This window comes from Callospermophilus lateralis, unplaced genomic scaffold (genome assembly GCF_048772815.1).
Source record: "Callospermophilus lateralis isolate mCalLat2 unplaced genomic scaffold, mCalLat2.hap1 Scaffold_82, whole genome shotgun sequence".
Lineage (NCBI taxonomy): Eukaryota > Metazoa > Chordata > Mammalia > Rodentia > Sciuridae > Callospermophilus > Callospermophilus lateralis.
The window spans coordinates 4,075,923-4,148,011 of NW_027516260.1; the positions used below are offsets into that span (position 1 = coordinate 4,075,923).

The 72,089-nt window shown below is 38.3% G+C and overlaps 1 protein-coding gene across 1 annotated transcript; it reads left to right on the forward strand.

Moving 5' to 3' along the window:
- The first annotated feature begins 14,882 nt into the window (after window positions 1-14,882).
- On the forward strand, window positions 14,883-45,271 carry LOC143387486 (A-kinase anchor protein 9-like). The gene is made up of 13 exons (XM_077108464.1): window positions 14,883-15,078; window positions 16,796-16,958; window positions 26,966-26,983; window positions 27,310-27,391; window positions 28,516-28,608; window positions 29,368-29,712; window positions 31,191-31,228; window positions 31,452-31,629; window positions 32,679-32,819; window positions 33,945-34,067; window positions 43,227-43,308; window positions 43,399-43,475; window positions 45,119-45,271. The coding sequence occupies exons 1-13, from the start codon at window positions 14,883-14,885 to the stop codon at window positions 45,269-45,271; spliced, it is 1,689 nt and encodes a 562-aa protein (XP_076964579.1).
- The last annotated feature ends 26,818 nt before the right edge of the window (window positions 45,272-72,089 follow it).

The following is a 72,089-nucleotide window of genomic DNA, read 5'->3' on the forward strand; positions in this document are numbered from 1 at the left end:
AGACATTCACCGAAAAATGCCCCATATAGATTTGAAATGAAAAGATAGAAAATACAGCACATGATAGGGGCTGGGAATGTGGCTCAAGTGGTAGAGCGCTCGCCTGGCATGCATGCGGCTCGGGTTGGATCCTCAGCACCACATACAAACAAAGATGTTGTGTCTGCCGAAAACTAAAAAATAAATATTAAAAAAATTCTCTCTCTCTCTCTCTCTCTCTCTGTCTCTCTCTCTCTCTCTCCCTTCCTCTCTCATTCTCTCTTAAAAAAATATAGCACATGATAGAAATAAAAATTAACTTCAGATAGCTATTACTACTATAGTTAAAGAATGATCAAACACAAAAATTATGACTATACTTGAAAAAAAACTCAGTAAAATAAGTTTCTAAGCCAAGGAAGACATAGTTTTCAGTATGTGTGAATCTCATACATAGCCTCCAAATCAGCCACAGGTCCAGGGATTATGAAATCTGACTCTTTTATAAGCATTACTGAGCTTTTTCTATAAATAAGTAAAAACTATGAAGACATCAGCACAAAAGTCTGTACAAATTTATTTTATCCATGGAAAAATCATTTATAACACATTTTAAAATGTTATATACTCCAACATTAGTTGATAATATTTTCATAAGACTGATACCATTGTACACATTCATTTTCTATATCATTTCTTTATACTTGTTGAGAGTCTCTCTATATTAAGCAATTATATAATATTGTTTCTATAATTTAAGCTTTCAATTAACACGATTGATATTCATTTAGGATTGTTAGTTGTGATAAGAAATTTATGATCAGGTTTTATGATTGCAATTATATGGTTGCTGCAGTAGTGCTACAAAGAGATGCTCCAATCATAAGGATTCAGAGAAATCAATTCTATATTATTCCCTTAAAAATAGTGTCTGAACTACTTTATATACTATAGTACTGTACCTTTCAAATTAGTAGAACTTCAGTTTTTACATATCTTCATTGTGGAATTAATTCTTCCCTTTCATTATGCACAGCTCAATGTGAGAAACATTTCCTACAGGTTATATACAAAATCGTGTTTCCCCTCAAAACCCACATTTCAGTAGAACCAGGAGGCCAAGTTTCTTGACATATTGTGGAGCTGAGTAATCAGGGAAACCATCCATACTATGGACAGCCACTGATAACTTCACTGAATGATGAATTAACCAATAGCCATACCCCATTTTATCCATTCTATCAAGTTCCATTTCTCTTAATTGAGATTGAAAATTTCCCAGTTCCTTCCAATTCCACATAAGGGATTAGAATGTGCAAGTGTACATTAGAGAAAGAGGTCTGGAAAAGTAAAATGGCAATATTCTTTAAAAATTAGGTCACTATAGGAATCAGTTTGCATATTCCTATACGTGCTACTAAAGATATTGAAATGGCTTTCCAATGTAAAATCACCAATTCCAGATGATTTCACTGGTGAATACTAGATGTAATAAATGACATTAATCTCCAACAATATGATGAATTTCGGAAAATAGCAACATAAGAAGGCACTTTCTAAGTCACTCTATGAATCTACTGTCATTCTATAATCAATATCAAACAAAAATTATGGCCCATTTTCTATGTAAACATAGATGCAAAAATTCACAAAACCACCTTAGCCCCCAAAATTTTGAAAGATAATGCACATCACAGCCAAGTAGGATGTCTTACAGCTATTTAAAGCTCATTTAAATGCAAAATTTAATTGATGTAATCTATCATATCAATATTCTAAAGAAGAAAAAAAATAAGATTATATCAATAGGTACAGAAAACATAGTTATAAAAAACCAATACTCATCATAATAAAAACACTCAGTGACCTGAGATTAACAGGGTGCTTCCCAACTTGATAAAGAATACCATCTTTCAGTTTTGACAACTTGATAAAGAATACCATCTATCCTTAATATCATCCTCAGTGGAAAAAGAAAATGCTTATGCTAATAATTCCTCTCAACATTAAATTGAAAAGGAAAATGCAATAAATAAAGAAAAGGAAATATAAAAGTATACAGACTAGGATGGACAAAAACAACAACAGCAACAAATTGTTACAAGCACCATAATTATTCATGTAGAAAATACTAAAGATTCAACAAAGGTTCATTTTAAATCTACAATATTCAAGACAGGATGCTATTTGCAACAAATTAGCAGATCAGTAAGCAGAACAGAATGTCTAGAAATAAATACATACATATATATATGTCAAGACAAAGGCGCAAAGCCAGTTAAATGTAGAAAGAATAATCATTTTTTTGTTTAATTTTTAAACATGTGCTGGAACATCTGCATATCTAGATAAGAAAGCAGTCTAGGCACAATCTTTACATTGTTCACAGTAATCACCACAACATGAGTAACATACCCAAATATAAACTGCAAATCTATGAGACTTCTAAAAGATAGCATGCACAGGAAAAAAAATCTAACAGACCTAGGGTTCAGTGATGAATTTGTAGGTAATATAAAAAGGAATACCAATGAAAGGAAAAGTAAAGGGGGTAATGTGGGGTTCAGGAAAATCCCTTTTATAACCTCTCTGCAAAATAATACTGTTAATAGTAAGAAAAAAAATACCCCAACTGGGCAAAACACATATCTGATAATAGACTGTTATCCATATATACAAATAACACATGACTTATAAAGCAAACAACTCAACTTTAAAATGAGCATCTTAGCAAAGACTATATAAATTACTAATAACCAATTAATACACAGTCCTCATTATATGTCAATAGAGAGTCAAAAATTAAAACAAACATGAGCTATCACTGCATGCATGTTTTTATGTAAAATCCCATAATGGACAGTAAAGTTGTTGATCAATATGGATAGTAACAGGAATTTTCATTCACTGCTACTTGATATTCAGAATGCTGCAACCTGTTTGGAAAAGACTTGGAAGTTTCTCATAAATGTAAATATAGTTTTAACTATTGTTGCAACTATCATACTCTTATGTCAACACGCAAACCTGCACTTGAATTTTCATCACAGCTTCATTCATAGTTGTCAAAACTGAAAGAAGCCAAGTGTGCCACCAGATGAGTGGTTAAATAAATTGTGGTACATCCAGACAATTAGATAGAAAATTTATTAATTACATAATCAAGAAACAATGGGTGGTGGTATCTTAAATGTACATAGCTAAGTAAAAGAAGTTATTATGTAAGGAATGTATACTATGATTGAAACTATAAAATTCCAGAAAAATAAAATATAGTGATATAAAAAAGATCTGTATTTGCTGGGGTCAAGAAAGATGAGAATATATTGGTGAAGCACAGCAGTTTTGGGAGGTGGGCTGTAAGACTCCGCAAAATTTTGTGGATACATGATGTAGAGGTATAGAATAAAACTCATATATTCTACTAAACACTATGGACTTTCATTAACTATAATGTATCACTGTTGTTCACCAGTTACAGATAAATGTATTACATTAATGCAGTCTTGCTAATAAGGTAACTATTTGGGTGAAGAGTGGTAGAGAGGGGATGTATGGGCACTCTGTATACCATCAGCTGAATTCTTAGGTAAAGCTAAAACTACTATAAAAATAGCCAATTAATTTTTTAAAAATGAGAGACATTAATGCACAGGACATGTTCCTAGGTCCCCTATAAGATGCTCTGAACTGGACATTTCCCTGTACACATGAAAAGTCTTCCTCTCCCTCATCCCAATAAATCATCATAGCATTCATGACTACTCCAAGATTTGTCATATTGTTTCATCTTCTAGAAAGAGCTCAGGAAACACATACCAAAGAGATGATCAGAAAAAGAAATAACTGATTACATGAGTAAAAAATAAACTTTATCAAATATTATAACAATTTTCTTTCTTTTATTAGCAACTAGCTTTGCCTTATTTTCATGCACTGCTTACCACACTGATTCCAAATTACTCCAAATTTTGTATTCATAATCTCTTTCTTTTTCCAATGTCTCCCTCCTTTCCCTTGTCTGTATTGTATAATTTCTTATTTCTGAATCTCATCTCAAATATTTTTGGTATAAATGCTCCCTGTTAGTGCTTTAATGGTGAGTTTCAATTGTTCCTAGTTATAATGAATACATTTAGATTTAGATTATAATTATTTTAGTGTCCCTGTTTCCTATAACCATGTGATCTAATCAAAGCCTTTTTCCATAGTGCTTTATAGAGTTTTAATTATTAGTACTGAGAATAAAATAATGAATTATTTTTTTTTACCTTTTCTTGAATTATGTTATAGAAGAACTTTTTCTACCTATTTTAGCAAAAGCACTTAGTATCAGGAAAGTTCAATAGAGTAGGCAGAATTGTGGAGAAGTAACAGGACATAATTGCTAGAAGGCAGATTGTAAAATATGCATGGAGTTGATATTTAAAAAAATCTCACTCTGGTTGTACAATCACATACCTTACTGTTGGGGTTTTTACCCTCCTACCTCCCACCCCACCCCTTTCCTCCTGACCAGCGAGAGAAGCCGGGGAAAGCATGCCCCGACCAGGACAAGCCAAGAAAGGTAAAGGTCACCCAGCCTGCACCCAGCCCTCCCTCACAAGAGGACTATCAGAGGAGCCAGGGAGATGCTGGATCTCATTTATTGAGAAAGTACACACAGCTTATATACTGCACAGGAGCCAATCAGGATAAAGGTCAGAGGGGTGGAGCAAGTTCAGGTGTAAACCCATCCCATAGTCTGTAAGGGAAAGCACAAGCTGTCCAGGGGGGCAGAATAGTCCGGGGACCTATCCTGGAGGTATTCTGAGTTTTCCATCACCACCCACAGCACCCCCTCCTGGCTGATAGCCAGGAGCCATCCCAGCCACATGTTCAGCCCCATACTGGGAAGCGGGCAGCAAGTCATGCCCTACACCTTACCATCTTTGAAAGTGACTATAATCACTCCAGATTTCTCTAAAGATAAGATTAATATATTTTTCTTATTATTGTAGTGAAGTTAGCTGAATTAATCCAATGTGTAATAATCTATAATTCCTTAGCGTATGTGAAGCACTCAAAAGACATTATGTCAAAGTTATGTCAAAATTCTTTAAATATAAGGGAAGGTTTGAAACAAGAGGTTTTAATCCCAGGTCTGCCATTTTTAAGTGGTTTGACCTTGAGTGAGTAATGCAAAATCCATTAAGGACAGCTAATAAGTGGATTTGATTTGGGTCCTTTACATGGCATAAGATTAACCAAACAGTGTCTGTCTGGTGGTTGTTTAAAAAAGTTCAGCTCTTTCAAGGAAAAAAGCGGCATTTTAAAACATGAATCTTGGGCCATTCCCAGGCATTTTACTTGCTTCTCAATTCAAACCACTGCTGGGTCATATAACAAAAAAAAAAAAAAAAGAATTATCACTGCCTGTATTTGGGCATTTAATATACTAACACATGAGAAATTTGTGGACATCTAAAGCCTCAAGGAATCAATTATATCTCTAATTTCTGTAACTGCTACAAGACAGTGCTGCTAAAAGTCATTACTCTTGATTAATAGCAATGCATAATTATTAGGAGAAAACACCTATATTTCTCTTTGATTTCTCACTGTATTCACCTATGTCAATTGCCAGAGAGTTTATTCACCTGGATATTTGGGACATGTGAGCTGTATATTTACATTTGCTCAAGAAGGGAAAATCTTCTCAGTATTTATATATTTTGTGTACCAAGATGAAAAAGAGAACAATTTACAATTGGCAGCCCTAATAAGCCTTCTTCATTTTCTATAGCCTAATAGAATCATGGATAGATGTGGATTCTATAGCAACAGGAACTTTTGTTCCCAAAAGTGAGTTTTTAAGAATAAAATTATTTTTATTCTGATTACAAGTTCCATATTTTCTATATCCTGAAAACTGCCAAAATAAACTTTAAAAAAATATGTGACTCTCTACCATGTTGTCTCCATCCCCCAAACTGATGGCATTTGGCTTATATTGCATGATTCAATTCTCCTTTGTATTGAAATGCTCTACTGCTGACTTTGTAACAGCAAATGAGGCTTACAGAAAACTCCATCCAGAGAGTCATGTTCTTCTGTAAATGTGATAATTGCCCCCATTTGACTACTGATTCATTTGGCCTTCATATGGATAATTAAGAATCACAGACCTGTGGTAATGACCTAACCACATGGTATTCTGAACATTTACAATATCCTGTTTAAAACATACCAATTAAAATAACCACATAGTACAGAAGCTTTGTTTATTGTTTAAATCAAAATTCTTTGTGTGTGTGTGTGTGTGTGTGTGTGTGTGTATATATATATATATATATATATATATATATATATATATATACATATACATATACTTGAAGGTGGGAGGTAGGGAGAACAAACATTTTTGTGGAGTATTATAATTCAGCATAATATTACAGTGTTAATAACTTAGGTGTGTTTCATTTCACTCTAATGTGTGTGGGGTTTCTTTTAATTGCATATGTAGAATATACAGAATTTCAGATATGCATCTTTATTTTGACTTATTACAAATAAGTATATTTTATAGTTGATGTTCGTTTCATTTGACTGCCTGAAGAGCAATACACAAATAGTTGTTCATTAAAGGAAAAAAATGATCAAATAATTAAATTTTGTATAGGCAACATTACTTGGCAAAACAGATTCTATTTGTTTAGTTAGTTAAATTGATTTTGATAATATTTCAGTTTTCATTTACTTTGGAATAATTCATCATAAACTAAAGTGGAATTATATTAGTATTCTCGTAAAAAATAGTCAATGGATTTAGCATTTGACTCTGTCCATAAATTAATTGTATTGCAATCAGTTCAAAAGCTTGAATCTTTAATATAAGAAGTTAGATGAGGTAGAGAGGAAAAGATTATTTGATAAAAATTATTTCAAACTTTACCTTCTTTTCCACAAGAACATTAATGTTTTCTTTACTATTAATAAATGGACAGAGAATAACACTGAGCTCAGAAGGCATGGTTTTCCCAACAGCCCCAATGGATAATTTGTTGGGTCTCCATCATCTGTGGTAACTCCAGTCCCTGTTATTTGAAATTAGGAGGATGAACTTGAGACATTAGAATACATCTCACAAGGTATTCTGGGAAAGATTATATTAACATATTTTAAATAGGGTACACAAAAAAAGATAACATGTATTTCTTCAGATTTATGGATTTGTTTTATGAAGACTTAAAGTTGTAACAACTCTCTTAGAATTATTCTACATGTTAAACCAAGAGAAACAAAGATTTAGAGAGATAATCAACAATCTGAAGGATCAAAGGATAGCTGAAGGATATTTTTGGTTAAATATTCTGTTCCTCAAAGATAAAGTGATATTATAAAGTAAAGTGATTGCATAGAAATTAGATATACTCTGCCATATTGGGAATTTTCTCTGATCATCCCCCTAGCCATTATTGCACATGGGAAGGGTGCATGATTTATCTAACTGATATATTTAGGGGCAAACAACTGTATAAAGTGTACTAAAAATTTATTTTTATGTTTCCTTTGAGAAAAAAGATCCCAAATAAAGAGTATATCCCTGTTTATCATGGGTCTGGGATGATGATTCTGCCTAATCTTGGAGTTTAAAATTGTGAAGTGATTTTATACTTACACCCTCCTCTTGTGCCTGATATGTCACACTCTATCTACTGATTCTTCTTTTGGCTCAATATTAGTTCTGAACTCGAGTAAAGACAAGACATTCTTCATTAGTGCCTCTTCAGTGGCAGCAAAGTGGAGTTAGTGATTAAAATGTAAACATTATTCTTTCCATCAAATTGTAGCTTTTCACTCCCAACTTGCTTCTTACATTGATAGAAGACAGAAAGCAAGAGGCAGGGGCAACATGAGGTTAAATCAGTAATTCTACAAAATGAGCCTACTCTCCTGACTCCCACATGCTTTCTTTTCTAAGAATCAATTTATCTGTAGTCCTGCCTGATTTAAGTGAATAGGATCTATCACATTCTTCAACAAACTACCCGTAATCTGCAGGAAAAAAAGAGGCCTAAAATAATGTCAATAAGAAGAACATAGTTTTCACAGAACTCAGGGAGGTAACACACCTTCATCATGAAATCTGTAAGAAACGGTTCCAAGTAGAACTGGTCAAAATTGATCAAGGTGACATAGAGTAATCATGGCCCTGGAGACTTGAAAGTCTAATATCATTCTACTGTCAGTCAAAAAATGAAGAGGTGGTCCTGGGTGATACTGTCTGAAAACCTCTCTGGGAGCCCCCATAAAATAAGTTCAGGAGAGACATGCTGTCGTTCTCTACTCTGAGAGGGCCCACACTCTCCCTTAAGACTAAGTCCTTTCCCAATTCCCCATCCCTTCTAATAAACATGTCTATAACTCTGAGAGATTTGTCTGAAATCTTTCTGACTTGATTATAAGAATCCGGGTTGAAGTTGGGGGACCTCCATGCTGTTTCAGTTTCCTGGAAGACCGTAGCCCTCTTACAAAGTGATAGCATTTTGAGGTAAGAAACTTTCTTCCCCAAATCAAATTCTACAACTTAGTGATGTTTGGAGCCTGATTTCTTCTGCTTATGTGGCTTGATTCTTTATATTTGTTTTTTGTTTGTTTGTTTGTTTTTGTCCTCTGCCCCAACTTTGACATGTCACAAATTCCTGTCGCTGTTACCTGCAGAGAGTTCTCTGAGGATTTCCAGCTCTTATGCCACCTCAACTCCTTTTTTTGTCCCTACCTTTATTATGTATAAAGCCCATTATAGCCAATTCTATATATAATACAATAAAATACTAAAGTCATATTTCTAAGAAGTGGGGTATTAATTATATAAATAACTAATTATACTTTTAAAGTCATTTTTTTCTATTCTCAATACTTTCCCCACTGCAATTCTAACCTATTTTTTGTACCAACTGTACCCCAAATAGATTACTTTACTAATACCTCCTATACTTTGGTGGAATTTTATTTCAGGGAAAAGATAAGGCCCTTGAGGATATGGATTGCTTTTTACTGAACTTTGTATTTCCACCATATTCACATTGTTTAACGTGAAGTGTGTTCAACAAGTAACTTTTTTAATTAATGCAAAATAGTAATCTGATTAGTCTCACACGTTCAATAATACAAAATTCAATTTTTTTCTACTTTCTGTTAGCATTACATTTGCAATGACATGTCAATGGGCAAATGAATAACAAGGACAAAATTAGGTTTCAAAATTGGGAAAAAAACTTACAATTGAGAAGGTGTGTGTGTGTGTGTGTGTGTGTGTGTGTGTATGTTTTCCTTTGGTTATTCCACTGACTCATTTTGATTTTAAAGACAATGTCAAATGTCAAGTAGTATATGGAACTCAAAAGGGGAGCACAGAACAATAACAAAATAAGCCTATCACAAATCTTCACAATTACTTCTAAAGATTAGACTCCTTGAAAATCTCAATTTTTACACTTCTGAGTTTTTTCACATCTCAATTTTTTTTTAGTACCAAAGATTGAACCCAGGGATATGAAACCAGCCTTTTTGATTCTTTTTTAGTTTTGATATAGGTTCTCATAGGTTGCTTACAGCCTTGCTAAGTTGCTGATGCTGGTTTTGAACCTGCAACCCCCCTACCTCAGCAAACCTAATCTCTGGGATTATAGGCATGTGTCACAATGCCCAACTTCAAAAATTCTTATAGGATTATTTAGCATAGATTTGATGGATATAAATATGTTCATGTTCCCATGGTGATTCTGATATATACTTTCTCTAGTATCACTCTTTGTGTCAAAAGGATACTCCCATTTTTATATTAATGTATTTCAAGTAAACAGGGAATGGCAGAGCTGTAAATCTCAACAGAAGCCACGTTCATTTAAAGTCTGTAATCTTTTTTAATCAGCAGTGGTGACAGGTAGAGGAACTAGAATAAAAGAGTTGGACTCTGGATCTTTACCATAGCCACAATAACCCTTTATCTAACAGAGATGTTATGAGGATCACAGAAGATAATTCAGGAGAACTTTAAAAATTCTAAAGTGTATTCCTATTATTTTAATACTAGAAAGTAACACTTCTGGATTAACCTTATTATCTTATTCAGTCCCTGTCCTCCTGCCAGAGTAGCATAGAGTTGAAGACCACAAAATATTTTGCCAGAAGGACCTTAAATTCAGGAAGTTGTATTACCCATTCCAGATCTCAAACCTGGATCAATAATTTTATCCTTATGAACTCTCTTTTCCTTATCTTGGCAAGAACTACAAAACCAATAATCCTTATGAGATTGTATAATTGAAATCAATATCATTCTGAGACAATGCAATTATTATCAGATTGCTTAATTGAATGCCTGGGACAAAATAATAAGTGGACTTTACTTAATTACTAGAGGATTTTAACAAAGAAATCTTGACTAAGATAAATTCTGTCTTGCTTATGTTTTATAAAACTTCTACCCACTTCACCAATCCACACCTATCTTCTAAAAATTTCCAGTGAAAAAATATTGTACTTTATTCTCTCAAGTTTCCTCAGCAATCTTCATTAGGGCTAAATTCATTTAAACTTAAGAGTCTAAATGAATTAGACTATTTTTAAGCTACTTAATTATTCACTGCATCAAATTAATTATCAAATACTATAGGATCCACTTGCTAAATAATCCATTTTCCATTCATTCATTTAACTATTTGTTGAATATCTATTATATGTTAGACTTTCTACAATAAGCATACACAATAAAAATTAATAAATCAGATGTTATAGATTCACACATTTTAATATGAGAGAACAAAACCATATAAACTAGCAAAAATATAATAAGAAATAGTCATTCTGAGAACTGAGTGAGAGAGAAGTTCACTGTGGAATTAACAAAATCATAAAGTACAGGCTTGGCCAAGGACATAATCAACTAATAGCTAAATGTGTAAATGTGATATTTGAGTATGGGCAGCATTAGTGGGGTACAAAAACAAACAGGAGGAGTTAGATCCTGTTGAACACTCAATATTTACAAAACCATTTTATCTTCAGGGAGAAACCAATGACAATTTTTAAGATCTACAGAGACCAGTGTTAAGAATCCTGAATGAGTCCATAGAGGATATGGAGATGGAAACCATGCAAAAATCCTAGATGTATTGGCATCTCAGGTGATCTGATCTCTGACCTTCTGAATTTTTCCAATTATAAGTCTGGAATGGTGGAGGTCCAAAATGTCCAATCTATATTGAAAACATACTACTATGATTTTGCATTTGAAATTTAGTGTGTACTGAATATAAATTCCTATATTAAAGCTTGGAAACTCAATGGGACACTTTGTTTAATGAAAGTCTTTATGGAGGCAATTAAGAGTAATGTAAGTGATGAAAAATGAAATCCTAACCCAATAATGTTGGTATCCTGAAAAGAGAAAGAGACCAGGGCTTTCTCTCTCTCTCCATGGACCAAAGAAGAAAGGCCCTTTGAAGACACTAGAGTATCACTCATCTTCAAAGCAAGAAAAAGGTCCGCATCAGAACCAAACTATCTTGACATGGTGATGTTATACATAAAACATTTATGTTAAGTCATCCAGTCCATGGAAATTTGTTGTAAAGACCAAGCTGATGAATAAGCAGATGAGAACATCTGGTTGTACACATGTCCAGGCACACAGAACCCATCATCCTACCCTTAGAATCAGTCTCAGATTTGTGATATTTCAATGCCTTGTTCTTTACAGCCAAAGACTTCCCTACATTCACACAATGTCAAATTATCTTCTAAAAATTTAAAAAGTTACAGAAATTTGACTTAATTGATTTATAGTTCATCTGGAAGAGTAAATGCACAAGGAGAGACATGAATATTTTCTTAAAAAAGTAGAACGTATGTAACATGATATGTAAAAAATAATTTTTAGGTTTAAATATTATCAATTTAATAAATGAGATATTGAAATGAGTTAAGTATTCAACAGCATAGAAAAGTGTCAAGAATATCTACATTCAAAGGAAGTAGAAGGAAGGAAATAAAGAGCAAAAATAAGAGAACTTGTAATAAACAAGTGGAAAAATTTTTCAAGAACTTTGGAGGTTTATTATTTGAAAAGATTATTTACAGATATTAGATCTCTGAAAATATGACCAAGAAGGGAAAAACACATAAGCAAAATCAAGAATGAAATAAGGACATAAGTTCAGGTACCACAAGAAATTTTAAAAGTCATAAATAATGCTACAAATAATCTCTGCCAATAGATTTGAAAATATAAGCAAACTCTAGATGGTGTTCTGGAAGAATATAAACTACCAGAACTAATGCAAATAGAAATGAATAAGTTCAAATAACCATTAAATAGAAATGAATAAGTCAGTAATCATTAAAGTGTTAAGTAGTGGTCAGAAGTTTTCCCTTTTGCCTCATCTCAAACCAAAATGATAGACTTAAGACCATTTTACAAGTGATTCTTATTAACTCTCCAAGAACAAAAGTGTAATTGTCCACTAAAGAAGGATTAAAGAGAGAATGGAAGAAGAAAGGTGAAAGACATGTGCCTGAATAGGAAATCAAAGTATCTAATAAACATGAAAATATTCTTTCAACCTTACTATTCAGTGTAAAAATAAAATAACATTTTATACCCATTAGGTTGGTGAAGTTAGTCTGATATAAAGAATGGTGAGGATGTGAGTATATAAGTACTCAACCTTCTGGTAGCATTGTAAATTAGTACTGTTATATAAAAATAATTTGATCAAATCTAGCACAGTTAAAAATGCACTATCTGTGTCCTAGCAGTTATATTTCTAAGTAGTTCTCAAAGTGGGGTTCCTGACCAGAAGCACAGCATTACTTGGTAATGGGTTAGAATTCAAAGCTCTTTGACCTCTCCTGAATCAGAAACTGTGGGGATGGGGTTAGGTTCCTAAAGTAACCTGTTTTAATAAGCATTCCAAGTGATTCTGATGCATGTTACATTTGAGAACCACTAATTAGAAAGAAATTAGCACATTTATCCAAAAATTAGGAATAAACCAATTTATCTCCTGAAAGGAAATGGACAAATTTTGGTATAGTCATAATACCACAGTTAAAATGAATTAACCTGTTGCCTACATGCTGTTAATTTTTTGTTTGTTTGTGGTACTGGACATTAAACCCCCCGTTACCTACATGGAATAATACCAGAGACATATTGAATGAGAAAATAAATTTGTAAAATTAATATCGTTTGTGTAAGTCCATAAAAATACAAAATATACAGTGCATTGAGAATGCAAAATGTATTGTAATGAGAACTGATAATGTAAGAATTGGACTGGATTTGTACCAAACTATGATTATGGTTGCCTGTGAGAAAGGAGAGATGAGAACATAGAAGTTTATGGGGAGTACAGGGAATGAAAAAAATAGAGAAAATGTTATAGTACTTGTTAATTTGGGTTTTGAGTTTATTGCTTGCATTTTTCCATATTTAAAATAGTATTTTAAATCCAGACATGGTGGTGCATGCCTGTAATTCCAGCTATTTGGGAGGCTAAGGCAGAGGAGGGTTCTAAGTTCAAGACCAACCTTGGCAACTTGTTGAGACCTTGCCTCAAAAAGGGCTGGGGTTGGGATTGTGGGTCAGTGGCAGAGCATTTGTCTCACATATGTGAAGCACTGGGTTCAATCCTCAGTACCACATAAAAATGAAAATATTGAAAAAAAAAAGGGGGCTCGAAATGTAGCTCACAGGTAGAGAGCACCCCTGGGTTTAATTCCCAGTGCCATGAAAATAAAATATTATTTGAAAATAAAAATGAAAGATAAGGAAGAGCCAAGACAACATGAGAGAAATTGGTATGAAAATTTGTTCTCCTGGTCTCCTTGGCTAACTACTCTTACACAGCTGTAGCCGATCCATTGCTGTTAGTCCTCTTAGGGTTTTTAATTGGACCCTGCATCTTTAACTGTTTATTTAATAAGATATATAAAACAAAAAATACATTCTGTAAAACTGATGGTCCTCCATACTCACTAGAGTAGCTGTAAACCAATGATGATTAATTAATGATTTGATTAGTTCCATAAAACCAGTGGGGAATGTTATAGGCCAGGCTATATAAGCAATGACCAAACAGACTTCATTTTACCCTGAGACTCCATATTACATAAGAAGAGCTTCTCCCATAGGAAAGCCCCATCACTGTACCACATTACTAATTGCCTAGCATAGCCTACTTGCAATACAGAATAGCAATTCTTACACAGTGTAAAATTGTTCTCTTTGATTCCCACTTTCCTTGGGCAGTGTACCTTTCTGGGGAATAATTAATTAGATGTTAGTAGCCATTCTTTAATTTGAATTCAACTAGGGTCACTTTGATCCATTTCTCTTTTGATTATGATTATGAAAAAATCCCAGGAGAAATGAATGAGATGAAAATTTGATTAAGACATTGCATTGTTTCACTAATGGCTTTATTCAGCTTCTGTACTACTTCTTGCTTGCTTGCTTGCTGGTTGCCAAGTCAATCTGGATGTGGTTTTCGCCTTTAAATATCCTAAAATGTTGAGGCTCTAGGCTGTTTCCTGCAGAGACAACTTTTTCCTGTAGGGAGCAGTCCCGGACAGTCAGAATAAAGACTCTCCAATATGGACAAATCATAAGCTATACCAAATATCAGAATTTGCTCTAAAATTGAGGTAATGATAGTACTGTCCTTGAAAAAAGAAGTAGCTCAGTATAACTGAATGAAGAATGAAGAAAAAATGTCATTGATTCTCTTATGAAGTTTTAAACTATAATTTATTTCTCCTCTTGTTTTAGTATATGCAAAAGCAAATTATTTTATAGTAAATTATTTTAAATTTTTCTAATATATATTCACTTTCAGAATAATTTAAGGCTAGAGATGGAAGCTCAGTGCATATGCCTTTCACTGGTTTATTCATCTCACGTGGATCAGGTTCGTGAATATATGGAAAATGATAAAGATAAAGCTCTTTGCAATCTTAAAAAGGAGCTTATTTCTACTCAAGAGGAAAAGATCAAGGAACTTCAGAAAATACACCAGTTAGAACTACAGAATGTAAAAACACAAGAAACAGGTAAATAGTTTCTGACTTATAATTACCATGAAGCATCACTTAGAGTCCACCATTTCATAATTCTGTCCTTAGAACTCACAGGGGAAGGTGATATGTGTATCTAAGCCCTAGTCTTATTTGTTCATATAATCATTGGATATTCATTCAAGTGCTAGAGAAAACTAAAATTACTGAGTCATTTTCCCATAGGAAATTATAATCCATTGGGAAAGCATATATAAATACACTGAAAATTTCTGAAATGTGAAGAATGGAGGGAGAAAAAAGAGTCTTGTCTTTCCTGGGGAGATGAGTAGGATGAGGGTATGGTTAGGAGTAACTGGGTTGGAAATTTGGGGAAGGCTATGGAGTCTTAAGCATTGAGCTTTATCTAAGATTGCATCCATTTGGGAGAACTGGGAGTTCAGGTTGTGTTAGCTAGATAAAACTGGAGAGATTGAAAGGAGCTTGATCAGGAAAGGTTTTATGTACTCTAATGAAACATGTTTATGTTTTATGCTATTGGTGATAAGACCTACAGCAGGATTTTAAATAGTGGGAGTAACAATAAGATTTTTATTTTAAGTTGATACCATTAGGATCTGTTGGAAGGGATGAAATTATTGATGGGAAGACCAGCCAGATTGAATTGAGTATGATAGAAAGTTAAGTTCAACACTTAGAGTTAGGTTCTAGTTTGTCGTTAATGTTAGCAGAAATTAAGAATGATACCCAAGTTTCTAGCTTAAGAAACTAGAGTATGGTTCTAGTCATAGAAAGAAACCAATTTGTGAAAAAATAATAATTCAGTTTTAAATATATTGAGTTAAGAATAGAATACTTATTGACTTTGAAAAAATATATAGGAGTTAGTTGAAAATAGAAGTCTGAAACCTGGGAGAAAAATTTAATTATGAGGTAAAGATTTATAATCAGCATGAATGTCAAGGACAAGAGGTCAAAGACAAGAATGAGTTATCAGGGGAAACTAGAGAGTGAGTTAAAAGACCAAGATGGCATAATGGGAAGTAACAATGTTAAGGGACCATACAATGAACCATAAACAATTAGTCACAGTTAATGTTTTTCTTTCATGATTATTTGGCCAGTTAACTAGACTTCTTGTGTTCAAGGTATCTCTAGGCCTTCACTTTTGCTTTTAGGAATGAGTTTTATTATTGGAATTGCTTTGGTGAACAGAATAGAATTTCAAGCATATCAGATAATACCATGCTTTTTCACTTCAGGAGTTCTTTGAATATAGTAATATTTTAAGTTTGTATTTTTTTAAATTGATATCTTCTTGAGGTAGTCTGTCCACTATTTCCCAAATTGCATGTTAACTAATGGCTCATTTAAATGGCAAAAAAGTTAGTTTAGTGATTAATTATCAGCATTTTTAAGAAATCAAAATAAAAGAGGAAAGTGAAAGGTGTTAACTACTCTCCTCTGGTCCCTTTTCAACACTTCTTTTGTTTCATGTTTCTGAATTGTTTTAAAGATATAAAATTGTTGAATTTAGAGATACTATACCATAAGGATAGGAGAAATGATCTTGAATCACACTGTTTTCTTGTTTTCATCAGTCAGAATGAGTCAAATTAAAACCTGAGTTTCACTCCAAACATTTTTCAAAGAATAAATATTTTTATACATTGAAATAAAATGATTGTTATTTCACTGAGAAGTTTGTATTGAAATGTGTATTGTCTTCTCTTCCTGTTATCTTCTCTGAAAGATACCAAAAAAATTAAACAACTTGAAGAACAAATTCAAGAATTAGAAAACTTCATATGTTTTATGCACAAACAATTGAAAGAAACTGAAGAAAATCATAGGGCAGAAATTTATTCTCTACAGGAGAAGCTTCAAGCCATTAGTGAGACCACGGTGGACCCAAGGTATCTATTTACTTAAAACTTCATTCAGCAGTATTTGTAGCTTAGTAACAATGATAGTATCATCTGGAATGGTTATTTTAAGAATAAAATATAACTTTAACAAAGAGATAGGATGTAACATTTTTAAGAAATAAGAGCAGGAGATAATTCTGTATCTTTGAAATGTGTGAAATAAATGTTGGTATAAACCAAAGACATTTTATTATAGGAATTTTACTTATACTTTTATAAAGATGTTATTATTAATCTATTTTCTGAATTAAAATAATTCAGGTAGTAGACATTTACTTGTTTATTATATGCCTAGGCTTTGATATGTTGATGTGGTGAATACTTAAATAGTCTAAGTATGATCATTCCACTATGACTTGAATATACTCCATTTGATTGTCTAATGCTCAAATTCATCATCTCCAAATAGAACCCTGATCTATGAGGAGAGAAGAAATGATCTTCAATTACCACTATGTATGTTTTCTTGGATCAGGATCTTCTAAAATTTGCTCCTTCTGTAGCCATATTCATCCATCATAACTCCATTCTGTCATAACTTTCTGCCGTTCTATGAAAAAATCTTGGGTTTTTTTTTTAACCTTCAAAGTACATCAAAACTGTGCCACTCCTTACTGCTCCACTGGTCCCTGCCATTGTTTTGTGTTTCACCTGGATTACACAACTTCTGTTTACAGTCTATTCTCTATATAGTCAACACAAGTGCCAGAACCTTTGCTTTTATAATTTCAGTTACATCATGTTACTCTAATCCTCTTCTGCTCTTTACAGTCTCACTAGTCCTGAGGACCATGACATCTTTGACTTCCATTTCCTACTGACTTTCTTATCACTTACTGTTCTCAAACCATATAATCCCATGGGGTTGGGGTTGGAGCTCAGCAGTAAAGCGCTGGCCTGGCTTGTGTGAGGTCCTGGGTTTGATTCTCAGCACCACATATAAATAAATAAAGTAAAGGTCCATTGACAACTAAAAACAATTTTAAAAGATTAAAAAAAAAAAACCTCATACATCCCCCACTGTGATCCTCAAATATATCACATATCAGTATGCTTCTGCTTTAGGGATTCATTGGCTTTTTCTTCTACCTAGAATGATTATTCTCCAGGTATTTGCATGCCCACACCCTCATCTCCTTTGGATCTTTACTTAGATGTCATGTTCTTACATAAATTAAAATCGTCCCCAAAGAGTCTGTGTCTTACTTTTCTACTTCATTTTTTCTTAAAATTATTTGTTTTATATGTACGCATACATTATAATCATTGTGTGTGTGCATGTATATGTGTATATAAATAATGTATGTATGTAATTTATATATACAAATATATATAAATTTAGAGGAAGTATTTTTTTATTTTGTTTGTTTTCGATTAAGGAATTTAAGCCTTTTTTTAAAAAAATTTTTATTAGTTGTTATTTTATTTATTTATTTACTTACATGCAGTGCTAAGAATTGAACCCAGTGCCTTATACACACTAGGCAAGTACTTTACCACTGAGCCACAACCCCACCCTAGGAATTTAAGCTTATCTTTGTCTATTTAAGTCACTGATGTATTCTAAATCCACATGATTTCTAAATACTAATCTTACCTTATTGTTATAAGAATAGACATTTTAAGAAAACATTGTTACAATGTAGTGAATGCTTATATAACAATACAGAATTCAGACATACATACCAAAAGATATGTGGGTAGATAAAATTAAAATCAAACTGATTGTAAGTTAAAATTAAACTAACTGTAAGTTAAGAACCTTCTCTTTCCTGTTGTCACACTGCATTTCCAATATAAGCAATCATTGTTACTTTTGATATGTATTCTTTCAGACATTTTCCTATTTATATAGACATATATGTTAAAACAGGCTTTTAATGCAAGTGAGAATTTACAAGCTATTTTAACTCAGTAATATATCTTAGATATATCTTTATATATATTTATACATACATACATACATACATACATGCACACACACATATTTTTATATATTTATATAATTTTTTTTGTATCAGGGATTGAATTCAGGGGCCCTTTACCACCAAGCAACATCCTCACCCCTCTTCTTTTTTTTCAGAACTACTGTTTTTATTTAAAATAACTAATGTTCAGATCTACCACATACCAGTTGGGTAATGTTAGACAAATCGAATTTAATGAAATATTATTTCTATATATGTAGTTTCAATAACTAATTATTTTTTTAGTTCTAACAATTTTTTTTCTACTAACTAGTTATCTAAGACAGTAGGATGCATTTTGACATATCATGCATAAATGAAGTATAACTTCTCATTCTTTGGTTGTGCATGATGTAGAATATGTGATGTAATCATATATGTACCTGGGGTAATAATATCTGATTCATTCTACTATTCTTTCTTCCCTCATAACCCTCCCCTCCCCTCATTGCCAAAATATGTTTATTCTTCCCTACCCCCCCCAACCCATTGTGAATTAGTATCTGCATATCAGACAAAATATTCAGTCTTTGGTTCTTTTGGGTTGGCTTATTTAGCTTAGCATGATATTCTCCAGGTCCATCCATTTGCCACCAAATGCCATAATTTCATTCTTCTTTAAGGCTGAGTAATACTCCATTGGGAAGATATATATCACACTTTCTTTATCCATTCATCTGTTGAAGGACACCTGGGTTGGTTCCGTAGTTTAGCTATTGTGAATTTAGCTGCTATAAACATGATGTGGCTGCATCACTGTATTATGCTGATTTAAAGCCCTTTGAGTATAAACCTAAGAGTGGGATAACTGGGTCAAATGGTGGTTCCATTCCACGTTTTCTTAGGAATCTCCATGCTGCTTTCTATAGTAGTTGCATCAATTTGCAGTCCCACCAGCAATGTATGAGTGTACCTTTACCCCCACATGCTTGCCAACATTTATTGTTGCATATTTTTTCTTTTTCTTTTTTTTGTGGTGCTTAGTATTGAACTAGGGCCTTGGTCATGTGAGGCAAGCAGTCTACCAAGTGAGCTATGTCCCTAGGCCTGTTGCTCGTATTCCTGATAGTTGCCATTCTAACTGGAGTGAGATAGAATCTCATTGGAGTTTTGATTTGCATTTCTCTAATTGCTAGAGATGTTGAATGTATTTTCACATATTTGTTGATCGATTGTATGTCTTCTGTGAAGTGTCTGTTCAGTTCCTTAGCCCATTTATTGATTGGTTTGTTTTTCTGGTGTTTTTATTGTTTTTTAATTTTTTTTTTTAGTTGTTGTTGAATTTTTATTTTTTAAATTTATTTATATGTGGTGCTGAGAATCAAACTCTAGGTCCCTCACACATGCCAGGCAAGCACTCTACCACTGAGCCACAACCACAGCCCCTGGTGTTAAGTTTCTTGAGTTTTTTTATATATCCTGGGGATTAATGCTCTGAGGTGTATGTGTGGTAAAGGTTTTCTCCCATTCGGTAGGCACTCTCTTCATGTTATTGATTGTTTGATGTGAAGAACCATTTTAGTTTGAATCTTTTTATTGATTCTTGCTTATAGTTCTTGTGCTCTAGAAATCTTGTTAAGGAGGTCATTTCCTAAGCTGAGATGGTAGAGTTTGGACCTACTTTTTCTTCTGTTAAATGCATGGTCTCTGTTCTAGTGCCTAAATCCTTGATCCACTTTGAATTGAGTTTTGTGCAAGATTAGAGATAGAGGTTTAATTTCATTTTGCTTCATGTTGATTTTCAGTTTTCCCAGCACCATTTGTTGATTAGGCTATCTTTTCTCTAGTGAGTATTTTTGTCACCTTTGTCTAGTATGAGATAACTGTATTTATATGGGTTTGTCTCTATGTCTTCTATTCTGTATCATTGGTCTATGTGACTGTTTTGGTGCCAATGTCATCCCATTGTTTTTTGTTGTTGCTGTTATGGCTCTGTAGTATAATTTAATTTCTGGTATTATGATGCCTCTTGCTTCACTTTTCTTCCTAAGGATTGCTTTGGCTATTCTGGGTCTCTTTTTTTCCAAATGAATTTCATGATTGCTTTTTCTAGTTCTACAAAGAATGTCATTGGAATTTTAATAGGAATTGCATTAAATCTATATAATGCTTTTGGTAGTATGGCCATTTTGACAATGTTAATTCTGCCTATCAAAGAACATGGGAGATATTTCCATCTTCTAAGGTCTTCATTTTTTTTCTTTAGTTTTCTGTAGTTTTCACTGTAGAGGTCTTTCACCTCTTTTGTTAGATTGATTCCAAATATTCTATTTTATTTTTTGACGCTATTGTGAATGGGGTAGTTTTCCTAATTTCTTTTTCAGTGGCTTTATCACTGATATATAGGAATGCATTTGATGTATGGTTGTTAATTTTATATCCTGCTACTTTGCTGAATTTCATTCATTAATTCGAGAAGTTTTCTGGTGGATTTTTTAGGTCTTCTAAATATAGAATCATATTGTCGGCAAATAGTAATAATTTGAGTTCTTTTTCTATTTGTATCCCTTTAATTTCTTTCTTCTGTCTACTTGCCCTGGCTAGTTTCCAGGATTATATCAAATATAAGTGGTAAAAAAAGGGTATTCTTGTTTTACTACAGTTTGTAGATGGAATGCCTTCAGTTTTTCTCCATTTAGAATGATTTTGGTCTTGGGTTTAGCATGTATAGCTTTTACAGTGTTGAGATTTGTTTCTACTATCCCTAGTTTTTCTAGTGTTTTAAATATTAAAGGGTGCTTTATTTTGTCAAATGCCTTTTGTGCTCCAATTGAAATGATCATATGATTCTTTTTGAAGTCTATTGATGTGATGAATTACATTTATTTATTTCTGTATGTTGAACCAACCTTGAATCCCACTTGAATATGATGAACTATTGTTTTAGTCAGCTTTTTTATTTCTGTTACTAAAAGATCTGACCAGAACAATTTTAAGAGAGGAAAGGGACTCATGGTGTTATTTGAGGGCTCATGGTGTTTAGACGTCTTAGTCCATAGAAGGCCAGCTCCATTCCTTGGGCTTTGAGGTAAGGCAGAACATCTGGAAGAAGAGTGTGACAGAGGGAATGAGTTCACATAGTGATCAGGAAACAGAGACAGAGACTTCACTCTCCAGATACAAAATATATACCCCATATAGAGACTCCACTCTCCAGATAAAAAATGTATACTCCATAGCCATCCCCCCAATTTCCATCTCCTCCAGCCATACCCTGCCACTTCATTTAATTCCGATCGGGGATTAATTCACTGATTAGGTTAGTCATTTCTCTTCTGAATCTTCTTGCATTGTCTTATGTGAAATTTTTGGGGATACCTCACAACCAAACCATAACAACTATATTTTTAATGTTTTTATATGTGAGTTGCCAGAATTGTATACAGAAGTTTTGCATCTATGTTCATTAGGGGAATTGGTCTGAAGTTATCTTTCCTTGATGTGTCTTTGTCTGATTTTGATATCAGGTGATACTAGCTTCATAGAATGAGTTTGGAAGAGTTCCCTCCTTTTCTGTTTCATGAAATAGTTTGAGGCTTATTGGTATTAATTCATCAAAGGTCTTGTAGAACTGGGTAAGAATCTGTTTCATCCTGGGCGTTACTTAAATGGTTGGCTTTTGATGACTTCTTCTATTTTATTGCTTGAAATTGATCTGTTTAAATTGTGTATGTCCTCCTAATTCTATTTGGGTAGCTCATTTGTCTCTAGAAATTTGTTGATGTCTTTAAATTTTTCATTTTTATTGGAGTATAAATTTTCAAAATAGCTTCTGATTCTCTACTGTATTTCAATAGTATCTGTTGTAATATTTTTTGTGATTATGAATTTTAGTGATTTGAGTTTTCTGTCTTCATTAGCATGATTGAGTTTATCAATTTTATTTATTTTTTCAAAGACACAACTTTTTGTTTTGTTAATTTTTTAATTGTTCCGATTATTTCAATTTCATTTATTTCAGCTCTGATTTTAATTATTTCCTGTCTTCTACTGCTTTTGGTGTTGATTTGTTTTTCTTTTTCTAGGGCTTTGAGATCTTATGTTAGGTCATTTACTCATTGACTCTCCATTCTTTTAATGAATTTAGCTTAATAGTGTCCCAGAGATTTTGACAAGTTGTATCAGTTCTCATTTATCTCCGGTAAGTATTTTAAAAATTTCATCCCTGACTTCTTCTTATATCCATTGGTTAGTCAATAGCGTATTATTTAGTCTCTAGGTGTTGGAGTTTTTATTTTTAATTGTATCAATGATTTCTAATTTCATTCCATTATGATCTGATAGAATGCAGGGTATAATCTCTTTTTTTATTTCATAATTGTTGCTTTGTGGCATATTTTAGAGAAGAGTCTGTGTGCTGCTGAGAAGAACATGTATTCGTTGATGGATATAATACTCTTTATATGTCTGTTAAGTATAAATTATTGATTATATTATTAAGTTCTATAGTTTTTTTGTTTAGTTTTTGTTTGACGATCTATCCAGTAGTGAGAAAGGTTTGTTAAAGTCACTCAGTATTATTGTATTATGGTCTATTTAATTCTTGAAATTGAGGCAGGGTTTGTTTGATATATGTAGATGCTCCATTGTTTGGGGCATAAACATTTAATGTTATGTCTTGTTGATGTATAATTCCCTTAAGCAGTATGAAATGTCTTCTTTGTCCCTTCTGATTAACTTTTGGCTTGAAGTACACTTTATCTGACATGGGGATAGAAACCCCTGTTTGTTTACCCAGTCCATGTGAGTGATATGTTTTTTCCCGTCCTTTCATTTTCACTCTGTCGATGTCTTTGCTTATGAGGTGAGTCTCTTGGAGACAACAGACTTTTGGGTTTTGTTTTTTTAATCCAATCTGCCAATCTATGTCTTTTGGGTTTATTAGTTTAGACCATTAACATTATTTTTGAGATATGATTTGTGTTCCCAGTCATTTTAGTTTATTTCTACTTTTTACTTTGAATTAATTTCTCCTTTGATTGATTATTCCTTTTGTATGGCTCCTCCCTTTGTTGATTTTGACTTTTTTTTCCATCTTCATGGAATATTTTGTTGATAATGTTTTATAGCACAGATTTTCTAGTTATGAATTCTTTTAACTTTTGTTTATTATGGAAAGTTTTTATTTCATCTTTAAATCTGAAGTTTTATTTCGTTAGATATAAAATTCTTGGTCGGCATCCGTCTTCTTCAGAACTAGGTATATATTATTCCAGAACCTCCTGGCTTTGAGGGTCTGGGTTGAAAAATCACATGAGATCCTAATTAGTTTCCCTCTTTATATAATCTGATATTTTTTCTCTCATAGCCTTTAAAATTCAATCCTTATTTTCTATATTTGACCTTTTTCTTTATGATGTGTCTTGATGTGGGTCTGTTGTGATCTTGTACATTTGAGGTCCTCTTGTATTTGATTTTCCATTTCATTCTTCAGATTTTGGAAATTTTTTCATATTATTTCATTGAAATACTGGGCATTCCTTTGGTTTGTATCTCTATGCCTTCACCTATCCCGATAAATCTTAATTCGGTCTTTCCTTGTTATTTCATCATTCTTGGAAGTTCTGTTCATGGTTTCTTACCATCTTCCCTGTGTAGTCAACTTTATTTTCAAAATTATATATTTTGTCTTCATTGCCTGAGGTTCTATCTTCCAAATGGTCTAGTCTATTGATAATAATTTCCATTGAATTTTTAATTGGTTTATTGATTGTTTCATTTTGAGGATTTCTGGGGTTGTTGTTGTTGTTGTTGTTGTTATATTCTGAGAATCTCTGCCTCTGCAGTGATCTTTTACCTCCTCAAATTTATCTCTGATTTTATTCCCTATATCATTCTTTATGTACCAGGTCAGTCTAATATGTACTTTCTAAATTCCTTTTCTACATTTCTTTTACTGTGTTGTCTATGGGTTTAATTATTGGATCATCTTGGTTTGTTTGGGCCACTTTGTTCCATTGTTTTTTCATGTTGTTCTTATGTCTGTTCTTCTAGCAGTGTGGATTTCAGGCAGTACAGTGTCTACCCTGTAGATTCATAGTGTCCCTGAAGATTTCTAGTACCTCACCTTTAAGGAAGAGACAAATAATAACTGCACCCAATACAAACAATATACAGCCTTAAACCAAATAGCTCCTATTAAGGCATCCACAGTTTTGTTCAATTAAACTGAAATGATGTGTTCAATTATTGTCTACAATATAAACAGTAAGTTTGCAAAAAAGTTTACAGTTTCCATTGGTGGAAAAAGAGAGAACAAAAGTCATGTAGGGTGTGATGTTTATGAGGAAGGATCAGAAAAGATAGAAGTTAAAAAATTATAGGAAGAATGAAGGGAGGACTTAATAGAGGTTGGGTGATAGCAAGAGAAAAGTGAGAAAGAGAATCCAAGGAAACTGATAAATGAGAGGGGGAAAATATATATATATATATATATATATATATATATATATATATATATATATATATATATAGAGAGAGAGAGAGAGAGAGAGAGAGAGAGAATTTTTTAAAAGAAAATAATAAACAACAAAACTGGAATGTACTATTCAGATATCCTAGTCCTCAATAAAATAATCCATGAAAAATACTTGGTTTCAAAAATGGTAGACATGTGAGAGAAGAAAAAAAAGGAATCTGGATGAAAAATTGAACACTTTTTTTCATTGCAGTTCAAGTTTCTCAGCTTCTCTTCTGAGCAGTTAGGTATGTTGTCTGGAATTTGATGCTAGCGCTACCCTCAGGGTAGTTAGGGTTGCTAGGGTGAGAGTGTTAGTCCTGGAAGCGAAACTACTAGAGCCAAGGTGTAGGCTTAGGTACGTTCCGATCTCTTAACTGCGTGCCTATTGGTCTGAAGATTTTAATTCATCACACCTCCAAGGCTCAGCAATTGTCTGTCCACATTGGAAGACCGTACCTCGGGAATCTCCTTTAGGTTCTACGCATGTGATGTAGGAATCTGTTCTTAGCCCACTACTTTGCCTGCAGACCCCATGAACCCTGGTGGTCATTTGGTCTCCAAACTTGATCTCTTCCTTTGCTGGTCCTTTCAAATTCACAGTCAGGCACTTCTCTTCCAGCCAGTGCTACAAGCAGCTGATTGGATGGGGAGGGGAAAGCCAGGTGGGTTTCCTTGATCAGTATTCTCCTGTGTAAATGTCCCTCCATGCTTGATTTTCTCCTGGTCACTTTGGAACACTCTCTATCACACAGCATGGGTTTGCCTTGCACATTTTTGGGGCCAGACTTCGATCTGCCAATAATTGACTCATCTAGCTGCAGGCCCCCCAGCCACTGCTTCTCAAGGGTTCTTTCTGCTGTCCTCCATGCATGCCACCAAGAAAGCTGGTGGCTTCCCTCCTGTACACAGATGCTGTGCAGCACAGCTTACTAGGTTTTTTTGTTTGTTTGTTTGTTGTTTTTTGAGCAGTATCTCTGAGCTCTTAAGCTCTCCATACAGCAAAACACCTCTGTTTTCCTAGGAATGGGGGTTCCTTTATTGCTTTACTACATTCACATAGGGATTATTCTGGTTTGTCCTTCCAGCTCTTTTACTGCTCTGGAGCTGGGGATCTTTCCCCCTTATTTTATTATACAAGATCTCTTGAGTCCATGATCTGTTTTGCGTATCCAGTATTAAATTCCATTTAAGTCCTTCCTAGTTCTGGACCATTCACCCATCTTGTTGAAAAAAATGACCTTTTTGCTTTTCTTGGTTCACTCCACAGATCTGTCAGGGAAGCAAATACTTTATTCAGCCATCTTCCTGCATTTCCAACCCCCCCTTTTTTTTTTTGAAAGAGAGTCTCACTAAATTGCTAAGGCTCATCCTGAATTTTTGATCCTCCTGCCTCAACCTCCCAAATTTCTGGAGTTGCAAGCACACACCACGGTACCTGGCTCTTTTAATATATTTAATCCAATATAATCTATTCTATATTATTATATGTTTTGTGTCTGTGTAATTTAGATAGCCATGTAATATGAATAATATGTATCATATATCTTAGGTATATAAGTAGTGTGTAGTATCAGTGTATATAGTATGTTATATTATGTACACTGTTGCTATATAAGCATATCTAAGATGTTATTTTTAAAAGACTTATTAAAAATGTTTTTTTACATAATAAATTTTTTATCATACATTTATACTGAAATTCATTAAATGACATAATATTCATTGTTACTTTTAAATGGAAAAATTAGTCAAAAATGTTTTAAGTTACAATACTTGTAACCCTGGGGGAACTATCATTCTTGTCTCCCCACTGCCTCAGTACACGTTATGCATGGTAGAAACTTTGGATAAAACACACAACACTAATTTTTTTATACTTTTTAATTTATATTTAGCTTCTCTGTTGATTCAGTGTAATTAAAGAATCTGATGTACAGAAATCAGTAGTACATCTTGGAAGTTGTCTAAAAAAGAATATTGATCATGCAATAGAGGTACGTTATTTTTAATCTTCATTTTTAAACAGTTATGTACACTGATACTTTTTCTTACTATCAATTTTATGTCTTCAGTTTTGTAATTATGTAGTAAATATTTGGCTAAGATTAAGCATAAAGCATGAGGATAATACCTTATGTAAAAGATCCAGAATGTCTATAGAAATATTTTCATAGCATAGGAAAAACACAGAGAAAGTTAAATTTGAGAATTTTCCTCCCCTGTTACAAGTTTAAATTTTTTCTTTGTAACATTTCTTTATGAACTGTGTAACAAATCAGCTTCAGTACCATGGCCAACATAGTCTTTTCTTCCCCTTATGGAAGCAGAGGGTATCTTCAGAATGGTGTATAGGATTCCCTAAAATCCAAGGTGCTAGGACTGGAATAATGGATCAGGCCATCTTCCAACAGAAGTAATGATAGAAAAACACTTTTTTTTTTTTTTTAACCGTGATTGCCACTGAACCACTCTCTGCCTGTCCTCAACATTGTATTATTCAAAACTTTTTTCAAACCCCCAACTGCATCTTCATCTTCACTCAATAATTCTAAATTCTAGTAAAAATTAAAATCACTGACTATTGCCCATTCTCATTCTGGATATTAAGAAGAGATATGAGCCACACTCATCCCTTATTAAATGTCTGTTGGATGAAATTCAAATAATTGGTAAATAAACAAATACTTTCATGTTGAGAGTATATCTACATTTCTAAAAGAAGATTTATGTTTTTAATTGATAAACATAATTTGTATGTGGAAAATTTGCTCATGATTTCATTATCAAACATAGCCACTTGTTAACATTTTACTTAAAATAAATATACATTTATACATATGTCTTATTAATTATATTTAAGTGTCCTTAACCCACCCTAGAATTTATGCTAATAATTACAGATATGTAAATATATTTCTCTCTTTGCATCTTTAAGTTTATAGTAAGTGTAATTATTTCGTAGGATTATTAGATTAAATGTTTTTAGTTAAAAGATAACTGAAATTTATTTTTATTTGAAAGTGTCCAAAAATAGTGATATTTTTGGAATATTGACTACATCCTTAAAATTAATGGTATAAAATCATTGTAAATTGTCATATTTCACCCTTCAATTTAGTTTTCTAAGGAATGTGGAATGAAACAAGAAACAAATATGGTTAAATTGTTGGAAAAACAATACCAAGAAAGATTAGAAGAAGAAATAGCTAAGGTAAGTTTATAGTTCATCTGCAAGTTTTTCTTGGTTTATAGATTTTCTTGATCTTTAAACTGTCAAAAAAAAGCATGGATTATATTGATGGTATGTACTTTGTTTTTATTTGTAAGTTTCATATATAGTCCATCGAACAGTTGTGTAACAGCATCAACTATAATTGCTGCTTCATAGAATGTTTGCGGTGCTTTTCATTGAAAAGAACATTTTTTTCTTAATATAGAATAGTAATTACAATTTTTCAGAATGCCACAAGTTTTTATATATGTGTTACATTGTAAATAGTTACCTTGTGAAGGAGTTTGGCATTCTAAAAATGAGGGAAAAGTTTTGAGGAGAAAAATTAGTTGTATTACCCTGATAAATTATTGTAATGTTAGATAATAACTACAGATACTGATGGAGGATTGTCACAGAACATTATCACTCATGGGCAAGTGAATTTTCTTGGAAGGAAGAAATATAAAGACTTTAATTTTATTTTTTATTTTTGTACTGAGCATTTATTGATGTTATAGTTAGAAAAGTTTTGCTTGTTTTATTTTAAAAGGCAGGCAGTAAAACACTTTGATGTTAAATTTATTGAAAAATAGCCTATCTCTGTATCACTTTATCAGAGGATTTATTTTTTGTTTTTCAAACTATGAGGCCAGGCTTTTTTCTAATTCATATAATTTTGAGTAATCACCCACTTTTTAAATCCAGCTGGTATTTATCAATCTAATCCTTTTTTGTTTGTTTGATTGATTTCTTTAGGACATTGTGTCAATGAGCATTGCATTTGCTCAACAAACTGAACTATCTAGACTATCAAAGGGAAAAGAAAATACTATGTCATCAAAACAAGCACTTACTTCCTGTCAGCAAAATGAAAAACATTATTTTAATGAAATGAAATTATCTCAGGATCAAATTGATCTTCAGACCTCTGATGCATTGGACATGAAATTTAAAGAAGAATTTAAGCCACTTAGTAAAGAGTTAGGAGAAGATGGAGAAGTTCTATTACCAAACAGTGATCATCTTGATGATATAGTAGAATCAGAGGTCCACCAACTAACTATTTCAGAAGAAATGTTCTTCAAAGACAAAACATTTATAGTTAGCGAATCTGTAAGTATGCTTCTTTGAATATAAAAAAAGAAAAACTTATGATAATATCTTCAGTTTAAAACAGTAGCAATAATGCTGATTAATAGAGAATGAAAGTATGAAGTCCAGTCTTGACTTTAATGTATTTTATTAATTATAAGGTATTTGACTAAGTGAAACAATATTTGTGTGAAGTATAAAATAAGTCAGGTCATAGTATTCTTGGTTGTCTTATGGACATAGTACATGTTAAGTTCTCATTGTAAATTATACCTATGTTAATTTTATTTAAACTAATTGAAGATTAATTATATTATAACTAGGTAATACCTGGGGCCAAATGATTTGCTCAATTAAATGTAAGAACATAAAAGGAAATTGCTACGAATTCAAGAAGACAATTCAAAGTATCTTATTATCTATATACTAATTCTTTTTTCTTGTTAGTTGAGAATCTATTACCCCAACGAATTGCAGCCTTTATTAGAAAACAATAAATTCTACTTCTTTTAAAATTCTCTGAATTTCAAATTTATTTTATGTGTTCACGATAGATATATCTTGTTCAGAGGAGTATTGAAATAAAAATGCCAGCCTTTTATGTAATGCAAAACTTGTGAAATGTTTATGAAAACTAATTTAGCTGTAGCTGTTCAAGGCAGAATGATTTTAATTAGTATCATAAGGGATTGAAGTATTCATAGAACCTATTGACTTGTCAAGAGTGTGAGAAACTCATAAATGTAAAGCATTTATTTCCAAATAAAATTTATTATAATTTTTCTTTGAATAAGCAGTTTTCTATCATACTGTGATGACCAATGAATAAAAATTAAATAGGCAAAATTCCTTTTATTTTGTGAACTCAATTTTAAAAATATTTTTCTAGTTGTATATGGACATAATACCTTTATTTTATTTGTTTATTTTTATGTGGTTCCCAGGATTGAACCCAGTGCCTCATGCATGCTAGGCAAGCACTCTACTACTGAGGCACAACCCTGGCCCTATAAACTTTGCGTGTGTGTGTGTGTGTGTGTGTGTGTGTATGTGTGTGTGTGTATATTTGTTGTTGTTTTTTATATTATTTCCCCATTATAAAATATCAAGAGATATAAAGGAGTTATAACTTCATTAATAGAAGGGGCTGGAGATGTAGCTTGGTGGTAGAGCACTTGCCCAGCATGTGTGAGGCCCTGGGATCAATCTCTAGTATGGGCAGAAAAAACAGTGGATGGGGTGGGGGTTGGAGGGGGTGGATAAAGAATCTTGAGTATTTTGTTTTTCTCTGTTAGAATTAGATTTTAGCTAAACTATCTTGTAAGTAGCTGTTTCCATTTGGAACATAACATATATGGTGGTAATAAATTAACTTCATGTTGTTTTGGAATTATAAATAAGAAAAATACTTTTTTAAAAAAAGTGATTTATGGGCTGGGGTTGTGGCTCAGTGGTAGAGCACTTGCCTTGCATGGGTGAGGCACTAGGTTCGATCCTCAGCACCACATAAAATAAATGAAAAAAGGTATTATGTTCATCTACATTTAAAAAATAATTTTTTTAAAAAAGTGATTTATGCTTTTGTTTAATAATAAAACTAAAACTCAGATGCTTCATGTTGTTAATAGAATTGTTTTCATATTCAGTTAGAGTATCAATGCTGACTAATTGCCACAAAATATGTTATGATTGAGTTTTTTGCTTGTGTTTTTTCCTATCAAAGATTCATGGTAAATGTTGACATCAAGCATGGATGCTTCTAGACAAATGATGTCAAACGAAGAACAGTTGGAAGATATGAGGCAAGAACTTGTACAACAGTATGAAGAACATCAACAGGCCACAGAACTGTTGAGGCAGGCACACATGAGACACATGGAGCAGCTACAAGAAGAGATTAAGAGACTTAATAGACAGTTAGCCCAGGTATGGAACTTTAGAGTCTCTTTTCTCCTCAATTGAAATAATGATATTTTTAATGTGGCTTTTTTTTTAAGTCAAAATTATTTTTCCTAGATACAAATAAATTACAAATACTTAACATCAGGAAGTTCCTGGGATCAACTTTAGACCTTGTTAGGCACACCTAACTCAACTGATATAATGTGCATTTTTATTTTATTTAACTGCCTTTCAGGCACTGGAAATGTGACTACAATATAAATTTAAAAATTCTATTGACCATACATAGCTAAAGCACTTTGAGAGTTTTGGAAATATTATACTGAGGTACTTGAGTATACAGTTGCTGTCATTCACTTTTTCAATGTTCACTTACAGTTCTGTGAGTCTACCAATTACCATCTCCAAGGTTTATCTTTATCTATCTTTAATCCATCTTTTTAATCATGAATGGAAATCTTCTGAAGTAATCTGTTATTAGAACTCTCTCCAAGGACACATCTCTTGTTGATTAGAGAAATTCAAATTTATGTAACATTCTTTTCTAAATTTAAATATCTCATAGTATTTGGGAGCTATATTCTTGTCAACTGCTATATAAAATATACTCACAAAATTATGGCAGAAAAGCAAGAAACATTTACATGAAAGTTCTTATGAAAACAAATTTATTGAATTTAATTTTGAAAACTAAAACGTGTATTTTTTAAATATAAAATAATAGGGAAATTGATATTTGAGAATAAAATATATCATTTGAAAAATCAGTTTTGCTTTTCTTCATTGCATTTTGTGAATTTATTCTTCTAAAATTTCAATGCAAAAATTGACAGAGAAAATATTACTTGAACTATACAAATTCCTGAATATTTAAGTTTAAATAACTTTTTTCTAAAGTTGCAAATTTTGCATTGAACTTCATATGTGCCTTTTAATCCCTAATAATGAAATATGAATCATAAGGTAGAATCAAGGTCTCTTGGTCCCAAGGGGTTAAAAGAAATCTGCTTGATGTTTCTGCTTTTTACCTCTATCGCAATCAATATTCTTCCATGACCTCTTTTCTTACTTAGAGATCCTCATTAAACAATGAAAACCTGGTTTCAGAAGGAGAAAGGATGCTTTTAGAGGAGTTGGAAGCACTAAAGCAACTGTCTTTAGCTGGAAGAGAGAAGCTGTGTTGTGAGCTGCGCAGCAGCAGTACGCAAACACAGGTAGTATTGACTTTGGTGCATTTAGGAACAGTAGATCTACAATGCAGTAGGATTTGTTTGTCTTTATTGTTGGTGGGAGAGGTATTTTTATAGTTACTAAGCTTAACATATTGGTGATCACTTAGATGTAAGGTAGATGGAGTCAAAATGCCTTGCTTTCTGTTTAAGATAATTTGAATCTGGCATTGCTGTAGGAGAAACTGTTGTTCTACCAAGGAGCAACCTTTATTGACAATCCTTATTGCCACACTATATAGAGTATATTAGTTTGAAGCCATTAAAACATCTTTCATCTCTACACTTGAATGTTTTATCCTTTTTTTGATACTGCTGATCTCTTGATAAATTGTAGTTAAATATTATTTCAAGCACTTTCTGTTTCACATCATACCAGTATAGAAGAATGATATGCTGTTTTTAAGATGACAGGTTTTCTTTCTGTCTTGTCCTCTCTGCCGTTGCACAAACTTAAACAGAATGAAAATGAAAACCAAAGGTAAATTGAGGAACAGACATTGAAAGAAAAGGAAATGGACAGAAAACCTGAAGATGTACCTCCTGATAGTCTGTCCAGTGAAAGCTATACAAAATGTGTATTTTTTCAGTGCAAAATCAATTAAAATGGTTGTTCAAATGTAATAAACTTTATTCATCCTGATTTTTATCTAGTACATGTGTATTTTCTTAAAATGTCAATCAGTTATTAACTTTCATAGCCTCAAAGAAACTTTTTAAACCAGAAAATTAAGTATTTTATAATCCTCTTTTGAGTAGTTACTGATTCACTGGCCAAGGGAAGATTACATGATAAGGAGTCTAAATTTAGGAGACAGTCATATGTGCCCAGCCATTCCTGCTGGAGGTAAATTATTTGAATTGGCAGCAATTTTCTGGGGAATGCAATAAACAGGGTCAACTTCCTGAGAGCTCTGATGTTCTTACTGCAGCTGTGAGAGTTGGGGCCACTCCACCCTCTTCCTTAACCAAGGTCTCAACCCCCTCGATTGAGACAGGCCACGGAGGAGTATTGTTCTCTATTTCTTTGTCTAAGTCTTGTAGTCCTGATGTATCCAGTGCAGAAACCCCTCCCTAACCCATAGGAATTCATGTGTTTTGAATTTTCAGTTGCAGCAGGAAGTCAAAGACTGGAGTGCATCACATGCTGAGCTCAGTGAACAAATCAAAACATTTGAGAAGTTCCAGAAAGATTTACTTGTAGCTCTTAATCACAAAGATGATACTATTAATGTAAGTTTATACTCCAAATACATGTTTCATCTCATGAATTCTCCTGAAATCTTCTGAATTAAAATCAAGAGTCTTACAACCTTTTGCTTCTTTTCTAGGCTTTGACTAATTATATCACACAGTTGAATCGGTTACAATGTGAATCTGAATCTGAGGATCAAAATAGAGAAGATGAGTCAGATGAATTAACCAACGGAGAGGTAGCAGGTAAGATCAGTCTCAGGGAGGTTGAATCCTTTTTTTGCTTTCCTGTCTTTAATTAAGTATTTATACAGATGCCACTTTTCAGCTGGCTGATTTTCTTCTTAAGCTTCAGGGTTGTAGACACATATCACTGGATCTATAGATATGTCTGTTGCATTGACAGAGGTAGTTTGCTTGGGTATAATGTAGCAATAGGCATGTGAAGAACACTGACTTTTTCTATCCCATTGAAAACTAGTAAGTACACTGCAGCTACAATAGTCACATCCTATACCTCTAAGTATTGAACATTGTACAGTAAGAGAAATTTATTTCTTAACTTATGCAGATGATAGTTGATTTTGATACTCATCATCTCTATGGCTCTGTGGTTTTAAGGTCCACAGTCAGTCTTAAGAGTCTGGAGGTAGTTGGAACCATAAACTAAGGCTGTGAGAACAGAGGCTAGAGACTATCAGAAAGCTAGAGAGAGGGAGTGTAACAGTGTTTACTGATGAGGAAAATATTTCCAGATGTTTTCTCCCAAGTTGGATATTGCTTACATAGCAAGTATTTCAAACCACACTTGTTAGTAGATTCAGGGAGAAAATAGAGGATTGAATCTTTCTAAATAAGACACTTACTTGCCCAGGTGAAGATAGATCTGAGAGAGAAGAAAAGCTTTTATCTTACAAGAATAGCATAGATAACATTTTAGTTGTGCAAACTAGAAATTCACCTTTTTTTGTTTTGTTTTTAAGACAGACACAGTACTTTTATTTATTTTTATGCTGAGGATCAAAATCAGTGCCTCACACATGCTAGGTGAGCACTCTACCACTGAGCCACAACCCCAGCCTGAAATTCACCTCTCTCTCTCTTTTTTTTTTTTTTTTGTAAATCTAAGCTTGCAATTCTCTTAAAAGTCATTAGTCTAATCAGTTTAGTTATTTAATTGATTTTTTTTTTCTTCTGGTGTTTGAACACAATCATTATTTAGTTTGGGGAAGTTAGGAGAATATAGAGTTAAAAGTAAAGAAAGAAGAAGCTAAAGTCTTTTGTTTTTTAGGTGATCAGAATGGGAAGATCAAAGATCAAATTAAGCAGATGATGGATGTCTCTAGGGTATAGTTCTTTGTAAGAGTCGCATAGTGCCTGTGAATTCTTCCTGTGCCTCACTTTTAAGAATACCTCTCTTTTTTGCAATTTTTAGACACAAACTACAATATCAGCAGTTGAAGAGGATCTAAAACTTTTACAACTTAAGCTAAGAGCCTCGATGTCCACAAAATGAAATCAACAAGGTGGGTTCTTCTTGAGAAGAAATTGCCATGTTGGAAAGACTTAAAATTTTATTGGAAAGATAAAGAATGGCTTCTTGCTTTCATGCTTCTTACTTTTCTTGGCACTACTCCCTCAAACAAGTTCTTAAGTCCTTGTACACATATAGAGATAAGCTGTTTTGTCCTTTACAGACCAAATAAAGAAATTAGAAGGTGACTGCAATTCACTACAGTCTTCTAAAGTTGGACTGGAAGAGGAATGCAAATCTCTAAGGCAGAAAGTGGAGATTTTAAATGACCTCTACCAGAAAAATGAGATGGCACTACAAAAGTAAGATTTTCATTGTTTGTTATTGTTATCACTGTGTGAACTAATAGATAATTTTATCTTTTCTTAAGATTATTTACAATTTCTTCTAGTTCTAATAAGTAGAGATTTGTCTTTTTTCCTTTGTGTTTTGTTTCCTATAAGTTGCATTTTTCTTTCCATCATCAGTCTTAAGAGTCCTGAGGTAGTTGGAACCATAAACTAAGGCTGTGAGGACATCATAATCAATTGTCAAATTCATATGAAGGCAGGAAGTGGTAAAAAGGTATTAACATTCACTGTGGAAATACCTCTCAAAGTTCTAGACCCTTTCTATGATCCCCCTATTTATTTTAATTACCTTTCATTGTGACCAGTTATGTAATTCTAATGTTTTGAACTTGTATCTCTAACTCTGGACCTTTAAAAATACTGAGTGATTTGGAATGACATGTTTTAGTAGAATAAAAACTTCAAAAAGGAATAATATTTACTTATTGATGGTACAAGTTTTGGACTTGAATATCTCAGATGTTCACACAAAATTGACTGTGGCAAGGACCTTAGGAGTTATGATTACAGAAGTACTTGTTTGTAGTATATATTTATATATTAATCTTCTTAGTGTGGAGCTAGTTATTTTTTGAAAGTTCATTTGAAGTTTTTAATCCACAAAAATACCTGAATTCTCTAAAAATAGGTTGTGTCAGATTTTATTTGTTTGCACCTGATTTTACTCTTCGGTATATATATATATATATATATATATATATATATATATATATATATATATATATATATATATATATCTTGTAAAGCAAAGACAGACCTTCTTACAGACCTAACTATTTTTAGGTATTTTGACTTTTGTTGCCTAATTAATGCATTAAATATTGAAACCTTTCCATTAACTTTTCTAAAATTCTGTGATCTCCAAGTGACCTTTTTGGAATCTCAAATTTTTGTTCAGGCCAGTTCTAAATTCCTGGCCTGTTTCAAAGAAATATTTCTCATTTTATCAATTTAAAAAAAAAAAAACAAACACTTGTTTTCTCTGTCCCTACTAGTGATCTGAATGACCTAAATGGCAATTAATTTTCTTTGTAATGCAATTAAATTGTAGCACTATTTTTCTCAACTCCTCCAAAATTCATTCAGTCATCATCTGTGGTTTGTACTCTTTTTACTCATCTCCAAGTACTATGTTAGTTCATGCCTGTGTCATCTTTTCTGTTTCTAACCTAAATCATCTGTCTTCATTCTCCATTTTTTATATTTGTATATAACTTATTTCAAATCCTTAGTAGTTTTCTCTATAGCCGCTTGAGTGGACTTTCTAAAATATAAGCCTGTCCATGTCAATATGTGCCTGTGGTTTATGAAGAATTTGCTTTCTATTTGATGACGTGTTCTTTTTTTCTTCCTTGTATCTTTTTAATAATTTAAATATTTTTAATTATTTTCCTCATCCCCTGTGTAAGCTTGATGTAATCATAAATTATAATGGAATTATAATTATATAATTATAATTTTATTCATCTTCTCATAATTTAAAGGCCATGGTATATATTCTGGATTTAATAAAAACCTGACATAGATTAATAGGTTTATTTTTTTTTTTATGGGCTTTAAGTAGCTCCTGAATCAGATAACTGTTGTGGCATTGTATGTTAGTACTTCATATACTGTGAACTCCACAAGACATTCATTCAATTTATACACATATTTAAAGTTTCTGTAGTTCTGCATTCTACACTGTTGGTTTCTTATTTGAAATTATTTTCATTCTATTTGAACATTGTCCTTTAATGACAGATTTGATTAGTGTATCAAAGGTAGTACAAGGATAAACAGAGAATAGTATTTTATCCACTAAATATTGCTACCTTTATAATCTGTATTAGGTTGACATGAACTTCATGATTAGAGTTAAAACCAGTTTCCATTTTTAAAGGATCTTTCTTTTGGCTACTGAATTTTGACTGTTACTTAGTTTTAGCAATTTAAAAATATCCAATTAATTACCATCTGTTTTAAATTTTTTCTTTAAGGAGTCCATTATCATTGTTGTTTGGTCTTATCCCTCCCCTAGTTTCTGTAGTCCTTTCTCTGTTTTTTTAACAGTTGTATTGGGAAGTGCCTAGGTGTAGTTTTCCCCACCCCACCCACTTTTCCTCTTGCAGTTATGTTTCCTGGGACCATTAAACACTTCTTGAATTTTCGAGTCTTTTTCTAAATGTTGATTTTACCTCATTCTCTCTTCTGATTATAATAATGCATATTAGAATTTGATTTCCCCTGCCTCCTACATTCTGGATTTACTTCCTCTGGATATTTTCTTCTGACCTGTCTTAAAAGCACTAGGATTTATTTTACTTCCCAAATCTGCTGCTAAAATCATTCATTGAGTTTAGGATTTTAAAAAATTCAGGGTTTAAAATATTATTTTAGTTGTATATGAACACAATATTTTATTTTTTATAGGATTTTTTTAAGAGAGAGAGAAACAGAATTTTAATATTTATTATTTAGTTTTTCGCAGACACAACATCTTTGTTTGCATGGGGTGCTAAGGATTGAACCCGGGCCACACACACACCAGGCGAGCATGCTACCGCTTGAGCCACATCCCCAGCCTGACACAATATTTTATTTATTTTATGTGGTGTTGAGGACTGATCCCAGTGCCCCACACATGTGGGGCCCGTGCTTCACCACTGAGCCACAACCCCAGTCCTATTTCAGTACTACAGCTCAAACCCAGGACCTTGAGCCATGTGCTCTACTATTGAGCTACCTCCCCAGACTCCTTGCTCTTTCTCATAAGGGACTAGGGTCTTACTGCTTTTCAAGCTATTTTTAATCTCATAATTTTGCCTCTGCCTCCTGAGTATCTTCGACTGTAGGTAGGTCACCACACCCAACTATTTCTTGGTATTTTAGTTTCTAATCCTTTGACAAAATTCGTATTTTTTTTTCTCTTTTGTGGTGCTGGGGTTTGAACCCAGAGCCTTGTTCATGCAAGGCAGCACTCTACCAACTAAACTATATTCCAAGCCCTGAAATTCATAATCTTGACTTTACTTTTTTGATTATATAAACCACAGTGATTTTAAAACGTGCGGATAACCCCATTAGGTGGTTTCCTTTTCTGTGGGATTTTTTCTCACAGAATTTTGTCTTATGGAGTGCCTGGTCAGTTTTGATTGGCCAACATTTTTGTGATAATTATAGATGAAATTTGAGGACTAAGACGAAGTTATCTTCTTATAGAAAAGTGTTGAGGTTACTTGAGTAAGATTGTCACTTTAAACTTAGTCAGCAATTAAGATAATTCAAAAATGACTTGTCTTTTTAATGTTTCAGTATTGTTCCTTTTGGATTTTTTGCCTGTTCATCACTTAAGTGTGCAGTACTTTCTAATCTAAACTCAAAGGCTAGGGCTTTTATTAAGGGTCCCTTTATTGGTAGCCTCTTTTTTCCTCTAAGCCCAGGAATTTAATGAAGGCTTGGTTCAGACTCATATCTTTGTGTTATCTTCAATAGGAGAAAAGTACCTTAAAGTGCCAGCCTTACTTGTAATTCTGAGATTCTTTTTTCTAATGGATCTTGGCCACATACATATATCTTCACTGACTTTTTAGCTTGCATCCCTTCAAACACAATTTTATATTCTTATAAAGATGTTTTGATTGTTCTTAGTGCTCTCAGACTAACTCTTTGATAATTGGAAACAAAATTCTCTCTGTCCTTCAAGATTCAGTTTTCTCCATATTCCTTCTTAAGCCAGTGGGGAAAATTATTATATTCCTTTAGGCATCATTTATACCTGAAACAGTGAGCTCTTTTATTATTTAGCATCTTACAAGGTAACTAGTATATTATAGCCACTCATAAAATACTTTCTGAAGAATTAAATGAGAAGCTATATAAGAATATATAATTCCCATTTTCTATTTGGTATCGGTAATCCTTTTTTACTGTAGTTCTTCTGATTATGGGAAATTAAGTTTTAAGTTAATTATCTTTTGAATTGGAACTATGGCTAAAGTAGTACAAGGATAGCAGAAAATAGTATTTTTTAAATCATTAAATGTGACTACCTTTGTGTCAGTAGATGAACATCTTGAATTTCATGATCAGAGTTAAAACTTGTCAGTAGATAATACTCTGATAGTGGGTCAGTTTGGCTTCTTTTTCTGGTTGATAGACATTATCAAATCTCAGATTTGTCTTTTTGCTTAATTTACAATTCTTTCAAAATAGATATCTAAAGTGTGAAAAATGTTCTGTGGTTAATTGCATAGCAAAAAGACATATTCTAGAAGATTTTTTCTTTGACTGACTATATCTTTATTATGGTACCAGTCTTGGATTGAGAAAAGAGTTTCTCCATGACAAAGATATACTTAGTGTCCTACCCTTGGCAGAAACGAGAAAAGAATTATCCCCTGCTTTATCCTAATATGTTTAATTATGTTAGGTTGATCAGTCCTGATCTTCCACATTGAAGTAAAGTGAGTTTTTATTATCTTACACACAGGAGACTTGCCCTTGGGGCACATGTTGTTTTCACATTTATTTTATTTACTGGTAAGTAGAGAATTAAGAGGAGAAGTTAGAAAATGTAAGTGATTTGCCAGAGTTTGATTTATGAAATTGCAGTTTTGAATTCCTATTTTATGTGCCTAAGCATTGTATAGAATTGTGGGAAGTGATATTCACAAAGAGAAACTTTTGATTTGATAACTGGCTTTATTTTAGGAAACAGAGTCAAGAAGAATGTGAGAGACTAGAAAAACAGCATCAGCTGTCAGCTGCAGATGAAAAGGTGGTTTCCGCTGTACAGGAAGTTAAAAATTACAAGTGAGTTCAGTTTCTAAAGGAGGGTGTCAATGTCTAATGAATTAGTGTTAGCTTTCTTTTTAATCTTTTTTTTACATTATGTAGATAGAAGAAAATAGCATGGAAGTATAAATAACGAGAGGATATGAACACATTCAATTCACACAGGAGAAAAAATAAATTTCAACTTAACAAATAAAAAATGTTAACAAAAATTTACTTGTACCCAATGGGCAAGACCATAGGGAACTTGGTCAATGCAAACAGTTCTGGGGGTTTTGTATGTTGTAGTAATTCTTTAAGAAATCAGTTTGCTGTGTGTTATATCAAGACCCACAAAAGTGTGGCATTTGATAGACCTTGGAAATCTTCTATGGATATAATTTGAAAAAAAGAAAAAAGTTTTAAGGAGGAAGAAATTTCTAGCAGAATTACTTGAGAACACACTGATGAACAGTTAAGGAAATTATAATTTATCAATTCAGAATCTCTAGCAATTAAATGATAAAGAAGTTATTAGTATTAAGTTTTTATTTTTATTTATTTATTTATTTATTTATTTTTGGTGCTTTACTACTAAGCTACATCCTTAGACCTTTTTTTTTTACTTTGAGACAGGGTCTCAGTTGCATAGGTTCCCACTTAATTGCTGAGACTGACCTCGAACTTGTGATCCTCCTGCCTCAGCTTCCCAATCATTGGGATTACTGGCATGTGGCATTGCACCTGGCCTGTAGTATTAGTTTTGATCACACTGGATTCATATAACTATAGAAATGTTTTGCTTATGTATGATAAAAGTCTTTAAAAGTATAGCTGATAGAATAAAGGGAAAATGGTCAGAATGTTTCAAATTTTATTCAATTGTTGTAATTCTTAGGCGGAGAATTGAAGAGATGGAAGAAGAATTACAGAAAACTGAGTGCTCATTTAAAAACCAGGTAGTAATTAATACTGTCCTGTAGTTGCAGAATTCTTTGATATCTAATACAGACAATTATGGGCTATTATAATGAGTCCCTAAAAACATTTTTTTAATGTGTTGTCTTTTTCAGATTGCTATGCATGAGAAGAAAGCTCATGATAATTGGGTAAGATTTTTTCCCCCTTTTCTTTATTATTTGCATTGCCTACCGCAACTGAATTTGAATATTTTCTCTTTAATAGCTCAAAGCTCGTTCTGCAGAAAGAACTATAGCTGAAGAGAAAAGGGAAGCTGCTAATTTGAGACAGAAGTATGTGATTTTTGTGTCTTACTGTATGTTTTATAGTGTTTTAAGGTTATGCTAGATATTATCTATGATTGCTGTTTCATAATTCAGCCCCTTCTTTCTCAATATTCAAGACTACTGGAAATGACCCAAAAGATGGCAATGCGGCAAGATGAACCTGTGATTGTAAAACCAATGCCTAGGAGACCAAATTTACAAAATCCTCCTCAGAGAGGTAGGGGCCACTTTGTAAAAGAAGCTATTTTATTTCTTGGTGCAGAATGTATGTAAATTACTTTTTATTTCTCTGTGTAATGGTTATGAAATTATCTGAATGATTTGCTAAAGCGGGAGGTGTGGGGGTTGGTGTCAGGGAGAAGGCTGCCTTAAAGTAGTAACACGGCATTGTTGTCTTTAGGTCCACTGAGCCATAATGGCTTTTTTGGTCCATCCCCCGTGAGTGGTGGAGAATGTTCCCCTCCACTGACAGCAGAGCCAGCTGGGAGACCTCCTTCTGCTACTCTTAATCAAAGAGATATGCCTAGAAATGGATTTGGTGAGCATTCACATGTTGCTTTATAGTAAACTGCTTCAAGGTTTTGTTTTTTTTTCCCCTTTTGAATATTCTAATGAAAACATAGAATTTGGGCCTGTACAATATATAGAAGATAATTTCTTACTTTATCTTAGTGAATGTTTTCTGTAAAATCTGTTCTAGAATAGAAAACATTTTTTTTTTCCTGGAGGTCCCTGTATTGTTTTTTTCTTTTAAATTTTACACTGTGAAGTGTAAACCTTTATCTTTAAATTAAATCTCTATGGTGTTCCTTTCCCAAATATTTTAAAAGTAGCCTTAAACTTTATGTAGCATACATATTTCCAATATAAAATACTGAGTCTTATTTCCAATTCTAAATAGGACTGTAGTCTTGGTAAGATTGGAAGTCAGGTTATACAGACTAAATAAAAGCCAACCTACACATACTTCAAGTCTATAGCTTAAAGTTTAGGACCAGTACGTATTAATTTGCTGTTCTATCAACCCAAGGCAGTTCTTTATTTTACTTAAGTCTCTTCATAAATTGTGATTTATGTATTGGGCAACCCATTTTTAAAAAAATATTTTTAATTGTAGATGGTGTGGTGCTGAGAATCAAACCCAGTGCCTGACACATGCTAGGCAAACACTCTACAACTGAGCTACGACCCCAACCCCTGGGCAACCCATTTTTAATGTTGCTTTCTAGTTATTGTTGAACCCTGACCTGTCCACCAGTGGTTTATTTCTTCTGAAAAATACATACAAGGGCTCTGATCTTTCTTTCCCAAGGGTCAATGGATGGACTTTTACCTCGTACTCAATGGTCTTCTGAGGCATCTGGGAATCCCGTTGCCTGTGGTAAAGAGACCAAGTAATTTCAAAGAATCTGTAATTGTGGATGCAGGATTTTTATTCTTTTCAAGTTAGAATAAGTCTGATTCCATTCTTTGATCTCTAACAGACCCAGGATGTGGTCCAGCTCATATGAACAGCAGCTCCAGAAGTTCTTCTCCAGCTAAGGTGATGGATGAGGGCAAGGTAAGTTCTGTAGTTACTGTGAATCACGTGGTCGTGCAGGAACATGTAGCTTTCCTACAGTACTTGTTCTTTGCTTTATCCTTCTTTGTGTTCTATTTGTACAATCCCATTTGTTTTTTAAAAAGCAAACTGTTCCCCAAGAACCTGAGAGCCCCTCAGTTTCTACCATTACTTCTTTGACTGAGCATCCAGTTGGAGTAAGTACTTAGAGGTTGAGAACTTAATTGGGTTTTATTCTGTGCATTTCTGGGAAGGATATTCAGAGCATGACACTGATCTTGTTTGCTTTAAACTGCATGCAATATTGAGCTTACTTTTCTCCTTAACTTGGAAATGTGGCTTAAGTGTGTACAACTATAATGAACTACAGAATGTGAAAAGTTATCACTCTAACTTTATATGGTGTTTTGTGTTGAATGTTCTAAGGCAAAGTAAATTCATTATAAATTATATAATTCATCATTTTTATTTTTGTTTGGAAGAATGCTATTTAAGAATTCCTCCATTTGAGAAAACCCTATTTTGAGTGATTTGAATTAGATTGGTATCAGATTTTATGAAAGTGAAATACTGTTTCAGTGCAACAATGATAATCTGAAATGACCTCTTGAGCCAGTCCCAAGCAATGGTCTCATTTGTTCACATAAGTGCATTCTCTTGTAACTGTGTTGCTATTATATCTGGTAGGTCTTCTGCAGCTCTATAATAAAATAAATTTTTAATTGTTTAGTTTCAAACCCACTACTCATAGGAAATGATAAATCAATATCTCAAATGGTGTACAGTAAATGAAAGTAAATATTAAAGCCTTGTCTTCCTAATTTGTGTATATAGCATTGTGTTGGCAAATACTTCTCAAGTTCCAGTGTATACATATTCCAGGAATATACATCTCTGGAGCAATCTAAGGGCAGCTTAGATAAGACCCCCAAACCCCTTTGTAGTAGAAGATTTAAAAGAGAGCAAAGACCCGTTGTTAGAGAGGAGTAGAGGTGGGAAAAGCATGGCTTGGAGGCAAACCTGGGATTGAGACCCTTTAATATGCAGTGTGGCCTTCAACAAATTATGATAATCCATTTGCTTTTGTTCCCTCTTATTTAAAACAAGACAGTATACTTATAGATCTCAGAGGTTGAATAATATATGAAAGACTTACGGAAGATACTCTGAATAGTAGCTATTATTACATGGGTAGAGAATTAATTTTTCATTTTATTCTGTTCATTCTTAATATGGAATAATGAGCTATTGTGATGAAAGGGAAGTGATGGGGAGGGCGGGGGACTCCCTTTGAAATAGGTTGTAGTGAATATAGCATGACATACTGGTCAGAAATCACCTGTTAATAACCTCTGCCAGTCCTCTTGCCTTTCCCTTTTCTGTGCAGATATAATCAGTAACAACCTGCTCCCTCTTGTGGAATCCTTCTAACTTCTGTAAGCTGTCAGTGGGAATACACAGGAGGGGTGGGTAGAGTTTTGTTGCACTGATGGTGTTCTCTGGACAGGTGCCTGTTTTGGGTTTTAGCTTTTATCGGTGTTGGTACTTTGTCTTAATACATAGGAATTTTAAAACTTTTAACTGCTTTCAAATCTTAAATTGTAGGTTAATAAGGCTATGAAAGGGCCCCCTCCTTTCTCAAGGGTACCCTTCATGGGCCCCCCTATGGGACCCCTGATGGGATGGCCTCCACCACCTCCCTTTTGGTATGGACCGCCATTTCAGCTCAGTGGGCCTTTTGGGCCATGGCCAATTCCTCCACCATTTGGTATGATGATCTGAACAATAGTGATTGACTTATAAATCACATTCATCTTTCATTTCTATTGCTTGCTAAAACAGTTGGTTGCTATCTCAGGTCTTAACAATGAAAGGATACAGCTGAGTACATTTTAACTTTTCCTCCAGTTTTCTGGGACATATGGGACACTATATAATCTTATACTGAGATAGGCAATAGCTATCTCATAGACAAGGATAAGGGGCTATATAGAGAAAAGCCAGAAATATTACTTCTGCAGATGTTTGTTGAAAATATGTTGATATGCACTGCAATAGATGGAAAGGTGGATGAGACACATGCCATAACTTAAAATTTTGTCACAGATATGAAAATCCTATAGCATAAAGTTTGTAATCACCCATAATGGAAGCATAAGCAGTAGGTTATAGAATATAGAAAAGGAAAAGTCAAACCCTCTTTACCTTGAGAAAAGTCAGAGGGAAGTGTTAAAGAGGAGGATTTAACAGTGACCTAATAAATGTTGCTGATTTAATTAGGTGGCTGTGGAAGGCCTTTTCCAGGAGGGCATGCACCTTGATTCTGATGGCATGTGTAAAGTCCATGCTGAAATACTTCATGAATTTTTAATGGATACAGTAATAAATAGTGGGATTTCCTTTTATCAAAATTTCTTTGATGTAGTAAAGTTCATTTCATAATCTATCATCTTGTCATGGTGATATAGTACTTTCAAATATAAATGGAGCTCTTGTGAGATAGAAATAATTCTGCAATTATATAGTAGGGAAAGAAAAAAGATAAGCCTGGAGCTAGGTAGAGCCATGTTTAAATCCTTAATATGTTGCTTGATGGCTGGTTGGCCAGGCTGTAACCTAAACTTGTTCCATTTCAGTTTGCCTCATCTGGCAAGTCAGGATGTTCACCAGTTGATGTTCTAGGCTTGGGAGAAATTAAAGACTATATTAACATTCTTGAAATCACCCAAGTTCAGAAATTTCTGGGTATTTACATAACTTCCTTTTTATTTTCCAGGTCCTGGTATGCGTCCACCAATAGGCTTCAGAGAATATGCACCAGGTGTTCCACCTGGACAACGGGATTTGCCTTTTGACCCTCGTGATTTTATTCCAGGACCTGCACCATTTAGACCTTTAGGCTCATTTGGCCCAAGACAGTACTTCATTCCTGGTGCCTCATTACCACCTCCAACTCATGGTCCCCAAGACTATGGGCCACCACCTGCTGCAAAAGACTTAATGTCTTCAGGCTTTAAAAATGAACCTCCACCTACACCCGGATTCTCAGAGTAGTGAAGGCTGTTCACAGGCCTTAAAACAGGGCCCATAAAATTAACCTCTGACACTTAGTCAGAAAGTGGACTATGAACTATTCATTGTGTTGAAGGATTATTGGCTTCAAAATATAAAAGTTTATTTTAAATGGTTTATGTTTTTAGAATGAAGCTGCCTTGGCGCAGTATACATTTGGAGCCAAAATATTTTCCCCCTAAATATCCCCCAGTTAAACTAGAGTATCCTTCCAACTTTAAAATGTGCAATAAGGAATACCTTTGTTTTAGTTAATGTAGCATATACAATTGCTAAATGATTTAGAATGTCATAATTATGGACATTTCCTGTGGAAATGCTTTAAGAACATGTATTTCCATTATCCTATTTTTAGTGTATTCCAGTTGATAACAGAGAAATGGTGTTTTATAAGCTTGATTTTTCTCTTTAAATATCTGGTCGCAGAGACTGTTATGCTAAAAATGTTTACTAAAAGATCATAAACTTCATTTTCTTTCTTGCTGAAGTTCTTTGTTGTAATAGTTCATAAAAATTGTTTATTAATATTTCCCAAGTGTCTGTTGATTCATTGGATTGTCATGAGACTTTGTGCCTTTGGAGAAGCATGTAAACTCACTCTCAGAACTGAAGATGGTGACTTGGCAGCATATTTCCTGTTGCTCACTGTTAAGGAGGCTGGACCTTGGTCAACTGTGGATTTATACAGAGAAATTTCTTTTACTTGTGAGAAGTCTTGTGGCTCTATTTTTGTAGCACATTCATGTACTTCTTTCTAACCACTGTCCATGTAAGAATGGTTTTCTGAGAATGAGTCTACATTAGTAGCAAGAGTTGTTTGACCTGAAGTTCTACTGCTTTTGCCATTATTGCATTATAACAGTAAAATATAGGGTGGTATGTTGTGTCTATAAAAAATAAGGAAATTTCTTTTAAAAAATGTACACACATACTCTTCTCTTTCCCATACCTTGCCATTGATTTTCAAGAAATATGATAAAAAAATTAGAAAAGTATAATCCTCTGAGAAAGAATGAATGGAACTCTAAGGCTTATAATGTCTTTAATCAGCATCTATGGGCTGAATTAAATTCTTTTTTTAACAGATACTCAAATATATTTTATTTAAAGATCAATTAAAGCAAGTCCTGAATCTGTAACTACTGTCTTTAAAACATGTTTCTAAGAACTAGCTCTCCAGAGCTCTAATTTTAATTACAGCAATTTTAACAGTACATTTTAAGAGGTTTAAGATTTAAATAAAATTATAAAAGCCTGGTACTTTTGTTTACTGCTAGACCATATTCTTCCATTCTTTAAAGTTCTAGAAAGTAATAGGATTGTTGGAACCTAGAACATATCATTGTTCTTTTTATGTCCCCTAAGTATTCTCAAAATAGGGGCAAAACTTCAGTGTGAAACAAAATCTCTGTGAAACAAAATCTCTAAACTACTGAAGATGACTCAGAATCAAAAAGAATTTGAGTCCGTTAGGAAGAATTCAGTCTACATAGCCTCCATTTAATATCAGAAGCAGCAGCTGTGTGTAAGAGGAAAACCATATAATAGCTTATGCCATTTTTAACCATGTAAAATAAAATTTAAGTCACAAACACCAATTTTGAATGTATCTTTCAACCGCTACAGGACACAAGGCAATGCTGAAGTTACTATAACTGCTAATTTTAAAGTAGCATTTAAATAAAGGTGATGTCAGCTAGGAAGATAGATTTTCAAGGAAAGGCAGATTTATTTTTTTATTCAAAGCAACAGTATTTTTCCCTCTAAAGCCTTTTTTTTGTATTTATTCTATTAGTAAGCTATAATGCGTTCTACATAGTTTATCTGAGCAGTTCTGAACCCACCCATAGTTGCCTCTCCTTACATCCATCTGATTGTACCACTTCTGTAGCAAAGCCCAAGGTAGCTGCCCATATACTGGTTGTGAGAGAATACTGTCTCTTGATTCAATTATACTTTTGTATCTCAAAAGTTTTAGAAGTCCTCTCCAGCAAATTGTGTTTGAGTTTCTAATAATCAGGGCTGGGGTTGTGGCTCAGTGGTAGAGTGCTCGCCTAGCATGCGCAAGGCACTGGGTTCGATCGTCAGCACCACATAAATGTAAAATAAAGATATTGTGTTTATCTAAAACTTAAGAATAAATATTTTAAAATAAATAAATACTAATAATCAGAATAAAGGAGACTAAATTAAAATAATTCTGTTTTCAAAAATTAGGCAACAGATTGGGAGGAAATATTGTAAAAATAAAGAACTTTTATCTGTAGTACATAAAGAACATCTACAACTCAATAGGTAAGAGAAAATTTAATTTAAAAATAGGTAAAAGATTTGAACAGACATTTCACAAACAAGATTTACAGAGGGAAAAATAAGCATATGAAAAGACATTCAACGTTATTAGTCATTAGAAAAATGTAAATTAAACCTATAGTTAAGTATACTGATAATGGCTACAATCAAAAAGACAATAATAAATGCTGCTATACAGAGAAACAGAAAACCCCTTCATACTGCTGATAGAGATATAAAATTGTACACCCAATTTGGAAAATTTGACAGCTACTGTAAAAAGTTACCTACTTAACATATGACTCAGCAATTCTACTTATAGGTATCTATTCAAGAAAAATGAAGAATATGTCCACATAAAACATTGCACATGATTGTTCAGTGCAGTTTTCTTAATAATAACCAAAATTCAAATGTCAACCAACTAATGAGTGAATAGGCACATAAAACATGAGACAGCCATACAATGTAATACTGTAAATTCACCGATAAAAAGGAATAAAATCATAATACATGCTATGACAAGGAAATATGCTAACTGAAAGAAACTATATGCACAAGATCACATATTAGATGCTTCAAATCATATGAAATGTCTAGAAAAAACAAATCTATATAGAGAAAATATAGATAGTGGGAGTGGTTGCAAATGGGCACAAGGAATCTTTTGAATAATCTTTAAAAAATACTGAAAATTGAAAAGCAAATGTGTTCATGAAGCCAGAATTAGACAGGCAGTCAGTACAGATACATAACTTGAGTCAGGCAAGATCAAGAAGATCTCTTTTGACTGATTCCAACCATTTGGAGAGTGTCCCATAAGAGAAGAATTTTAACTCTCTCAGAGTGCTTCTTTGACCCTTTTCAAGAACCTCACACCTCCACCTGTAACCAAGGTAATCTGTCCCAAGAATTGCCCCTCTTTACAGGAAGCTTTAAGGTGGTTCATTTGTCTTTGGCTCTCTGCACTGCCCTTCCCCCTTCAGCTCACCTGTGTTCCACCTTTTGGCCACCCCACCAAGAATTTCTTGGCCTAGTTCTGGGCCTAGTCAAGGATTCAGGAAGGAGAAAAATAAGAAGAAAAGACAGGAGAACAAAGGAAGACTAGAACACACAAAAAAGACAGAAATCCTCACTTCTTCGGACACCAGTGTTATCGTTGTTTACCAGTGATGAGTCCTTGATTCTCCAATGTTGAAGTATAACACCAGAGAAGCACACCAAGGCAAGGTCAGAGTGGAAAGTAGAAGTTTATTAAAGGACAGCAGAAAAGACTTCTCCCGGAGGAAGAAGGGGACCCAAGAGATGGTATCCATGGAAGGGCGATGTCTTCCTCTTTTTATAGCTAAGGTTTTCTTTTAGCTTTCCTGCATTTATGTCAGTGTTCCTGTCCTTTGTTCTGTTATCTTTTAGTGATAGAATGTAGGTGGGAAGGCCTGAAGAGTGGGGCACACGTGGGCCAAAGGTAGCCTTGTGAATCCAGCAAGAAGACCTGACCAGATTCCCTCTAAGAGTGGAGGAATGTAAGAAAAAATTCTCACATCTCTTGAGAATTAACTTCTGAACTCTTTAACCAAACATTGTCTTATCCTGTCCTTGGATAAGGTGTATCCAGCAAAGAGATGAGAAAATTCGGAGGCTATTCTTTTAAATTATATCAGGAGGGGGCTTGTTTCTGCTGCAGAGCTCACAGGGTTCTGTTTGAGAAATCACATCACCATCAGCACACTCAAAGAGAGAATTGAGTGCTTTCTTCTGATGGGGAGTTCAGGAATTCACAGGGATAGATAGATGATATATAGATATACAGATATATAGATATAGATAGATAGATGATATATATATAGATGGATAGATAGAGAGAGAGAGAGAGAGAGAGAGAGAGAGAGAGAGAGAGAGAGAGAGAGAGATTGATATATAAATATAGATATAGATAAATCAAGAGGTATTTTAAAATAGAGTGCATGCATTTCAGGTTGTCTGACCTGAGCCAGGGCTATAGCAAGGATAATTATGGAAGAAGAAATGGTTTGTGTCACCATCACACAGAAGTTTCTAATGGTTCTTCTGCAGGCACATGACCTCTTATTTTTTCCAGAGACCCTGTGTGAAGACTTCCAGAGGTGTTGAGGACCTCCAAGGACATCCTGCCTGCCCCAGCACCCACTTTGAGTGCAGAATTACTTCTTTCTTGGCAGGATGGGCCAGGAAGGATTCTAGACAGGTAGGGCTGGCCAGCAATCTTCCACTGGCAGATCAGAGTCATTGCAAGGCCACCAGGCATGGACAGAAAAGTTGGGGTCCAAGCTTTGGATGCTGCCAATGGACCCACCTTCTTTCCTGTTCTTCTTCTGACCACCAAAAGATAGGAACAGGGTTGATGTCCCTTTCCATGACACAGGTAGGCCCTCTTCCAGTCCCACCCAGGCTGCATGGGAGGTGTCATGAACACTAGACGGAGTTGGAAGTTTTCCATGAACGCCTTCTGTGACCCCAATTCTAACCTCTTCTTTTTGTGCCTCAATTTCCACATGGGTCAAAGGAGGTGGATAAGATGATCTTCAAGGCCCTATCAACTCTGCACATAATAGTGTTTGTTCCTAAGATTCCCTGGATTTTTTTCTTGATGTAGATTTTTTTCAATAAGCAACTTTTCCTTCTTCTCCCAGGTAAATCTTAGTCACATGTTTCTGAACTTTTCCACACCACCTTCTCTGGACTTGTCTCACTGAATCTTTGCTTTTTTTTAGGTCCCTGGTGGCCAGAGCTAGTAAGGTCTTGCCTGTCTGCTCCCTGGGACACACTGATCTTATATTCCCAAGAAACTTCTTCCGTGGTGGGGGAAAGACAAAGGTGCCCCCTCTATTTGAGCATTGGCTCAGTTTTGGACCCCAGGCTGGGCTCTTTCATTTGGGTTTGTTAATTCATTAAATTTTAAAGCATCTCAGAGCCTCAAAGGAGTCAGTTCAGATGAGGAAACTGAGGCTCAGAAACCATGGCTTGTGCAATCTCCCATATTAATAAAAGGTGAAGCTGGGAATCCAACTGCATCTGTTTGGCCCTAAAGTCAGAGTTTATCTTTTGCATCATGAAACCACCTGGCTTCTTCCTGGAGGAAATTCCTGATTCAAGGACAGCATTGCCAAATAGCAGAGAAGGCAGAGCACAGAATGTTGCTCTGAAGACACAAGTAAATCTCAGGTAAACAGGAAAGGGAAAAGGAGACACTCAAGCCTCAGAAACTGGAAATAATCGACTTAAAGCCAAGGCTCTTGGCATGTGACATCACACCCAGACTGCTCCTAACCCAGCTTTGTCAATCTGACTCTTTAGAGAGGACTTTGTACCAAATCCTACAAGATCCCCAATGGCAGAGTGCAATGTGCCATCATTTCCATCACAGAGGAGCTGTGGGAATTTGGATAAGCTCCTCCCATGCTCAGAAACCTTGATTTATATTCATGAATAATGAGTGTGAGATTCTGCGCCTATCTCAACAGAATATGGTGGGCAGTAAAACTGAACAGACTTCTCTGACTCAGATGGAAAAATATATTGTCATCTTTTACTCACAGTAGCAAAACCTGGCAGACATTTTTGAATCTCTACCTGTCACCAAATTTGAACAGTCCTTTAAAGCTTCATGAGTATTTCCATACTTTCTAGTCTGTAATTTACCCAACAGACTTCTCAGTAGGCAGGGCTGCTCCTGTCCTTGGCTGTAGTTCACAGAGTTAGAAACTAAGGGCAACCATTTATGGTTCCCAGCTTGTTGAAGTGTTGACTTGGAGTTGGAGCCCTCTGTCAACACTTCTCTATCTTCTTGTCATTTGGAGATAGCAGGCTCGTAAGGACATCTCTACAGCCACCTGTCGTCCAGATGTGCCCAAGACCCTCCTTGGCCCCATGTCCCTCCACACGGGCCACGTGCCTGAGTTCAAAGCTAGCCTCGGGACTGAGTATGGAGGCTAGAACACAGGTCAGCCCTCCTGAAGCCACCCACGTCCTGAGGGCTGCTGGTCTTCTTTCCTGTTTTTTTTTTTTTTTTTTTCTGTGTACTGGGAACTGAACCCAGGGATGCTTCACCCCTAAGCCCCATCCTCAGCCCTATTTTGTATTTTATTTAGAGACAGGGTCTCGCTGAGTTGATCAGGGCCTCATTAAGTTGCTAAGGCTGGCCTCCAACTTTTGAACCTCCTGCCTCTGCCTCCTGAGCTGTTGAGATGAAAGAATGCACCACCATACCCAGCTCTGAGTCTGCATGGACACCTGTAAATGTAGCATGACCCCAACTTGAGTGGGACTCACCCTCAGAACACTAGCCTATATAGGCATTTTCCTCTACAGCACACTCCTGAGGTCCCCTTCAGTAGCCCCTGCTGGTCACAGTCCCTGGGGACATGACTGGTGGAAAACTGCCCGCAGAACTGGATGATTTGGAATTTGTTCTTCTTGGTCATAGGATGCTGGCTTATTTCTGTGTCTTCAGTGCCATTTTGAAAGCAAGGTGGTTCAGAGTTCTTTACAAACAGCCAATCATGAATTCAACTTCATGAAGGCCAATTAATCCTGGATTCATTATAAATTTGCCCAGAGGAAGTTATTAGACTTTCCCCTTTGATTGTAATTTGGGTTTTAAAGATGCTTTCAGGAGTGAAATAGAAATTTCTCTTTTCTCAGAGGGGACTTACCTTGTCAGCAATTGCCATTAACCCTGTGTGTTCATTAGTGGGTCATACACCAACCTCAGAGCAGACTGTCAGGCCTCCAGCTGAGCTCCCTGTCACCCCCAGAAGTGAAAAGTTCTGCTAATGCCACACTGAATCAGAGGTGGAGGAAGTCTGATGCAGTGGCATAATCTCATTCAAGCAGGGCACAGTGGTGCTCATTTGTCATCCAGGTGGCTCGGGAGGCTGAGGGAGGAGGATGGCAAGCAAGTAGGAGGCCAGCCTTCACAGCTTAGAAAGACAGTAACTCAAAAACACCAAGAGAGCGAGAGATACAGTACACTGGTAGAGCATCCCTGGGTTCCCTCCCTAAGACCGAAATCAATGAGCAAACCTGCTGCTAAATTTGGTTTACTAATACCAGATTTTTGTGAGAAATTTTGTGTCTATGTTCACAGGGATATTGACCTGGGTTTTTGTTTTGTTTTGTTTTTCCTTGTAGAATATTTACCTGATGCTGTTACCAGTATGATACTTGCTTCATGGGAACATATTAGAAAACATTTCTTCTTCTTTATTAATTAATTAATTAATTTATTTATTTTTTATTTATTTAGTAAGAGTTTGAGATTCATTTGGTTTTATTCTTTGTTTTGGTACCAGAATTTGAACCCAGGGGCGCTTATCCACGGAGCCCCATCCCCAGCACTTTTTATATTTTATTGAGAGACAGGGCCTCATTGAGTTGCTTAGGACCTCAATTTTGCTAAGGCTGGCCTCTAATTTGTAATCCTCTTGCCTCAGCCTCCCCAGCTGCTGGGAAGACAGGAGTGCACCACCTTGCCTGGCTGGTGTTCATTCTTTAAATATACCATAGAATTCACAATCAAGTCAAGCCATTAGTTCCTGAGCTTTGCTTTTCTTTCTTGGAAATCCCTTGCAGCTATCCATAACTTTTTTGTTGTTGTTGTTTTGTTGTTACTGGAGCTTGAACCCAGGTGTGCTTAACTACTGATCCACATCTCCAGCCCTTTTAATGTTTTATTTTGAGACTAGGTTTCACTAAGTTACTGAGCCTCCAACTGGACATCCTCCTGCCTCAGCCTCCTGAGCTCTGTGATTACAAGCATGTGCCAATGTGCCCAACTGAGAAAAATAAATAATTTCTATTTTTCTCTATCCACTATTGTTTTGAGTCTCTCTGTTAATGCAGTTATACTAACATTCTAACTAATACAACATTAGATCATCACTTGCACAGTTGTGAGTGTTCAGCTGAGGTCGGGGGCCATGATGACCCAAGGACTCCTGGGGAACACTGGGTGACTTTCTCCTCCTGAGCACGAGTACAGAAGAAAAGGCAGGCTTGACCCCGGGCTTGGGTGTTCAAAGGTCAGATGGGGAAGAGGTCAAGGCAGGCAGGGAGCAGAAAAGTTGGGAACTAAGTGACTGAAGGCATCCGTCTTGGGATGGAGAGGTGAAAGTTGCTGGGACTGAGAAACTGAGAGGCGGCAGAGATGGGATTGTCCATTGCATGGTTCTGGAAGGTAGTTCTCCATAGGATTATTGGTGTATGTTTCATTGCATTGATCTGGCATTTTAGTATCTATTAGTGGATAAAAATATAATTGAAGCCAGGCACAGTGGCATATGCCTGTCATCCTGGTGACTTGAGAGGCTGAGGCAGGAGGATCGCTAGCTGGAGGCCAGACTCAGCAACTTAGTGAGTTCCTAAGCAACTCAGGGAGGCCTTGTCTGTAAAGAAAATATAAAAACAAGTGGGGATTGGGCTCAGTGGTAAAGTGCCCCTGGGTTCAATCCATAGTATAAAAATAAAGAACATGGATTCAACAGTGTGTGTGAGTGTGCGGGGGGGGGGGTGTTTCTAGAACCTTCTTTGAATTCATAAAAAGTCTTATCTAGGAGCTGTTTTGTAGACTGTGTACCATGTTCCAAAATTAAAATTAAAATGGTAAATATGTGTTCTCCACCTTCATAATGTAAAGCAGTAGAGGGAAAGAGGCAAACATCGACTCAATAATGATGTCAATGATCAGAATAAAATAATTAGATTTAAAAGTCAGACTGAAGAGGACAAAGAAATCGCATGGGCATCAGCAATCCCCACAGCTGGATTGGACCTCAGGCGTGTCTTCTCCCTCCAGTGAGCTCGCTTATCTCCGGAAGTTCTGTTTTCCTCTGGATGGGTTTTCTTCATCTGCAAAATGGTAGAATGCCATTTGCTTCTGACAAAGTCTTACTCATTTATTAAGATTCTGAGTAGGTGCCAGGCATTGTGGCACACACCACTAATTCCAGTGGCTTTGGTGGCTCAGGCAGGAGGATTGCAATTTGGAGGCCAGCCTTAGCAACTTAGAAAGGCTGTAAGATACTTAGTGTGACCCGATCTCTAAATAAAATACAAAAATGGGCTGGGGCTGGGGCTCAGTGATTTAGAGCCCCTAGATTCAATCCTGTGTACCAAACAAACACCCAGAAAAATGCTCATTGCGGCCACCCACCGCCTGGGCTCAGCTCCTCAGCCAGGGAGCAAAACTCCAGGGCTCCATCCTTCGGCAATCACACCCCAGAGTGCCGAAAGTACTGTTGCCAGGGAAGTCAATTCAGAGACACAGAGGGAAGTGTGTGGGCGGAGCTCTACCAGCAGGTTGGATGAGCACATGCCTGAGCCAATGGAGAGTGGGGTGTTCCAATATCTTCCAATGGGGCACCGATTGTGGCGGGCTCTTGTGAGCCGCCCTAGTAATGGCTGCTTGGTGACCCCTGGGCCGGGGCAGGGTAGTGATTCCTGCGTGGGTTGCACTCCAGTTGGCTCCTTGAAGATTGAGGAGGTGGAGAGCATGACAAAGATGCCCCGTATTACCTCACACAGCCACAAGAATGGGCTGGGGCTTGACGAGAGCGCCCTGGCCAAGCAGGCGACCATGGGGCTCCTTGGCCAGGAGAACACGCGAGAGGGGCGGTGGGCGGGGCTGGGGGGCGCCGGGATGGGGGGATGGGGGATGGGGGGATGGGGGATGGGGGGATGGGGGACGGGGGCATGGGGGCGTGGAGACCATCCTCGCGTTTGCACCAACTCAGTGTCACTTTGGTCCTCGGAGTTGACCCAGGGGCTCTGTCCGCGGAGCCATACTGCGGCCCTTTTTGTGTTTACTCTGAAACAGGGTCTGGCTGAGCTGCTGAGATGGTCTCCACCTTGCAGTCCTCCTGCCTCAGCCTCCAGGTGCCCTGGGATGACAGACCAGCACCACTGCACCCGGACCAAACATCCTTTTACCAGTCAGGTCTGCTTTTGTTAAGTGGGAACTCTACCAAGTCCCAGCACTTACGGTATTTATTATTATTATTATTTTTGCAAAAGAAAATGGCACATCCATTGGCCACCCAGTTTAGTAATGACAGCTGGGGGTTTTCACTCCATTGCCTCTAAGCTGCTGGACTCTAGAGTCATGGCCTGTGACCTCCCTGGAGGCTGAGCAGCTACAAAAACCTGCAATTTATATGAGCTTGTGACTGTGGCCTCAGAACCTCCTATTAACAGAAAGGGCCAAAGAAAAGTCTCTGGTTTCTTGTCTATGTCTTTTTTTTGGAGGGTGGGGTGTGCCAGGGATTGAACTCTGGGAGCCCTCTACCCCTGAGCCCCTACCCAGCCCTATTTTGCATTTTATTTAGAGACAGGGTCTCTCTGTTTTGCTCAGGGCCTCACTTTGGCTGAGGCTGGATTTGAACTGACATCCTCCTGCCTCAGCCTCCTGTGTCCCTGGGATCACAGGTGTGGGCCACTGTGCCAGGCAGTCTTTTCTCTCTCACCTCCACTGTTGGGGCATCCAGCGCAGTGCCTGGAGGGCGCTGGAACCCAGGGTTGGTTGGACAAGTCTGTGAATCATTTGGACCAGGGACTGCATTTTTTCCCCACTGAAACACTGTAATAGTGACCAGGGATGTGACATCATAGAAGAGTTCATCAAAAGCAAGAAGATGGCAGGAAGAGCCATGCTGTGGGCCGGACCTCTGGGAACTGGAAAGGTCCTTGTGTTCTCATTGATTTCTGCTGCCCAAGAGGATGAACCTCAGGTCAAAGCCAAATGGAATATACATTTTAACTAGTCTTTGTTTAGTGACATGGGTCATATGTGTGTTTAAGAAAAAAATCTGATCTCAAACTCACACTTCTAGAATGAAAATCATCCTTGCTAGAGAGAAGGGAAAGTCCTGAGAGGGGTCTGGTCACTGGGATTGTCCTTGAACTCTTTCAAGTCTCTTTTGCTTGGGAAATGCATCTCTTTTTCTTTTCTTTTCTTTTTTATTTTTAACCAGTGATTTAACTTGGGGGCACTCAACCACTGAGCCACATCTTTTTCTTGTAGTGTTTTCTGGGCAGAGAACCAGGAAGTCACCTGATGGCACAAAATGGCTCAGTTGAGTGCTGAGCTTCAAACTGCTGATTTTAAATGCTGGAGTTGAGCAGAGGGTTTGATAATTCCCCTTCAGAGTCGGGCTTTCCAGGGGACAAAGGAGGACACATGGTGGAGGTTGTTGGGATCTGCAAGGGGATTGGCTAGATCCTCAGGCTTCCCAGAGCTCCTGGTCTGGGCATGGCTTGTTCTCTGGAAGGGCCTCTTGGCACCAGAGAGTAGGAGCCTACGCTCTTGTATGTAAAGAAGTGGGCTCTTACCAGGGATGGTGGCCCCTGCCTGTCATCTCAGTGACTCTGGAGACTGAGATAGGAGGATCACATGTTGGAGGCCAGCCTCAGCAATTTCACCAGGCTCTAAGTGACTTAATGTGACCCTGTTCAGAAATAAACAACATAATTAAGGTCTGAGATGCATCTTGATGGGTATTGACTGATCAGCTGGGAGCCCTGGGGCAGGCTCCTGACCTTTCAGAAGCAGAAACAGAATCAGATGTGAAATAAAAGCTTGAATTCTTATTTTGAAGTTCCACATATGGAGTTGCCAGGGTGTGTTGTGTGGTGTCTGATGGTAGATGAAGAAGTTCTGTGTCTGGGGGAAATTTTTTGAGGCTGGAATACCATACAGTGTGCACTTACAGGAACATGAAGCCCTGATGGGCCTCAGGCTGAAGGGGACCCAGGCCCCCCTCGTCCCAGCCCACCCCCCTTCCCAGCCGCAGCCCAGGGGACCTTGGGCAGTGGGTCCAGATGACAGTGCCTCATGTTAGGTCTTGGAAACTGCTGAGGTTGGGATGTGTGTGGGAGGAGGGAGGTTCCTAAGTTTGTCCCTGAAGGTCTTGAGACTAGGATAAAAAGTCCAATGCAGACAGACAACAGACTGTGACTTCATACCAGCCATTCTCCGCATGGTCTCTTCTGTAAAACGGGGCCTGCCTACTCTGATGGTGGCCCAGGGCTGTGTGGAGGTGTAAGGAGCTGTCCACGGGCACACTGCCTGGTGGGCAGGGTGGGCAGGGAGTTGGGCGACTCACTCATGCTAGGTCACTGGGGCCTGAGGGGATTCTTAAGAAATGGAGTTTCCATTCTCCAACCCGGACAGTCTCTGGCAAACTGGGACAAACTGGTCTTGCAAACAGTAGGTTCCACTGTGTGTCTCTGAAGACTCTCTCCCACCCCACATAACTCCTACAGTGTTTTGGGGTTTAGAAGACTCCCCCCACAAATCTCCCTGATTCTTCTTCAGGAAACTTCCTGGCCTTATGTCACTTGGCATCTTCTTCTCCATCCTCTTCCTCTCATGCAGGTGTTCCTGCCATTCTAGGCCTTGTCCCTTCCGTCCCTCTTCCACAGGACCCATCATCTCTCCTCTGAGTTCCCTGTGTCCCTGCCACACAGCCACACATTGACCATTGCTTTTCCACTCTATCTAGGCACATGGACTCACCCCCATCACATACACACACACACAGACACACACACACACACACACACACACACACACGCACACACACACACACACACACCCTGTTGACCTGAACCTCAGCAGGAAGGATTTCAGTTTGGCTTAGGCACCTGCTGACCCACAGTAGGATCAGGCCTCAGAGATAGGTGAGAGGGGAAATCACACACTTTTCCTCCTCAGGAGCAGAGCCTTTAAATCTAGAAGAGTGGTGAAGAGCAGGGTGTCATCTGGGATAGGAGGGTCAGCTGCCATGAGTTCTTTGTAGCCCATGGTTTGCTTCAGGGGCCCCTGGGTTGTTTCCTTTCCCCAGAGCTCCTGCTCTCAAGGTCTAGGCAGGCCAGGCCAGGAGCAGCACACCCCTGAATTCCATTCCGTTGGTGCTGGACTGGAGGTGCTGGTGGAGTGTGTGCACTGTGTCTATTCTGGGGGGCATCAGTCGTAAAGAAGCAATGGTAGGAAGCCGCCCCTTGGAGGCTGTTCATTTTCTTCAGCTGGGGACATTCCCTGAGCTGGCTGGGGCAAGGGACACGGGCATGGAAAGAACACTGCCCTCTCCTTGGGGCCCCTGGCTGCTGGTTCACACTGCCCCTCCTCAGCCCCAGAAGAAAGCTCTGTCAGCAGGATTCCTCCTATCCTGCTGCTAGGGCCATGTTAATCCAGCCCAGCCAACTTCCCAGAGCACAGACTGAGGGAGGGCCAGAGAGCTGGAGTGAGGGAGAGACGGGTGACTCAGAGGCCCAGAGTGCAGGAGACCCGAGGGACAGCAAAGCTGGAGAGAAATGGTGCAGTTCAGAGATGGAAAGCAAGAGTCAGACGCCGGGCAGGCACCCCTGTGGGTCAGCAAGATGGCGCTTCAGTAGACAGACCCAGCAAGCAGGCAGGACCCTGAGAAGAGCAAGGGTCCATGCAAGAGAGAATGGCCAAACCGAGACAGAAAGAGGCAGAAAGCAAACCTGGCTGAGAGAGAGAAGGAGGAGCAGCAGAGGGAAGAGAGACAGAGAAACAGGACTGGGGTGGTCACAGGAAAGAAGGGGCCAATGAAGTCAGAGGCGGCAAGAGAGGCCTGGGGGGCCAGGAGGGGTGGCCGCAGTGTCCCTTGGGCTCACAGACACAGGGCCGCTCAGCTGGGTCAGTCAGGGCTGTTTGCAGAAGGAAGCCCCAGCTCTGTGGTCAGGGTGCCCCAGGCCTGGCAGGGGCCCCTTCACTTCATGACATTCTTGTTCTGAGCTGCGGGAGCTGAGGCCGGGCTGGGGGGGGCCACGCAGCGCCTCTGTTCTCACCCAAAGGGGGCCTGGTCCTGGGCTGGAGCCCTGGAGGCTGAGGGGGCCATGCAGGAAGGTAGCCAGACCAAGACTGGCCACAGAGGCTGCTGGTCCTCCAGAGTACAGGGGGATGGTGGTGGCACAGGGGCCTTGGAGCCTGTGGCCAAGCTCTGGGGAGGAAGGTGAAGGGGGAAGGTTGTCCCTCTCCCTGGGGCCTTGATCTCCCCATTCACCCCAGGAAGAGCAAACTCAGGCAGGTGAAGGCCAAGGAAAAGCCGAGAGTGTGTGCCCTGGCTCAGGGGACAGCTGCCACTCAGCTCCAGCTGTCTATGGCCTTGTGAGTGTGAGCCCAGGATTACTGGATTGTCAGAGTTTTTTTTCGAAGTCATAAATCTGGATTTTTATGTAGAAAACTCTTGAATTTTCAATGATGGCAAATCATTTGTTCTTGATGTAGGCATGATGGGAGCCAAAGGAGACACTCAAAAGGTTCTAAGTGGCCTATAAGGTGCCTGTTTATGGCTGTCTCTGGGCCCCACCTCGGCTCTGACCATTGGCACATGGATAGCTCCATGACCATCCTGAGCAGAATCCAAAACTTGCCCAATGTCATGCCCTTGGAGAACTGGCCGAATGTTCCATCAGGAGGAAGCCATGAGTGGTGACATATGGTCTAAGATGCCAGGCCCCTGGATGGCCTGTTTACTGACCAGGAATCTTGCTCTCTCTTTTCCTTCCAAAGCCCCCACCTCCTTCTATCTCTGTTCTTCAAAGCTTTGGGGACACCCTCTGCCTGAGCCTGATCCAAAGGCCTGGTCCAGCCCACACATGGCCAAAGCTGCCCTGGACCCACAACCACTGGTAGTCCTGTCCTTCCTTCCTCTGGCACTTGAATTCCCAGGCCAGCACCCTGGCAGGGCCTGTTGCAGAAGGGAGGGATGGGAGAAAGTGGATACTGTGTGCTGGTGTGTGCTGAGAGTGGCCTTCCTCAGGCCTCTTCCACCCTACCCCTTCCCACTCTACAGCTGAGCCTGACCAGGGTTAACTGGATCCCCACAGCTGGAATCACAGAATCCTAGGACTGGAACGGACCTGGGAGGTCATCGGTCAGGGGCAGAAGAGGGATTTTAATGACCCGATTCAGCTGCACTGGGAGCAACTCTCGCCCCCACCCCCAGCCTGGGTGGGGGAAGAGGTGAGGCCAGCAAGGACCGCTAGGCTGGGAGCCCCTGAAGGGTACAGCCTGGCCACACAGGTCCCCTCCTTGACAGTGCCGACCCTACCCCCAGGAGTGCCAAGCGTTGGGAGGAGCAAACTGCCCTTGGCTGAGTAATTGACTAACAGGCAGAACGAATGGTAGCAGGAGAGACTGTTGAGTGACAGCATGCTGAACCAGGAGCCAATGACGAGGACTGGAGGTGTAGCATTGCTCAAAGTCACTAAGCTAAGGAGAGGCTCCCACTCTAGCAGACTCTGCTCTTCATTTTTTTCAACTTTTATTTTTAGTTGTAGATGGACAAAATTCTTTTTTTTCATTTATTGTTATGTGATCCTGAAGATCGAACTCACTGCATCACGCATGCTAGGCAAGTGCTTTACCACTGAGAGACAGCCCCAGTCTGACTCTTGAGTTCCTTTAGGTTTCCTAGTTCAGCCTATGCTTCCCAGTCTTCTCAGTTCCATTCACAGCATGATCTTAAACAACAAGACTCCCTCTGACACTTCTGTGGAAAGAATGAGGAGAAAAAAATGAGCTGGTTGCAGCAAGAAGGCTTCATGTCAGACATCAAGGAGGACTTCCAGAATGGGGGACTCTCCACAGAGGCAGCCAGGCAAGTGCACTCTGCAGTCTCCTGTACTGAAGAGCTGGAAGCCCCATGGATGGGGAAGTAACATCAGAGCTAGGTGAGGAGAGGCTGGGGTGACATTTTTCTGTTGGCTCCCAAGATTGTGGGAGTAGCAATCCACCTAATTTCCAATCTACTAGTCCGGAGAGAATGGAACCCAGGAATGTTCCCAGCCCAAGGTCGAAGTTGCCTATTTGAGGTGGAAGCCCATGGTCACTACTGATTTTTTTTTCTTCCCTCAAAACCACTCAACGGGTAGAATCCAACCGTGGCAGATGGAGCCAGGCTCACCCTCTATCTCTCCTCCAGAGAAGCCCATGAATCAATGCGGACTTGTTGGCTCAGGGTCCCATAGTGGGTAGGGGCTGGGCTGGAAGACAGAGAAGAAACTGGTGGGAGGGGGATGTTGCAGGAGCCACATGTCTCCATCCCGAGGCAGGGCGAAGCGAGAAAGACACGGCCATCTCTTGGGAACTTTAAAGGGTGTTCCTAGGTACCTTATTCTCCGCTTTAAGAGTCCTCAGGGTTTAATGACACTTTTAAGGGGCATCTTATATGGGGAAGTTCCCATTGGCTACAGGCCCAGCCTCTGTCATTTCCATTCCAGCCCTTTTCCCACAGCCAAGCAGGATGTATACCCCAGTCCAGGAATCAAAGCTCGATGGCAACTGGAAGTTCCTCTTATTATCCATCCTTTATTTTTTCCTGCTGTAGTACCCCACTCTCTTTCCTTCTGGCCTATCCCAAATGGAAATGAAGTCCTTTGTGGTCCCTGAAATGAACAAAGCTCAAATTAACAAATGAGCCTGCTGTTCAGGAGGTAATCCCAGCATCCTGCCACCCATCCTTCCCCACCCCTTCCATCCCCAGTGTGTCTGTCCTGGGAACTGGCCTAGGCTGTGTGGATTAAAGAGAGGCCTGGGAGGAGGCAGACGGCATGGGCCTGAGCACCTCAGGAGGAGGGGAAAGAAGTGTGGAGAGGTGGGACTGGGGGTCTTTGGGCCAAGTCGGGTAATAAACATAATCCCCTGCTGATGGAGCCCAGAGTATCGATCTTTAATCACTTGGGGACTTGCACATCTGCTAATGAGTTTCTCTCTGTTCCCAGAAGGTCCCTCCAGAGCCACCCCGCTCCAGACAGGAGGCCAAGCTGGCTATTCTGAGGCTGGGGGAAGCTTTCTGCATCTTCCAAGCCTGTTCCTCCTACTCCCCTCTCCCCCGTGCAGCTTCCTGGGTCTCCCCACTTAGTGGGGGCGGTGGAGGTAGGGGAAGGCTTAGGAACACTGTGTGCTCCAGGTGCCCTTAGACAAGAGTGTCCAAACCCTGTAGGCTTTTGGTCCTTCATCTGTAAAAGGGGACCGTCACACCTGCCCCATGAGTTTGAGGATGAAAGAGAAATATAGAAGAGAAGCACCTGACCTAAAACCTGGCACATACTAAGTGCTCAGTTTTTCAAAGTTAGTCTCCTTCTCTGCCTGGAATATTACCCAGAGAAAGGGGCCCAGGCACTCTTGGGCCTCAAGAAGGAGTGATGAAAAATGGTCCCCTAGGGTGAGAGGTGTGGCCTAGTGGTGAACACTTGCCCCACGTGCTCAGGGGTCCTAGGTTTGGTGCCAGAGGGGGCGGGGAGGGAAAGCGATTGAAGGAACTTGATGAGAAATGAAAAGCCTCCTGTTTGCACTGCTCACATCAGCAATTCCCAGCACCACCTGCGGGGACTGCAGGAGTCAGCTGGCCCCCAAGGTGGTGGCCGTGTGGACTGACATGTCCCGCCTTAGTGTACCTTATAGCCTAAAGACAAAGGGCAGTTCCCTGGGCACAGTACTAGACTGCAGGTGGAGCCAGGCCAGTGTCTCCGGATGGCCACAGCTGTCAAAGCCCTGGCCATGGCTCTGCCTGTGCCCTCCCCATCCCCTGCCACCTGGCCGGCCAACAGTTGTCCATGCAGACTATTCCAATAGATGCGGAGATGCAGGGACTAGAGGGAGATGCTAAAGAAAGTGGAAGAGTTTTTCTCAGAGAGCTGGCAGGACAGCAGAAGGTAGACCTAAGGGGATCATTTAAAGGGCATAGTGTACTTAGGAAGGATACCCAAAAAAGCTAATCAATGCTTCCTTTCGGGCATGGACTCAGAGTCATAGCTCTAAGTTTCCTGTGCAGGACAGGCTATTTGATAATAATGCTGGAGTGAGGTTTTCTGCATAGGATTCATGTTGTGCAGTGACTGCAACTTGTTTTCAAACCTATGGCTTAGAATCTTCCTCTGGTTCCTTTCTGCGGGGACATGCTAAGGTTGTATGATCATAGAGCCTTGCTGGGAAGTTCATCCTCTTATCTGACCTATACCCCATGTACCTTTTAGTTCTACCTGTAATCTCTAGAGAAGCTAGACCACTACTCACCTTTGCATCCTACCTGGTGACATGGAAGTGATGGTCAATATACACTTATCCTTTCTCCTCTTCTGGCCTTAGTGTCTCTAACTGTACAATGGGAAGAATTAGATTTAACATTTTCTAGCACTCTGCCATGTTTAAGTTCTTCTTGTAAGCCAGAGGAGGGCCAGTTTCAAAGACTGACCTTGGCACAGTTACAACAGAAAGATCTTTGGAGAGGTGAGCTCAAAGATGATGACCCTGTTGCCTGGAAGTACTATGATGGTTGTCTGCAATTTTGTGGTCACTGACTAGCTGTGTGACCTTAGGGAAGTGTTTTGCCATCTCTGAGCTCAGTTTTGTCATCTATAACATGGGAGCAGAGCTGGCAGTAATCCTTTATGAGATGTTGCCTCTGTCATTATAAAGCTAAATTCAGCAACTGGTTCTGAAATGGGGTGAGGCCAACTCAGTTCTGCTCCATCCAAGCCTCAGGGGCCCTGGCCTCTTCCTTCCTGTAACTCTCCCAACAGGTGCCAAAATCCAATGCTTGCATTCCCCAGGGTGTTGATGGATGGAACCCAGACCCACAGTATGGCTCTCTAGAGCAGTGGAGCTCAGCCTAGTCCTTCTCTGGCCAGAGGTCCCACCACATCACAGCTGGATGACAGCCTAGATGAGCCTCTATCCCAGGGACACAGACTGCTGGAGGCATCTGGCAGGTCCTGCATGCCTCACACCTCCATCTCTGCCCATGGCTCTCTCCCATCAGTGGACTGATGTCTTTCAGCTCTGGAAGCTGGGGACTCCAGGACCATGGTTCTGACAGATGCAGTGTGCTGAGAACCTGCCTCCTGGTCCAGAGATGGCCTTCTTATTGTATCCTCACATGGCCGATGTCAGAGAGGAAGCAAACACCTTAGTGCGGGGTCTCTTCTTAGGAGCGTGACAATGTCATCATGAGGGCCTCACATCCAAACAGTATCACATTGGAGGTGAAGGTTTCAACACACAAATTGAGAAGAAAGGCAGAAACACCCTGTCCACAGCTCCTGCCCCCCTCCTGCCTGTGTTCATGGAGATCTCGAGAACACCAGGCCTCAAAGACCACAGCCATGACAACAGCATGTGTGAAGAAACTGAGGTGAGAGAGCTGTGGGCACTGGCCAGGTCGAGCCATTCCCAGAATGAGAACAGCTGATTTCCACGGGGCCTCCCTGTGGATGAGGTTGTGACATGCACTAGCTAAAGCAAGGCCACACACAAGGGCCAGGACCTGGAGGGCACCATTGTCTCTGTCTTATAGATGGGGAAACCAGGGGTCACAGGCAGACTGACTGGCCCACAGCCGGGCAGCTTGCAAGTGACAAAATCTGGACATGAACCTCGGATTGTCTTCCACTATGGTTGATCCTCCCAACTTGAGTGCTCCAGAGACTGTCTTGGATTGATTCCTACCTCTACCCCTGGCAGCCAGAAACCAGTGCCCCTGTGCCAGAACTGACAGAGGCGTCACAGGGCTTCTAGACTCTCCAAGTTCACATCCCTGTCTTCAGGGTAAAGGAAGGGACAAAGAAAAAAAAATTTTTTTTTTTTTGGTACTGGGAATCCAACCCAGGAGCTCTTAGCCACTGAGCCACATCCCCAGCCCCTTTTAAATCTTATTTAAAGACAGGGTCTCACTAGGTTGCTTATAGCCTCACTAAGTTGCTGAGGCTGGCTTCAAACCTGCAATCCTCCTGCCTCAGCCTCCTGAACCACTAGGATTACGGTGTGCACCACTGTGACCGGCAGCATTTTTGTTCTTTAGTTTTCTTTTTTATGTCTGTGTATGTCTGATCTGAGAATCAGGATTTCTGCTTCAAAAAATGAATTTGGAAATGTTCTTTCCTCTTCTATTTTCTGGAAAGGGTTGCATAGAACCAGTATTAGTTTTTTATTTTGTTTTGTTTTTTTGGTACGCAGGGGTGCTTAAGCACTAAGCCATACACAGATCCACCTTATTAAAATATTTTGTTTAGAAAAAGAGTCTCTCTAAGGTGCTGAGGCTAGTCTCAAGCTTGCGGTCCTCCTGCCTCAGCCTCCTGAGCTGCTGCAGGAATCACCAGCATGCACCACTGCACCCGGCCACAGAGTAAAGAATATGTGGAGAAATGCTTGTGGTGTATGGCATATGGAAACACCAGGGTACAAAAAGGGGTGTCCAAAAGAAAAGAAACGAATGGCCTGCAGATCTATGGGAAAGGAAACATTATTGAAAACCACCATCAGATACCTCCCTGCCCCTGTTCTGAGGGCCACCATCAAGATGAGTAAAAGATGGGCAGCACTGGGGAGGACAGGGAGAAAAGGGAGGGCTCGTGAGCTGTGGCTTGGAGCGTCCAAGGATGCAGTCACCCAGAAAAAGCATGGAAGTTCCACAAAGAAAAATACAATGACCAGGTGATCCAGCAAGCATGCTTCTGGAGATTTCTCCAAACATATTGAAACCCTAGATGTGGAAACACTCTCTCTCTCTCTCTCTGTCTCTCTCTCTCTCTGTCTCTCTCCCCTCTTCGTTTCTTTCATTCTCTCCTTCCTTCTCTATCTCTCTATCTTTCTCTCTCTCTCTCTGTCTCAAATGCACACATTCACAATGCAACATTATTCAACTTTAAAATAGATGGAAATTCTGTCACATGTTCCAACATGGGTGAACCTTGAGGATATAGTGTCACAAGCCACACACAGTACAAAACCTGCAGGATCCCACTCACGTGAGGAGTGTGAAATAGTCAGATTCATAGAATCAGAGAACAGGATGGCTGCAGGGACTGGCAGAGAGGGAGCATGCAGAGCTGCTGTGCAATGGGTAGAGAGTTTCAGTCCTGTAAGATGGGACATTTTAGCCAGTCACAGTGACACTTGCCTGTCATCCCAGCAGCTCTAGAGGCTGAGGACAGAGGATCACAAGTTCAAAGCCAGCCTCAGCAACAGCCAGGCCCTAAGCAACTCAGTGAGACCCTGTCTCTAAATAAAATACAAAATAGGGCTGGGGATGTGGCTCAGTAGTCGAGTGCCCCTGGGTTCCATCCCCTGTACTAAAAAAAAAAAATTAAGCTGGGTGCATTGCCACATGCCTGTTATGACAGCTACTCCAGAGGCAGGAGGAGCACAAATCCAAGGCCAATATGGGCAACTTGGCACAGTCTTGTCTCCACATGAAAAGGTCTGGGGATGTAGGTCAATGGGAGTGCACTCTTGAGTACCCAGACCAATAAAAAGAAAAAAAGTTACCACTGGCTTTCCCTGGTTAGTAGGACTCTAGATTCTGTTTTCTTGTGTGTGGTTTTCTAATCTCTATAGAAAGTGCACATTACTTTTATCATTTCCTCTGTCCCTCAAAAAAAATTGATGAAGAAACAAAAGAAAAAAACAACCAAGAAACTTGGCAGATTTGGAGCGACACAAGCAGAGGTTCTATCCTGGCTGTAGCTCTCCCTGGCTGTGTGACTGTGCACAAATCACCCTGGGCCCTGAGATGCAGTGTTTGCACCTCCATGCTGGGCACTGCACTATCACATGTGTTGGTCTTTGCTGCAGAACCAACTTTTCTTTGGGATCCTCAAGGGAGATGGAGAACCAAGGTGAAGGAACCAGCAGCCTTCTAGAAACAAAGCCTGTGGGGGGCAAGCAAGCTCTGAGTGGGGGCCCCCAGGCCAACCAGAATGACCTTCTCCTGCCAAGGATCTCTCTGTGGCCTCCATTTCTGAACCTGGAAAGTGAGAGTGTTGGATCCTCTGTCCTGGGTCAGGAGCACTCAGGGACAGCTGCTGGGTTATCCTCTAGGCCTCCTTGGCAGCAGGAAAACAAGGCTGGGGTTTAGCTGTGGGGTTCTCCCCCCTGGCCCATTCTGCCTATCACCGCCAACTCTAACCATCTTCCCTGATCCTGGTGACTGATGTCAATATGGCTAGGACAAGTGGTCAATCAGGGGGTGAAACTGTGCCCCACAGAAATTAAGCCCTAAGCCTAGAAGAAGCCTCAGCTTGTCCAGAGGGGCAGCAGATTCCCTGGCAGCAGATGCTAACCCCTTTCCAGGAACCTTGAAAAAGCTTGCAAGCAGAACCAGGAACTCTGACACAAGCTTGTATTCAGGCACTCGGGAGGCTGAGGCAGGAGGATCACAAGGTTGAGGACAGCCTCAGCATTTTAGTGCAACACTTAGCAACTTACTGACATCCTGTCTCAAAAAAAAAAAAAAGAATTAAGGATGTAGTCTGGTGGTAAAGCACCCATGGGTCCAATCTCCATAGCCCCATTCCCTGCAAAAAAGCCTGCAAGTAGAGGGGTAGGGACCTCTGCAATTGACCCTGCAGAGTCAGTCCCCTACCTGTGCCAAGCTCCATCCTCCTCCACTTTCCACCTCTGTCTTCCTTCCAGCACCCTCTCCATCTTTCACTGCAGTGGAGGGATGCAACCCCATGGCCCAGGGGCTTCTCTTGACCAGGGAGTCAGACATTTTGGGGTGTTCAACATGCCACATCTGACTTGTCACACCACCTGGCCCCACCCTGTGCAGCCCAGGCATGCTTCTCAGAACCCGTGCTCCTTGCCTGCATGTGCAGGTGATTTGGAAGGCAGAGTGTTTGGGGACCATTAGCAGCTGAGGAGACTGAGGCCCAGAGAAAAGATGAAAAGAGCAAAAGGAATCATCATCATGGCTTTCTAACTCTGTTGTATTTTTGTTTTGTTTTGTCTTTTCTAAGAAATGGAACCCAGGGACACTTTGCCACTAAGCTACATCCCCTGCCCTTTTATTTTCTTATTTTGACACAGGCTGGAAGCTGGACTCGAACTCTTGATCCTCCTGCCTCCACCTCCCAAGTCACTGGGGTTATAGGTGAGCACTTCTGTGCTGAGCTCAGCGTTTGGTTTATGGGAACATTCACACTCATGCTCGCTCCCCATGGCACAAATGACTCGAAGGAGTTCCCATCTCTCTATCTCCCTGTCTCACACACATCGGCATATGACAGTCTTCCCAATCCTTCTCTTGCCTTGACCCCTTGCTCAGTCTCCCTACTCCCCCAGTCTCTGCTTGTCTGTACACCTCATGCCATTTTTTTCTCCCCACATTCACCCCCCATTTCTTTAACTTTCTCTGTCTCTCAGTGGCTGGGGCTTCTTCTCTCTTGAGCTCTGGATCTGGCCTCCTCTCCAAGTTGCCCTCCCTTGCTCTTCGTGCTGCCTGTGAGGGTCAAGAATGACCCTCACCTCGCCTCTCCCTGGGGTGAGCAGGGATATCTGGAACATGCTCCAGTGACACTTTCAGGGATTTCGACCCATGTCTGGGGGCCATGCTGAGCCACGACAGAATGGATGGTTGGCTGGTGGCACCTGGCCTGGCTCTTCTTGGGAAGTCCCCTTCCTGCTGTGCCAGATCCTTCCTGAATCTGGCCCTGGGAATAATTGTCCCAATTAAACCTTGAGGGAGGACAAAAAATGGCTCTCTATTCCCTGAGCTTCAGGAAGCCAAAGGACTTGTGGCCCAGGATATACAACTAGGCAAATGGCAGATCCAAAGAAAGGGTTAAATCTGCAGAGCAAACACCCACTGCTTTGGACTGTCTGCACTCTAGCTGCATTGGGAACCCAGGTGCTCTGGGCCAAGGAGCCTAAGGGTTGCTGCATAAAGTAAGGACTCAGTCCACAGAGAATTACTCAAGTCCCACTTCAAGGAAAAACCTGGGGAAATGCAAGGACAGACTCTAATAGACGCTCATGTCTGGAAGAGTTGCCATTTGCAAAGTCGTCTCTCCTACATCATGGCATTCGCCATCTTCCTGACAACCAATGTAAACAGTGATCCACCTCCTGCCCCCTGAGTGCTGGGGAGTGAATAGCAGGAGGAGTTAAGGTTTGCTCATCTGAGCCCTCATTCACAGTCTTCCCACCGTGTCTCTCAGGCATCAGGGACCTTAGCAGCTCAGTCCCTCTGTGATCAGGAAAGTGGGTAAAGAGCATGGGACCAACATGAGGGCCCACTCAGAGCCACCTCCCAGGGCAGCACCTCTCTTCCAAACAGGTAGAGCACCGTGGGCAGGGGAGGAACGTGTTCCGAGTTCTGAAAGTGGTCATCTTTACTTCCAGGACCCAGACACAGGGATTGGCTGGCCTAGTGTGGGCACAGGGGCTTTTGTGGGGGAAGGGCAGAGGGGCTCCCCTCTGAGAGCAATGCCCAGGAGGAGAGAAACTGGCATGACCCAGAGACGCCTGGCCTTGCTTCCTGCCATCAACCCTTACTCTGAACCCAAGGATGCTTAACCACTGAGCCACATCACCAGCCCTTTTATTTATTTATTTAGCCAAGGTCTCACTAAATTACTTAGGATTTTACTAACTTGCTGAGGCTAGCCTCCAGTTTGTCATCCTTTGGCTTCAGCCTCCTGAGACACTGGGGTTACAAGTATGCACCCCCTACCCAGATGAACTGCCTTATGAAGGAACGTGACCTGCTTCCTGTTTCTCTGTCCCCTATTATCTCAGTCCCATGAAGGCAAGAATTCTTGCATTTTGCTCACTGCTTGGTCTTTAGTTTCTTCAAAAATGCCTGACACATAGAAGATACTCGAAAAATAATTATTGTGTTCAATAAATGACAACATTATATGAGAAGCTCCAGAAGGAGGAAGAAGACAGCTTTATAGCCTAAGATTCTCCCACCTGCTTTTCCTTGGCAGAAAGAGAGAATTCCCACCTGATGCCCAATGCAGAGCACCGGGCACAGCCCTGCAAAGCCCTGACTTCTCCCAAGGGCCCTGCCAGGCCCAACAGGCAAGAAACATGGGGGCCTCCCATGTACTCCATGGAGCACAGACAATAGCACATCCTGTCCCTAAGTCATACATGTGCAGTTGACTTGGAAGGCAGAGTGCTTGTGGCCCATTAACAGCTGAGGAGACTGAGGCCCAGAGAAAAGATGAAGAGAGCAAGGTCACTCAGCAGGTCAGTGGGGAAGCTCAGCTTGGAGGCCAGGGCTCCTGCTCTCCTGCTGGGCCCAAGCTGGGAATCAGGGAAGGGAAGCCACAAAGGATACCTTCAGGACCCCCCAACCTCTGGTTCCCACATCAAGCCCACCACCTTGGCACACCTGGCATTCATTAACCACTGGGCTTACCATCCTTTTCTTCCCCATATCACTGCTGTTCCTTTCTGAA

What these genes read in the sequence shown, in the direction of transcription:
- LOC143387486 (XM_077108464.1), top strand. Translation starts at nt 14,883, where the DNA reads ATGGAAGCTCAGTGCATATGCCTTTCACTGGTTTATTCATCTCACGTG. An exon ending in TAGAAGAAGAAATAGCTAAG is followed by an intron (nt 28,609 to 29,367) that starts GTAAGTTTATAG and finishes TGATTTCTTTAG; the next exon opens with GACATTGTGTCAATGAGCAT. An exon ending in TTAATAGACAGTTAGCCCAG is followed by an intron (nt 31,630 to 32,678) that starts GTATGGAACTTT and finishes TTTCTTACTTAG; the next exon opens with AGATCCTCATTAAACAATGA.